A 62,920-nucleotide genomic window follows, 5' to 3' on the forward strand; every position below is an offset into this window, starting at 1 on the left:
GGCCGCATGAAATCGACTGGGGGCCGCATGTGACAGACAGGTTGCGAGTTTGAGACCTCTGTTTGACAGTCTCACTGATAGATGTAACTCATTCTTACACATTGGACCTTAAATATGTTGTTTGTTTATGTTTAATATCAATTGATGAAGCAGGTCCACTTATTAGCCAAACATTTTTAAGGTCATGAACAAGTTTTCACATCAAATGTGTTTTTTGTGCAGCGTCATACATGAGCAAGTACAGAGACGGCGACACTGCCAGCATCCCTCTCTCCTCTCCAGCAGGGAGCAGCAGCGTGCAGGTCTACCATGGCTTCCAGAAAGTGGCTTTCACAGTGTATCCTGATAAAGACATTCCCACAGAGATTGGTTCCCACAGCAGGAGAGAGCAGGTCACCGACATCCTCTCTACATGCCAAGAGCAAAAGTACAGCATGAAAGACGAGAGCGTGTCCACCTGGATGATGGACACCAACAGCCAGGTCTACTCAGGGCCAGAAGACATCTCAACGGACCCTCATGAGACACTGACAGAGACTTCAACTCTGACCTTTGTGGATGCCCACACCGTGGATGAATCCACAGAGAACCACAGTCTCCACGGGGTGACGACGGTTTACCTGAAGGAGTTTGTGCTTATAGACGATGATGACGATGGGGACATGTCCCTAAGAGAGAAGACAGTCACAGACTTGTCCATCATGGATGGAAAAGCTGCTGACCTGGTTCGTGGGAGGTTGTTGTCCACGTCTAGCAGCTCAGTGTCAGACTGTAAAGACGAATCTGTGGCTCCTGAAGCAAACTCTACTGCAGGCGCTAAGACTGCACAAGACAGAAGGCGCTGCTGTTACTGCACGCTTTTATGACCCAGCACGAGGTTGTCTCCATGTCCATAGACTGGTTATGAAAATGGATGGAATCTTGAAAGAAGACATATTATGCTAAATCAAATTTTTAATCAATTTAATCCTTATATGTGGGACTCTGAAAGCCCTATCAGTTAGCAAAGTGGGAAAAAAGATGACGCGCTCATGTTTTTGTGGTCCGCCTCTGTCTAAGTACAGGAGATAAAACATGCGATGTTGACTTCCTCACTCATTGTTACGTCACAATGAGACATTCCTGGAGAGTGGAAGTCTGCGACAGTGCAGCACAGAGTTCTACACAAACTTCCCACCAGAAAGGATTTACATTTTATATATGACGGCAATGTGCCGGCAAGAGTTGGCAAATGATGGCTTTTCCGAATGCTTACTGTTGTTAGCTGCTGGAGCCTCAGTGACGTAGTTTCCTGTGTCTCATTTGCATTTAAAGAGACAGGCTCTCAAAACAGAGTGTTGTGAACAGGGCTGAACTGCTGTGGTGCTTCATCCTTTAGGTATTTTGACCAAAGCAGTCATTCATTAGGACACCAGGGAACTTAGAGAAATAGGCTATAATATGTCTACTTTAAGCACAGGAAGAGACATGACAAGTCTATCTTGTAACATATTCTGGAGCTGCTGAACTGTGAATTTCTCTGTGAGATCTATCTATCTATCTATCTATCTATCTATCTATCTATCTATCTATCTATCTATCTATCTATCTATCTATCTATCTATCTATCTATCTATCTATCTATCTATCTATCTATCTATCTATCTATCTATCTATCTATCTATCATGAACTTCAGCAAAAGGTCTTCAACGCCTCTTTGTTGAGGATGTTGAACTCAGCAGAGCTCCTTGAAGAAACAATTGTGAGCCTATTGCTCCAGTTGAGGAGAGGATGAGATGGTCATGATTTCACACAACCCACATTCCAAAAAAAAGTTGCGACTTTGTGTAAAACATAAACGACTGCAGAATGCAATTACTTACTTTTTTGCCCATAAAAAAGTTCAGTACAATGACAACTCAAATGGAGTTGTCTTTGCAAGTGCAGTACAGTTTCCCACTGGAGGCTAACTGCTGCTAATTCCTAGGTTTCACTACTCAAACCAGATGGCAATATTTATCTCCGAAACTTTCAAAAGTATGAATCATGCTATAAATAAAGAGCTTATATACCCCTATAGCCATCCCTAACTCCCCCAGGAAAATGTTTACTAACGGTAATCAATAAGTTGGCAGTTGGGTCATTTTTCCAAGGACTTCTATTCAAATTGACTTCTTTTTGCTCAATGTGGAGTCGCCCCCTGCTGGTGAAACAGACATGTCACATTCGGACGGGACTAAAATGAAAACTTTATCAATCAGGAAGATATATATTTTTTAAAATAACTAGGATTCTGAGTATGAAGTGTGTTGACTACTGCTAACGGATGTTTCCAGTTTCTCGTGTGAGAACAATTTTCCCTTTAAAGGGCCCATATTGTGCAAAATCAACTTTTTAATCATTTTAGTACTGATATTTGGGACTCAGTGGGCTATACCAGTCCCCAAAATGTGAAAAAACACGACTCAGTCATGTTTTAGTGGTTCCACTTAGTGTAAGTATAGGCGATAAAACACGCAATGTTTAAACCTATCGCGGAATTACGACATAGCGAGCATTTCACCGTGAAGGCAGAGTACTTCACAGCTCCACCGTAGCTCCTCCTTGTCCCTGTGAATTACGAGAGTGCAGGCGAGGGAGGAAGAGTGGCTGCACAGCGGAGCACAGTGTTTTACACAAACTTCCAGCCTCAGAGGACTTGTCTGTCCAGTGGATATATTTTATTTATGAAAAAAATGTTCACAAGCTTCACAAGCCCTTTGTTGTTCGTGTATGTAAATTCCTATGCTAGAAAACACCTTGAACGCACTAGTTACGTGCCTGCAGTTAGCGAGTGACATGTGTGGATCAATAATATGAAGAGCACTTGAAAGCACTGCAGAAAGATATAGATTTTGTCCTACATTTCTTCTCAACCAAAGGCTGCCTTTCTGTCGTGTTTCCACGTTCTCTCCTCACTATTGATCCACACGTCACTTGCAGCTGCAGTAACACTGGTGCATTCAAGGTGTTTTTCTAGCATAGGAATTTACATACACGCCGCGCGCCGCATTAATCATTTTTCTTCAATTCTAATGTTTTTATGAGCGCGAGAAGCCAAAATTGTGGTCACTCTATGCATTACAGTGAAATGCAGTAACAACGGGTAAACGGACATTACTATGGGGTATATGGAGTGGGGGTTGTGACGACAGTGCATGACAATAGGTGATAAGTGGCGACAGTATGGCTGTGGATAGTAAGTTAGATCGACACTCCCCTGGAAGCAGTGGGTGTGTGTTTACCTGGGTCTCATTCACATGTAAATGACCAGGCACAAAACCGAGCATTCTTAAAAGGGCTGTTTTGGCAGTGTTATTGAACTGCTATTGTGCTTCATCCTTATGATATTTTGACACACATGACATGTTCATTAGGGCACCAGGAACTAGTTTAACTTGGGGTAATAGGGTATAATATGGGCTCTTTAAGTTAAGCAAACATATTTCTTACATCTGTGGTCATTTTTTGATACTGAATAAAAAGCATGTTCCCATGAACGTTCAATCTCAATGACAGACTGAGACGATTTAGTTGGGTGCTAACATCAAATAAAGGAAGATTCCAAAAAGGTAAAAATGTGTACTTTGATCATTTATGCAGCAACTTTAACTTAGCCTAAGTGAGTTAAAGTGACAAATGATTTGTTTGTCACTTTAACTTTGTTTGTCTACCCTTGTTGATTATTGTCTTTATTGTTTTATCCATGTTGTGTATTGCCCATAATATTGTCCACAGCCACGCTTATTCAGATAAGCGGTATGTGGTTGAGGAGCCTTATGCTCTATGGATAAAAGCTCCTGCTGAGTCTTTGGGTCCAAGCTGTCAGACTGCCTAACCAAACAGGCAGTTACTGGGGTGGGAAGTGTCCTTAATGATTTTAATGGCAAGAAAAGGAGGTGGGAAATAGGCTCTATCCCTTCTTTACATTCATACATACATCTAAAACTACTATTATTATTATCATTATTATTATTATTATTATTATTATAATGGAACAGACACTGACATGTGAGGCTTTAGCTTCAGTGGTTTGAGTGACAGTGCGACTCTAGTTAAGACCCTGCTGCACAGAGAGATAACAGCTCATCACACTTATCTACTCCTCCCATGACAAACCAACTGACTTCCCTCCCCCCCAAAACACCCACTCCACATTGTGGTGTAATGTCGTAGGTCTGAAGTAGCACCAGTTAAGGTCACATTAAGCCCAATTTATACTCCTGCGTAAAGTTCTCTACGTTGGTTACAGAAACCTTTGGGAGAGCCTCGGCTGGGATTGGTCCTCTGGACAGGCTGAGACAACACTCTGTGCGCACAGAGCAGGAGCTGATCACCGCTGACAACGTCGCTGCCACACTATAAATACGTCATATCTTTAATACACGAAACAAAAAAAAACAAAAAAGGTTGAAACTAAATAAAAAGTAAAACTCATGAAATATTCAAAACTATTATAACCTTGGGACGCAACTGCAAAATAGATGTTTAAGGCAGAGCATCACCAGGGATGAAACCCAGCGTCTGGTGATGTCTATGCCTTCCAGACTTCAGGCTGTAATTGACTGCAAAGGATTTGCAACCAAGTATTAAACAATGACAGTTTGATTTATGATTGTTTAGTTTGTCCCATTACTTTTGGTCCCCTTAAAAGTGGGAGGCACATATAGAAAGTGTTGTAATTCCTACAACGTTCACTTGATTTGGATGTAAATACCCTCAAGTTAAAGGTGAAAGTGTGCAGTGTTCATTTCCCATCCATTGTAGTGGTGTATAGAGCCAAAATAAAGAGAATTGTGTCGATGTCCCAATATTTATGGACCTGACTGTAGTTCTTGAGTCACAAAGTGACACTGACAGTGTTTCTAAATGGGTGTTCCTTTCTTTCATCAGGCCAAATATAGCTGTTATCAGGCCAGCAGCATGAGTGTGCAGTTCACCAGTGAGTGTGTGTGTATAACTCAAAAGTGTCCGTCAGAGTCAGACATCCAAGCTGTTACAGGAAGACCATTGAGAAAAGAAGCGACCTCGGCTCACCCTCACACTCAGCGTCATCGTGGCCCACAAGACGGATGTGATGAAGTGAAGATGGGATGGAGAGGTTGATTGTTCCATGAAGTAAAGAGAACACTATAGGACAACTGTGAGAGGACTCACACATGGAGCAGAGCAGAGGGATGACTGTGTGCTTTTTACTCAGTGTTGTTGTTGTTGCAGGTGAGATTTTCCTTCACTGTTTCTCATTAACTGGCGTTTTGGACAGATCTTTCGATGAAGTACGATCGCTCTGTCTTTCTCAGGTACGCAAGCAGCAGGCCAGGTATTTGATGTGTGTAGCACCTGCCATGTCAGCGCCACATGTGACGACAAGCTCGACAACTCTGGCAAAGTTTGTAACTGCAAGTACGGGTTTGTTGGAAATGGAAGAACTCACTGTCAAGGTAGGAAGAAACCTGACATTATCTTATATATATATTGCTTAAGTATGATAAACTGGTTTAACAATAAGTAGTACAAACAAGAGATTGATGATTTTCATTAAAGTGTAAGACAATCATAATAAATGTATATTATAATATAATAACATTGCTGCTTGTAGTATGTTTATCATAGACGTTTAATACTGTAATATCCAGATTTACACTGACAAATAACCAAGGTCATAATAGCTCTGGAAAATTCATAAATTTTAGTTTTTATTTAGATTTGACTTTTTGTTTTTAAAATAAGTTAGTTTGAATTAGTTTGAATTGTGTGTGTTAGTAAATGCTTTTAGTGTTAGTTTTTATTAGTTTTAGTGTTAGTTAGTTTGTGATAAACTTGAAAAAAAGTTTTTTGTATCATGGAGTATGCAAGATGCAAAAAGGTCATGTAGGTCAAGGATTGTGTGTCATTATAAACCCAACAAAAGATGCCATTTTAATGTATGTCAAATAGAGCTGCAACTAACGGTTATTTTTGTAATCGATTAATCTGTCGATTATTTTCTCGAGGAATCGTTTGGTCCATAAAATGTCGGAAAATGTTAAAAAACTTCGATCAGTGTTTGTCAAACCTGGAAATTATGATGTTCTAGAATGTTTTTGTTTTTGTCCACAAACCAAATGATTCAGTTTGAATGATTTTTCTTTGTTATGTGGAGCAAAGAAACCAAGAAAATATTTACATTTAAGAAGCTAAAACAGTCAAAAATCTGGTTTTAATCATGAAAAAAGCTTCAAACCGATTATCGATTATCAACATAGTTGGCGATTAATTTAGTGATCGATTAATCGTTGCAACTCTAATGTCAAATGTATTAGGACAGATGACCATCCAGCCTTGAATCAAATATAACAGAAAATAACCTTGTGAGGACACTCGATCTTCAGGCTCTGTGAGAATGGTGAGAGAATCAGCTCACTGCAGTCAGGTGTGTGTGGCACTGATTGGTGTTGATTAGGTCCAGGTGTGAGGAGGGTTCATATAGCCTGAGTGTGCAGTGCTCTGTGCTGACTCTGTCTCACCTTCTCCCTGTGGCTTCTTAAAGGTGAACTAAGTAGTTTATAGTGTCATCTAGAGAAGAGGCTGAAATTTACAGCAAAGAACTGCTCCTCTGCTCACCCCCTCCCTTCCCTGAGCGATGCAAGTTGTCGGTGTATCTATAAACACCAACTCCAAACTTTGTGTGTGTGTTTGATGTCAGTTGCCTGTTTCGCAGTGTATAACTTGTGGTGCTGGAGAGTTTGGTGTAACTTCAGCCTTTTGTACGGTGGCCCTGAGGTGCAAAACACAAACGCAAATCACAAAACACAAATGCAAATCACAAAACACAAAACACAAGCACAAACATAAAATACAAATGCAAAACAAAACACACAAACAACAACACACAAATGCAAAGGCTGGCGTAGCTCGCTTTGTAGAGCTGTCGTCCCATGTTGAGGATACAGATCTCACCGAGTTAATGTTTTTGTGTTTGAACCATGGATGTATAATATGAACTGGATAGAGCACCGCCCCCTCTGCCTTGAAGACAATTTTTACATGGTGGCCACTGTGGGTACTGCAACAGAAAACCCCATAAAAGCCCAAAAGCCCAAAAAGCAACTTTACCATTGACCGCAATAGTAAAAGAGACGCCTGTAAAAGTGTCCACAGGACACCTCGAGACATGGACATGGGCTTTTATAGATCTTTATATGGTAGAGACACTACTGCGCATGCTCTATAGGCCCCATAACCCGGAAATAAACGCGGAAGTCAAAAAACTTTTTTGGCATATGTGCTGGGCAGCTCACTTTGTAGAGCTGCCGTTTGCATTTTGTGATTTGTGATTTTGTGTTTTGCATCTCAGGGCCACCGTACTTTTGGGTTATCAAAGGTTTCCCGGGCAGCCTTTGCCTTTCGTTTCGTATTGTCTGGGTCTCCTGGACATTTCTGGTTTTGAGTCAGCTGCTTGGCAGTGGTTGTTTAGTTAATCATTTTAGTGCTTTATATCATTAAGGAAGACTAATAGTGGCTCTGTACATTTTCATTGTTTTATTCCGTCCTTTCCAATCTATCGCTATTGCGATTTTGTGGTTATCCCTCTGGGATAACTTTGAGACACAAGCAGCTATGACAACCTATATACCAGGGGTAGGCAAAGTAATGGAGAGGGTCAGCCTGAATGAAAGGTTTGTGCTTTGATGGGCCAACTCTTATGGTTCTGTTTTCTGAATTTCTGATTCACGCAGCATGGGCAAAGTGTCTTGACCAAACTGGAGGTTCATCTAATTGAGAAGGAAACTGACACTGATGAATACAGCTTGCATACAAACAGCTAAATATATTATAATTGACATATTTTTCTCCGTCTTGTATAATATTTTTTTTCCTTCCAGATAAAGACGAGTGTCAGATAGGAACCCTTAAGATCTGTGGACAGCACACCCAGTGTCATAACACATATGGCAGTTACTACTGCATCTGTGTGTCTGGCTACAGTCCGTCGAACAACATGGGCATCTTCATCCCAAATGATGGAACCCACTGCCAGGGTGAGTGAAGGATCAAACGTAATGTTTCTTTAAAGCTCAAAACTGTGAGCCAGGTAGGGGAAAAGTGGCATTATACACACATACAGGCTTATGCGCTTTTGTGGGGACCAAAGTCCACCAACATTGCTGTTTGTCAGTGTTTCTACAGAATATAAATGTAAACGCAGCACGTGTTAAACAGCAAACATGTAGAGAAGCTTTTGGTCGCACCGAAAGTGTGCGTGTGTGTCTGTGTTCTGCATACATACATGCTTTTCTAGTGACCAGAGACCCTGATTGTCAGTGTTTATAAGGAATACACTCTTAGAAATAAGGGTTCCAAAAGTGTCCTTCTACAAGGGCTGAGGATCTACCTGGAACCATTTGCTTCTGAAAACCCTTTCTTCGGGAAAAGGGTTTTTCAAGTGTTCTTGGTAACACTAATGATTCCAGTAAGAACCATTTTGATCCAGAGAACCCTTTAAAATCCCTTTCCTGAATAAAAAGGGTTCTCCTATGAGGACAAGCCGAAGAACCTTATATGGTTCTACTTAGCACTTTTATTTCTAAGAGTGTATTAACATACATTTCCATCATTTTGGTCACAGTTTAAAACATACTATACACAAACACAGATCTGGTTTCAGTCTTTTCTGCGCCCTACACTGAACTTATTGCAGGCTGATTGTATCACTTGAATTGTGTGTGAATATTGTTGTAATAAAAAACTGTCTTTAATAACCTTTCCATAATTCTGCAGACATTGATGAGTGCAGCATCACAGGGCTCTGTGGAGAGGGAGGTTGGTGCAAGAACCTGGATGGCAGTTTTGAATGCCGCTGTCAGCTGGGATACAAAGTCCACAATGGGCTCGAGCCTTTTAATCCTCACCAAGACGAGGCTTCCTGCAGAGGTAACACTACCACTGTGCCAATTTTGAGTCTATTTAGCCAAAAAAAAAGAGTTTACTTAATGAAGAGCCTTTCGTTAGCTCATACAGGATACAATAGTAAAAGGCCTCAGCTGTAATCAGCTGACAGCCAGTTTACATCTAATCATGTTCTTTTTGCCTAAACTCGACCAAAGTTTGAAAGCAGGTGTTAAAAGGGGATTTCTGGCAGTTCTTCAATATTACCATGTGTTTTGACTGTGCAATAACAGTTTAAAGGAATTTCACTGCTCTGTATGTTTCCAACACACCTGATTCTAATAAATGGGTAGTTACCAGGCTTATTGAATGAATGAATGAATGAATGAATGAATCGTTTATTTCGGGCATGACAAGTAATCAACATCTGCACACATCAGCATTTAAATTCATACACATGACCGAAAGGGACAGCGGGAGAAGCAAAGCTTATCTAGTCCCGCCCCCATTACACAGAAAATTGTATTTCTTGTTTTTTTTCTCTTTTTTTTTTTCTTATTATCTTAACTTTCGACAATATTGACGTCGCAGCAACAATGGCATAAGGCTGCAGTTCATCTCAAGGCAGTCAACAGACTACATGCACCTCTGTACATGTGTCCTTATCGAACCGTCACGAGCGATCACAGTCTTGTGTTGTTGCCCCGGGTGTAACAACGTCACAAGCGGCCCAATCAAAAGAGTCTCTTTCAGTAGTGTCATTTTTTTAACTTCGATGGTGCGAGATTATTGCACAGCTTGTTAACAAAACAGTGCTGTCATTTTGTTGTTTCTTCTCTGGGTTCTCTATGTTATTTAATCAATGATGAAGACACTGAACAGAGTCTATGTATGACAAATAACAAGTTATATTTCATTTTTAAAGTAACCTCCTGACCGTAGTAGAACTATTACCTACAGTAAATGAAGACTATTACAATAGTAGAGGGAGAAGAGCTAAATGTAAAATGTAATTTCATGTTCCTGTCTCACTCAGTGGTTGACTGTGGTCCGCCTGTCTCAGTGGAGGACACTGTGCTGCTGTCAGTCACAGGGACGACGTATGGTAGTGAAGCTGAATTCGCCTGTGAAAAAGGCTTCATTTGGGCAGTTGGAGACAAAATATCTCTTTGTGAAGCAGATGAACAGTGGAGAAGACCAACTATGGTCTGTGAAGGTAACAATATAATAATAACTAAACTATAGTTTCCTCTGCTACCCACCCATTCATGATTATTGATCAGGATACTAACCATTGCTTGCCTAACCCATGTATTTGTTTGGTTTTTCTGTGTTTCCTAACAAGGTTAGTTCAATGCCTATCCAGTAAAATACACAATTGGGTTAATTAGATAGATTATTTCAGACCTTTATTTTACCGTGATGCAATCATGAATATTGATAAGATCTCTTAAAGGGACAATGTGTAGTATTTATGGGTTTATATAACCCAAAATCCACTTTTGTATACATATTATGTGCTCCTGCATTGTCTAGTCGCTGTATAATAGTTTTTGTTTCATTTTCGTAGTGTTTCAAAAAGTCATGTAAAATAACATGGTCGCGGGCCGCGGTTGCATAGCCACTGTGCATGTGACATGCTTTGGTCAAAATACCATAAGGATGAAGCACCACAGCAGTTCAATCACCCTGCCAAAACAGCCCTGTTAAGAACGCTCTGTTTAGTAGTATCTCTTTAGGTCCACCTTAAAAAAAGTAAAACGAAACTTAAGGGACAGGAAATGACATCAGCCACAGAGGCTACTGGGAGCTAACAGCAGTTAGCTTTTGGAAAAGTGATCATTTGCAGGCTCTAGCAGGCACGTATAATATGTATCCACTGGACAGATAAATCCTCTGAGGCTGGAAGTTTGTGTAGGACTCTGTGCTGCACTGTGGAGCCAACAATAGAACTCTTTGTGGACTTCGCGGACTTCCGGTTTTCAGATACCGTTGCCCTCGCCAGCACTCTCACATGTTTTACGGACAAAGCAGCGCTCTGCAAGACAACAATTCCAGGAATTTAGCACATTGTGACATCCCAATGAGCACGGAAGTCAACATTGCGTGTTTTATCTCCTGTACTTAGACTGAGGAGGACCACAAAAACATGAGTGAGTCATCTTTTTTCACACTTTGCTGACTGATAGGGCCTCCAGAGTCCCAAATATAAGGATTAAAATTATTAAAAAGTTGATTTTGTCCCCTTTAAGATTGAATCTAACATCATTAGCAGGTCACACATTTAAAAGAATAGTTCAGGGTTGTTTTTAGTGTGTGTATATAACGTATATGACACATTACTGTTTCCACTCAGAGGAACAGTTCGGTTTGGTACAGCACGGTACTTATTTTTGGCGTTTCTATTAGGAATAGTACCAAAATAACCAGCCTCAACTGTTCCATTCTTTGGCACCCTTCCCTTGGAGTACCAGTATAAAAGGGTACGGTAGCGTCAGGGTGGAGCTAGACCAGCTCCACAGTCAACTGATTGGGCGGCTGAAAAATGCAATTTTCTTGCAATTGTGTAAATAACCCATGGAAGTCGAGGCTAATGCCCACAGTCTATTCTCTTACAAAGCTTTAAAGGGACACTGTGTAGTATTTATGGGTTTATATAACCCAAAATCCACTTTTTTATACAGATTATGTGCTCCTGCATTGTCTAGTCGCTGTATAATATTTTTTGTTTCATTTTCGTAGTGTTTCAAAAAGTCATGTAAAATAATATGGTCGCGGGCCGCGGTTGCATAGCCACTGTTAGCAGCGAGACGCCATGTTTCTATTGGAGCCTTTAAGGACAAACGCGAGAGAACAATGAAGGCACACTATGTGGCCATCGGGCACAGCCCACACTCTGCCTACTAAGTAAAAGTACTGTTCAAATCGTAAGACTAACCAAGGGCTTTTCCGCTCAAAAACTGCACCGTACTGTACCAAACTGAAACATACCATGATGGGTTCAGTGATGAGAATTATCGTAAAATCGTGGAAATAGGATTGTTAACACACGGAGTAGATATGACACACTGGCAACCAGAAACCAGAGTCTAGATCGGGTAGATGTGTTGCAGGTGAGTGGCTCAGAAGCTCCGCCCCTCTAACCACCTAGCCTCCTGAAACATAAAGCAGAACACAATACACAGGAACACAGGAAACCAACAACTAACAAAATAAAAGACAGGAACTGACCCATGACTGTTTCTAAACACTGTTTTCAAAACTCATATTCCACTTTGATGTCTCCCACAAACTGCACTATTTTTCTCTACTGTTGTTTATGGGTAAATAATGTGGGTGCTAACATTAGCATTGAGTTCAGCCTCACAGAGTTGAGCTGCCATCATGGCTGCAAACTCTTGCACTTGTGATTTCTCTTGTACAAGATTCATGCAGCGTGTCACTACTTTGGTTCTTAGAGGTTGACTGTGGCTCCCCCCCTGTCTGCCCTCATGCTCGTATGCTGTGGAATAAGAGCTCAAAGATGGGCGCTGGTGTGGTTTATCAGTGTGACACTGGATATCATAATGGTGGAAAGGGAAATGTCTCCATTTGTGGAGCTACTGGACAGTGGGAAGAGCCGCTTGTGCTCTGCCAAGGTAGAGTATCTGCTTTATCTGGTCAATGTTTTTTGTTTTTTTTGATTTTTGGGATACATATTGTCCATATAAGCAGGTTGGTGGTACTGAACAAATTATACAAATACATACATGAGACCACAATATGAGGGGGAATAACCATAAGGAATAGAAGCATGCATACGCTGTTATTCCACCTGACTACGTCTGAAACAGGGACCATTTGCTTCAAAGTGCTTCATGCCAAGAGATTAAGATATACTGGTGCTTTTACTAAAGTTCTGGTTTTAAGGCACAAGAATTTGTAGAGATTTGGAATAAAGTAGAAATTGCCCTTCACACAACCATGTCCTCTGGAACATTTGAACTGAACAGAGCTTTGGTGACACCTGTGCCTCTGCTGTGATGAACATAAACTGTAAATTATGATACCCATATTAAGTCATTTAACCCTTACAACACAGGGCATTTAGGCTGCTTTTACCCACTATTTTAACGATTGAAAACATATTTGCTGAGGCTATAAAGATGTGCAATATATAAAATTTCACCAACACACAATTCTATGAAATTGGATTGCATTTTTGAAATTTGGAAATACGTCATATTTACAGTTCAAAGTTCACTTTACTCGTTTTTATTTTGTGACTTCTGCACAATTATCCCTAGTCCCATTTTTTTATGCGAAATAAAATCATAACTTACTGACTCAACAATACATAAGAAGATAGAAAAAAAACATTTTGTGAAGCCTAAAGATATGTCCCCATAATGTCCATATATGTGTATGAGTTGTGTATTATTCCCACAGCAATTAACCAAGGGTGCACCTGCGGCACAGATATATCACCAACACCACTTATCATGACATTTGGCCATTAAACATAAATGATCACGTTTCAAAAGTTAAACCCATCCAAATGAGTTTTTTTTATTTAGTGTGATTTCAGGAAACTGGCAAACTGGCAATTCATTATACAGATCTGGTAGATTCTAAATAATTACTGTTAAAATAGCTCTAACTTGACCTAAAAATGCAGTAAAAAGTGAAGAAGTAGAAGTATGTGCTTGCTTGACAAGTAAAAGGAGTTTAAAAAGCTAATTATCAGAAGTTTAACAACTTAACCTTAGAATTTGCTACTGTGTATGTCCATGATGATGTTATTTTATAACATATTAATAGCTATTTTTATCATATAAAATGTATAAAGAGTTTTTGTTTGTTTTTCTCTTTTAAATTCTGTCCAAAGATTTGTATGTTTGTGTACTTCCTGTCACAGCAATATTATGTGGGCGTCCTCCTATGCTGCCCAACACTGGGAAAGTGTGGAATGGCAGCTCTACCCCTGGAAGCACAGTGACTTACTACTGTAACATAGGATATAATCAGAGTGAAGGAATTAACGTGTCACTGTGCACAGTCAATGGTTCCTGGACAGAACCAAGCATCTCATGCAAAGGTAACAACCGGCTGTGTCAGTGTTTTCAAAATCAAACAATTACCACGATCTTTGTTTAAATGGGTATAATTTTCGTCCCTATAGAAATACAGTGTGGTGCGCCCCCATCTGTCCCTCATTCAGTCATGCTGTGGGGTGGAATCCCCACTGTGGGCTCTCAAGTGTTCTATCAGTGTAAATCTGGATATCACAGTGTTGGAGGGAAAAATATATCAGTGTGCACTACCAGTGGAGATTGGGATGAGGCAACTCTGCTCTGCCAAGGTGATGTTGACATTAGTGGCGTCACCTACTGAAAACCTTCTTTTAAATTGTACTTTTCAAGATGTGTGGCTCTCACACTATCAAACCCTCAGTGACCTATAATGACCTGCTGTGTTTTATTTCTCATTGTAGAAGTGGATTGTGGAGAGCCTGTTATTAAACCTCACTCTAAAATACTGTGGGACGGCATGTCTCACATTGGCAGTGTGGCGTCATACCAGTGTGATGAAGGATTTCACACCAGGGGCTGGAAAAACTACTCAGTATGTGGAGAGAATGGACTGTGGGAGGATATTGATCTGTGGTGTGAAGGTGCAATGTTTGTTGATGGATACTTTGGAAAATAAATATCATAATATTTGGTGCAGTATTAACACATACACATTTAAAGGTCCAGTGTGCGACAATAAGTGACATCTAACATTCCCTTTCCCAAGCATGTCCGGGAACTATGGTGGCCTTCACAGATCAGACAACTCTCCCCCACTCTATTGTGCTATTTCCTGTTTCTTATTCTTTAGTTTATGTATCATGTTTATGAATGTAAACCTATTCTTTTTCTGCTAACACACATCCATTCTGTTGTAGAGACATGGCAGTGCAAGATGACAGCCTCTGTAAAGCAATAATCGACATATAAAAGGCTATGAAAATGAATGATATGCTCATTCAAACATACCTATAAGGTAGTTAATTCCATTTTTGGTTTTGCTCTCTTTGCCCCCTTGTGGTTAACTGCTACTTCCATGCTTCATACTGGGCTTTACTACATGTATTATACACTTTGTGGTAACACACTGGACCTTTAAACTGTCTGAATCTGTATGATGCTTATAATAAAGTTTTTATATCCCTATAGCCACCATAGTACTCTAATTCTAATACAGAATGAATTTGTACTGTATATTTCCTTCTCTGTGTGTCACAGCTGTCAGAAGTTGAATACATGTATCCTGTATATGTATATGTTAATGGCCCACAGTCTGTGCTAATTCATGTCTGTGTGCAGAAATAAGCTGTGGCCCTCCACTAATCCTTCCCCGTACTAACCTCCTGTGGGACCGCACCAGCAGACCAGGCAGCGTGGTTTTGTATGAGTGTATGGAAGGATTTTACCAGGAGAGTGGACATAATAGTTCAGTATGTTCTTTGTCAGGAGAGTGGGGGGAAATATCTGTAAGGTGTCAAGGTACAGTGATCAAATGATACACATCAATCTGTTCAAATCTGAGGATTGCGTGTTTTGTGTATAATATACACAAAACACTCAATCCTCAGATTTTATTATAATCTATAGGATTTCACTTGTTTTTTGCAAGGAAGACAACATCATTTATCAATAACATTTTAATTGACAAAGGACAACAAATATAGTCATGATACTTATGCAGCCAAAATTAACTGCAGTATTTCAGTTTTGTGTGAGTAAATGATGTGACTCAAATACATAAATAAAAAGAAATCAAACAATACTAATCACTAATAAACTAACAACTAAATACCATACACCATTGGAATACACAGTTATAAACAGCTATTGTTACATAGATATAAGGGGATTGCACCCAGTATATGTCTGTGTTGCTGAAAATGTTCCAATGCTGCTATCTAGCCAGATTGTAAACTACACAATGATGTGTTTGGCTCAGTGATATTGTGTACCTTATTAATAAATAATAGATTACTATTATTTTTGTAGTCATTTAGGGGCACTGTTTTCTTTTTCAGCTGAATGTGGCCCAGTTCCCTTCCTCGCTAATTCAGAGGTGGTGTCGCATAAAAGGAGTGTAGTAATCCACCGCTGTGTGGATGGATATCACAGCTGGAGGGGCAGTGATGTGTCTGTGTGTGGCACCTCTGGGCTCTGGCACAAAGCTACTCTGAACTGCATCGGTGAGTAAAAGAACATGTCCACTATAATAATAATTACTGTTATAGCAGGTTCATACCCGTAAATACAGTTTCATATAAAATAACATTAAATCACTGTCTTTTGACTGCTATTTCTGCTGTAGAAATGAAGCCACCCATCAACCACTTACATATTCTCAATGAGAAATGTTTGCACTGGAGAGCAGAGAAGTATGAAGAGGATACAGAGACTTACAAGGTAACACTACACCTCATCGATCAATCAGGCTGTGATACAAAGTAATAAAGTAACCCAGAGTGCTTCACAGAATAAAAACAACCCACTCATCACAAACCTCTACCAACACATAATGCAGATAGAACTGTGGACATGCTATTATCAGTCTCAACAGTCAGTGATGAGGAAACGCTGGAGACTAAAAATGCAAATGACTGACGGACTAAAAGAAAGCACAAGAATTGTGTTAATTCAATAAATAAATGAGGCTAATAAGAGTGGAGTGATGTCATATTAAGCTAAAATAATAATAAAATAATAAAATCAATGTATCAGCAAATTGAAGGTGGTAGAAAATAAAGTAAAAGGTTCAAATAAATGTTAAACAAAGAAATAATAATCAGTTAAAAGCCAGGTTTTCAAGCTGCAGTGTGTAACTTGTTATTATTTTGCTCTGGAACATAAACAATGTAACATCATTTGTATGCTGCATCCTTAATGACCTCGCCTTTCACCATATGTCAGCAGGGATTGGCACCAGCAGCCCTGCAACCCTAATGTGGAAGATAAAGTGGTAGATGATGAATGAATGAATGAATGATTTTGTATCTTTGTGATCCTGACTGGTAATTATTCTAGGTTATATACGTGGGCACCAGAGACTACCACAGGTCATTTCACGATAGAAGGCAACAGTTTCTGAGATCCAAGACCGAGCAGCTGACAGTTTGTCTCAACCTGCTACCTGTCACAAACTACACCATCTACATCACGGCACTGTCAGCCAGATTCACAGCCACCATCACCACCAACACCAGTTTACCAGGTATCACTCTGCCTCCAACGACTCTCTCAATGTACAATCTTCAGTTTTTGACTTTGCTCTGCAGTATTAACACACAACAATTGATGCATTTCTTTTTTCATGCTAACCAATGCACAATACATGTTATACTATTTGACAGTGCCCCCTGTGCCAGTTGTTTACTACAGAGAGTTTGAGACTCCTGAACCAACTTTGAGTCTACACAGATCAGCCAACACACTGGACCTCATCAGGTAACAACAACAATGATGTGTGTAGGTTGCAAATGGCCAAAATGGATGCAAACATTCAAAAAGGCTGACTTCCTGTTGAGTTGAGGCCATGGTTACAGTCGACTTTTTTATTAGTCTTGGTCTAAAACATCTTCCCACTAAGTTTTGGGAAATTCGAAATTCACCAACGCGGCGACAGTTGTCGTGGCCACACCACTTTGTATCTGCCAAACCCTTCAACAACATTTCATCTTTGATGGGTCTAGTACAAATTGACACATTTTATATGTCAGTTCAACAAACATGCTCAGACGTGTTCGCTCATTTATTTAGGGTGCCAATCGCCAAAATGGACACCAACATTAAAAATGGCCGACTTCCTGTTGAGTTGAGGCCATGGTTACTGTCAACGTTTTTATTCGTATTGGTCTATAACATCTTCCCACCAAGTTCCTGGAAATTTGGTGAAATCAATGTTGCGCATATTTTTCCCATTAGGGGCGCTATAGAGCCCTTGAGCAACACACAGGTTCGGGACCTATGCCAATATCGCATTTTCGCCAGACCTGACCTCCATGGCAAGTTTCAGGAGTCTTTATGCATGTTAAACCCCTCAAAAATGACTGGAAAGCCACGGATATAATAATAATCTGAAGGAATAACAATTGGTTCCTCCCTACCATTCGTAGCTCAGGCATCCTTGATTTTCACGTTTTTTGGAGTAATTAAAATTTTCTAGCCCGACAGTTTTCATTAGCCCAAATAGCTCGACAGTTGAAGATTTTTAAATTCATTTACGTAGGATGTGTCTCGCAGCACTTCACTGTTTGCAAGTTTCAGGGGAGCTTGGGAGAGACATGGGGTGGCCATGTCTAATTGTGTGGGTAGGTGCATAGGACTCACTTTGGTGATACTCACGTCAGGAATACACTATCAGTAACTCAATTCGCTCTGGATTTCTACGGGCACTGCACTATGTAAGAAAAAGCACAGGAAGGTTTTCTTCGTCTCTAGGATTGATACATGACTTAGGTTTATTATATTAAAGTTAGTTAAATGAAAGCGTGGTTTACCCGGCCTACGCCTTGCTTAGGCATGCTCTATCTGGTGTTGGCTCCTCGCTCCTGTCTGAGTGCACTACTCCCTCCCCATGAATTTTCTTAACTCAACATCAACATACATATTTGTATACAAACAGTTAATGAGTATGCACACCCACGTGTGCAGACTGGTTGATTCTATCAGTCTCATTATCTCTAGGTCTGGGACTGAAGTCTCTTCTAACAATGACAGTGTGAGCACCTTTGTCTCTAACAGGATTCCGATGATTTAATTAAATTGGTCTCTCCGTCATCATTCTTTTACAATTGATAGTAGTCGTTGACTCCCTTTGTATTCTGGGGACCAACTTTTACAGCAGAAGGCAAAGGGAAAAAGCGCAACCCTGTTGGACAATATTGGTACGACCTCTAATGTTCAGCGAGATATGATTTCTTACAACTAGTTGCTTTAAATTGAAATTGGTTGGGTTTCATAGCCCTTGAATAAGTCTTTTATATGTGCTTTATTTACACAAGGTCATCATCTTGCTCTGTCATATTTCAACAGAAGCATTTTGTATTTTGAAGTGCAAGCTTATTAAATGGTTTGTATTTATATAGCGTCACTCACACATCATACATTTTTCTATCACTCATCTTTCATATCCACTCCACGCAGCTGTCCGGAGCAACGTGGGGTTAAGTGTTTAAGTGACACAGCGGCTTGTAGACTAGCGGAGCCGGGAATCGTACCCACAACCTTCGAGTTGAAAGACGTCTCGCTCTCCCACTGAGCAGATGACATGTTTGCACAAGCACACACAGATAATGAGTAGTTGCGCACTCGCAATGTCCAAAAAACAGGACAAGGTCTCAACCATAATGTTATTTTAAATATGTTTTATACTATACATTTCTAATTTTACATGGAAAATCTGTTTTTTATGTACAACTAAAGAGCTTTTTGTTTTCCTTTATTTTAAATTGTTAATACACTATTTTAACATGCAGTAAATTGTAAATAACTGTCAGATATTGAAAGTTATTCTGGAAATATGGGAAAAGCACTTACTCACAGGATAAGTCTAAAAGTCCAGGCGGAGTGAAGGAGTCATTAATTCTTACATAGTGGACCTTTACTGTTTTGGTCACATTTATTTAAAACCAAAAAACAGGGATCCAAGTTTTTGCATTTGCATTTTATGCAAGTACTGTTGACCCATCTATTTTTTCTATTTACACTAATTTCCATTCATCATGAAAGTGATGTGGATTAATATGACTAACAGAGGAACGCCCCTGTAATATTTTCTTAACAAAAACTGCTCTGTGCTGTATGTTACATTTTATTGCTCTGATTTGTTGTACGTCTGTTTTGCAACTGTTGTGTGTGAATCACTTTTACATCATGTTTAGATGTTAACATGTCTCGATCTTAGGGAGCAGTCTGTTCATTTTTTGTTCTTGCTCTTTGTCTGACAGTGTGTACCAAGTGTTTGTGCTGCCTGTAGAGGAGATTATGGTGTTCGATTGTTCCTCTCATGGAAGCCTTCAAGAATCCTCACTGTCATCCAAATACATAACTGCCCAGATCCTGGTCAAACATGTCGGGACAGAGATGAACTTTACCATTGGAGATGGACTCCACTATGAAGGCTTTTATAACGCACCTCTGGAAAATGGCAAGAATTATTATATCGTCTTACGAGCTGTCAGTCAATGGAAAACAGTAGGTGAAACTAATTGTTGTAGATACAAATGTAGTGGCTGACAAATTGATGTGAAAAATGACCTGAATGGTTTCTCTCCTGCAGGCTTTAAAAAGCTCCTGTGTCCTGTGGGCTAAAATAAGAGGTATTTCACACAACACTTTATTTAAATACAGCAGTATGATCTTTAAAATGAGAACTTCTTGAATGAGATTTACTATGTGATGACATTTAAGCAGATGAATACAGGGGCTTGATCAACAGCTAATCACATGAAGCATGTCCTTGTCCCAGGTACGTCCTATGTCCTGAAGGTTTCATCACTGTGTGCTGCAGCCTCTGTAGGACTGGCTGCCTTGGCCATTATGGGTGGATACAATTGTGTATGGTATGGACAACACACAGAAGAACCTCTGACAGATTACAGTCATACAAAGTTAATCAGTGGTCTTAAGCACTATAAGTGCTAAATATGATTTGTGTGGATTCTTAGAGTTGTGGATATTAAAGGCGCTATCTGTAACAATGTGGCCAAAAACGCTTACTACACTCAAAATCAAAACACTGCGGGCGAGTCGTGTCCGCCTCCCACTCCACCCCTCCCTTCCAGAGTCAAGGTTGCCAGAGCGGTTGACATGTAACTCCGTCAGCAACGAGCGAGGAACGAGCGTTTTATCATAAATGAGTGGTGTATGGCAGCCGCCCGCCGGGAGCAGCTACCATACCCTTCGGTGCGTCAGTACGGAAGCCCCAAATCCGAGGGAACAGTTCAAAACACAGAACTCGACAGTCGAGCTATGATGCTAACTTAGTTAGCCGAGCTGAACTTACCTGTCTAGGAGAAGAGCCCATTCTGCATCCGTTTTAAAATTCCTCTCAGCTTTAAACTCTCTCCACTATTCAAAAGCATGTCCTATATAGACCTTCGCTTTGCCGCAAACTTTATCTTGGCTTTTTGACATTCATACCGAGGTATTTTAGGTTTCCTTTCGTTTCATTTCAATTGTAGCTACGTAACTGGCAACCCATGGCTGCTCAACCGCTGAGACTCTACTGACTGCTATGATTGGTAGACGGCGGTAGGAGGCGCCTCATACCAAAACATAATTTCAAAACATAAACAAACTTTACAGTGCGGAAAATATTTTTTTTTATAATGCAAATATATATTTTTTTACTAGTTTGGTAGTATGTTATATGAACATTATTACTGGTCCTCTGTGACATATTAGGAGGATTTTATGGCCAGTTGCTTTAAATGTATTACATAATGCACCTTTAAAGGTCCGTTGTGGCTCAGTGGTTGGTCCACTCAGGCTGCCATAGAAACATAGCAACACAATGTAGTGGCCCTTGCCTACATATAAAAGCGTTATGATATAAATATTATATTATATATATATGTTCCTCACAGGTGTTAATATGTAGTGTTGTCATGTCACAGAGCCAAGCACTAAAAGAAAGTATGAAAGGAAGATAAAAGAAGAAAAAAGACATTGTACCTTTACAGCAGTGACAGCTGTAAATGTCCATCTATCTGGCTCATTCTGATACATGTGACATGATATAATGTATGTAAACATGATACTATAGTATTATGGTAGTGTAGTAATCAGAACATCTTGTACAATCAACAAATTAATTTCATTTTATTAATTCTGATATACTCCTGTTTGTTTCTATCCTTTTAGGTTCTTCAAGAAGACATGATTCCTTCTGTGCTGACATTCTGTAAAATGTGTTTTTTTGTACACGTCACTGTTTGTTCAATTTTGTAAATTATTATATTAAATATTGTCTCTGCTTTTTATTAAACTGTACAGTGTTATGTGCTTTTCCTGTGTCATAGTCATTATCATAACAAACAATAAACTACCAACAGACAATATGGGAAACAAAACTCCAAACACGTTTAGACGGATTAATTAATTAGAATTTGATGATATAATGTGTTATTCATATGAGGCATTTGAAATTAGTAGTAACTTCAGCAGGACAATGCTGAAACAATGAGTAACACAGAAGGCCTATGATTAATAATCTCACATAAAGATAAAGTATAGTTTTTACAGATTGTTTCTACACACACAAATGTAAACATATTTCATCTAATTGAGTGAACACGAGAGAGCTTTAGAAAATGTTTAAGACTTCTTTTTAAATATAGATATATTTATTGTTTTGCCATTATTATTAGTAGTAGTAGGAGTAGAAGTGGTGAATAGTAGACATTCACACTCCATACCAATAGGTGGCAATAATGAGACATTATGTAGTGTGCATACCACCAGTAAACACCAACGTGTAAGTAGAATCAACTCTTCATCAACAGGAACACACACACAGGTCAGTTGTAGTGTTGTCTTTATACTCGCTGTAAACCGTTTACACTGGTCAGTTAACAGGTCAATAACAACTTGTACTTATTGTGTCGACAAGAGTGAAGACGTACAGGAGCCTGTGAGTTATTTAGCTCCAGTGTTGTTGTGATTGCCAGTGCTGTACACTGTGGATCACTAGGCCAAACTCAGGAGACGATACTGTGAACACACAGACACAGCTCAAGTTAAGGACGGATATCTGCACTTTTCGTATTGCTGTAGTGTAACCCTGAGCAAAAAGACGCAATTCACACATTTTCCTCAATAGAGAGACTGTCACTTATTAGCGTTTGCGGAGCTAAGCTGTTACTGACAATATTTAGCTCGGGCTGCTAAAAGTACTCAACTCCGACCAGAATCTGAATATTTTCTATTAAGGTCTTGTTAAATTTAAAACTCTAAGGGACACTATAGCTAGAATAAATGATGATACTATTGACTGTAATTTGGCGTTCACACAGTTTAGCCTTTTTTTTCCTCATTTGTAGCTCGATGATGTGACCTTAGGACAGGTAGATAAGCTGTAGCTAACGCTCCGGAGATTACGCTTTGTTAATGTCAGCAAAACATTTAGATTCTGATTAAATAATATTTGACAACATTTGTTGCAGTTGTTGAAAATTACATTTAAAATGGTTAACGTTAAACTGAAGAGTCAGTGCAAACTTGCTTGTTTCAAATGGACTGTCTTATATGTAAAACTTCTGCCTCTAGCGGTGATAACTGGTACTGTAATTTGAATTGTCAATACTGGAAACACACACAGACACCATCTCTTCCCCACACTCGATGCTGTCGAGGGTTGCCAGGTTGTTTGAGGGTCCTGCACGAACCATAAATCTACAGGAGTCAACAACATGTATACATTACTTTATGTGCTGACTGTGTGTGTGAGAGAGAAACAGCACTCAAAAACGTTGTGACAGTTTGCAAGACTGAAAAGATTACGTAACTCTTTAACAGGTGAGGGTATGACAATTTGGTATAAAATGTGTATCTACCAGAGGCTTATTGTGTGCGGGGTAAGTATGAGGGGTTACCACCAAATGTTAAGCAAGCCCACAGCTTCATGAGATAATCCACATTTAGTTCAATAACAATGTTTCTCAGGGAGAGATCGAAAACAATTGGGTCCTTCAATATCTACATTATGCAATATTGTGAAAGCATTTCGCAGAATAAGGGGGAAACACTGAGGGCGGAAAACTTCTGCTGAATATGTGTGAATATTAAACCATCAGGAGATGCTGTATCATGCTACAGTGAAAGATAATAAATTCAACCTGAAACTGTATTACGCAAAGTGGAAATATGTCATACATAGAAACGCTGCTGACTTCTCTGGGCCTGAACTAATTAGAGACGGATTGAAAAACAGTGGTCAGACAAGTCCAAGTCTCAGCTTGTTCAGTTTAGGAAAAGTGGACGCTAGACACTATGTGCCAAAGATGGTAAAAAAAACTGTCCAAACATCATTGAATGTGAGATGGTACGGTGGAGCATCAGTGCATATGTAATGCAGAGGTTTATATTTATGGAATTTTGGACTGACACAACCTGTCAACATGACATCTTTTAATCCTTGTTTATTTCAGCAGAACGATGCCAGCCCTCGCTCTGCACAGGTTATAACAGTGTTTTATAGACATAATAGCATATGTGTAGTTTTAATCGAATGGACATGTGTTGTGTTTATATTTAAAAGACGAGCATTACACTTTTAATACATTTCTTTCATACAGTTCCTTTAAGTGCTTTGTAACTTATGTTGAATTTAAATAAATGAAGGTGTATGCCGGTGTAGCTGCCTGTTAAATATCCGTAGCTAAAGAAACGAAGAAGAGTTCAGAGTCTCTGTGTTTGTCCTTTACAGGTGTGTCGCTGCTGCTGCTGCCGCCACTGCTGCAGGCCTTCACTATGGCTCAGAACCAAGTGATCCTGCAGTTCCGTTTCGCCACCTTTGGCGACTCCATGCTGCAGAAGATGAACCTCCTACGACACCAGAGACGCTTCTGTGATGTCACCGTGCGCATCAACCAGCTGGAGGTCCCTGGTCACAAAGTGGTGTTTGCCGCCGGCTCTTCTTTCTTAAGAGACCAGTTCATCTTGCAGCAGGACTCCAGGGAGGTCCAGATCTCCATGATGCAGGAGGCAGAGGTGGGACAGCAGCTGCTTCTGTCCTGCTACACAGGCCAGCTGGAGTTCCCAGAGCTGGAGCTGGTGCATTATTTGACAGTGGCCAGCTTCCTTCAAATGGGTCACATTGTGGAGCAGTGCACCCAAGCCCTCAGTAAGTTCATCAAGCCTCAGGCTCCTCCACACCACCTGGAGGCCGATGCGAATAAGAGGAGGGAGAAGAATGTCGAGGGTTCTTCATCCCAGGTCCAGATGGAGCAGGAGCAGTTGCAGTCTGTTCATCATGAGAAGGAGCAGGTAGAGCAGGTTGCGGATGACAACACTGGTGACAATGACCATGATGGAGATGACTGTGATGACGACGATGACAACAACGATGATGATGATGACGACGATGATGATGTGATAATGCAGCCCACGTCTCCTCTGCAGATTTTAGGCAGACACCAAAGGCAGGGTATGATGGACAATGACATCACTATAGTAAAGGTAGAGTCCATGTCTGACGTAGCAGAAAACTCCATCACGGGTCACTTCCCTACCAGTCCGCCCGCTGCCCTCAGCTCTCCTGAACCCCAGCATTCCCTCATCAACTCTACGGTGGACAGTCGCAGCAGCGAGATGCCAGTTCCACCTGGCGTTGCCGGATACCCGCTCACTCCTCCTCCTCCATCACCTCCTGCAGAGAAACACAGTGGGCACCAGAGGAACTACGACAAGCCTCTGCAGTGGTACCACCAGTGCCCAAAGTGTGCGCGGGTCTTTCGTCAGCTGGAGAACTATGCTAACCACCTTAAGATGCACAAGCTCTTCATGTGCCTCCTGTGTGGAAAGACTTTCACACAAAAAGGCAATCTGCACCGACATATGCGCGTCCACGCCGGCATCAAGCCCTTCCAGTGTAAAATCTGTGGGAAAACCTTCACCCAGAAGTGTTCTTTACAGGATCATCTTAACCTGCACAGTGGGGACAAACCTCACCGCTGCAATTACTGTGACATGGTGTTTGCTCATAAGCCAGTTCTTCGTAAGCACCTCAAACAAATCCACGGGAAGAACAGCTTTGACAACGCAAACGAAGGCAGCCTGCACGACGGAGGGCTTGACTTTGATTTCAGCAGAATTTGAAATCTGTGGATGTTTTTATTTTAGGTCTGTTGGATAGAATCTTTTAAATGGGCATGGTTCAGATTTTCCTTCAAGTGGGACATTACTTCAATGACACTTTGATAACGTTCGGGCCTCATGTACAAATGATTGTGTCGCTTTTATACTGAAAGATGGCATACGTAGAAAAGAAAATGGAAAGATCCAGACGTATGAAATCTGAGTGAAATGAAACTGAGAGCCTGTGCACAAGCAGCACAGTCTGCCCCAGTTTGTCCCAAAAATGTAAATGACTATCAATCACCCTCTACCTTTTTCTTAAAAGACAATGGCAAATGTGGCAGCAAAGAGGGAAAAAAGTGAAAGAAAAGGAGTTCACTAAGCGTCAGACAAGAAAAGTCCTAAAAATATTTTATTTTGGAGGTATGTTCCCAAGGAAATATCAATGTCAGAGTCGTAGTGGCTGCTGTTTTTGTGACATCACCATGTCACATCAACAGAAACAAAATGTCCAGAGTAAAGATTCATCATTGGGAATGTGATTTCAGAGGTCTCTTCCCTCCTTTGTGTCATTTCTGTTATTGTCCACATACATGATCCAGCCTTTGTAATCTATCAGTGACATAGATTTTGTGTAACAACTTCTAGCGGTGACTTTGAGAGTTTGCCAAGTTTCACTCCATTTTGTGTGTGTTGAAACCAGTGTAAGTAATCTTTTAGTGGGTGTGCACTGTTTATACACGAGGCCCCTGCAGGTTAAGTTAAAGAAGGCCTGATGAGAGTAAACTTTATGGCAACTGGACAATATGAACATGTTTCCTGTTTTTGTAATCCACTGTAGTTGATGTAGTTCATGACCTTGGACTGTTTAACTTAGCCAAGGAGGTTATGTTTGTCAGTTTGTTTGCATGGGTGGGGTCAAACTTTCCATAAGCCGTGTATGAGCAGAGGTCCACTAGGGTCCACGTGACATAAATTTTGTCATCAGGCCACAGACGACTGCAACTGTAAATGCAATTGGACTGTACGCACTGACCACACATGCTTTCACAACACTTTCCAGTCTAGTTGAAGGTGCTGTGTGGTTTTGTTTCGGTCAAATGCAAAAACATAGACTTCGGCAATCGTGGAAAACTGCTTAAGGTGATGTGAGTAGAATCTGTTGGTACCCACACATGTATAACACCGCGTTCAAAGAATACCAGGACATACAAAAAAAGGTTGACCACATGGTTAGAAATCCACATGTTATGGAAGAAATACTGATTTATTTATTTTTTTTACAAAACGTGGAGGCCTGGTGTTTGGGCCCAGGAACAATCCATTCGAATTTGGTGTGAATTCAAATATTGGGACAGAACAAAGGGTTAACTTTAATTAAATTCAATGAGAGTGTTGGGCTTTGACAGAGGAAGGTGCTCTACTGATTGCCATTCTAGTTTTTTATGGACTATAATAGTAGATGCCTTTATATCATACTTGAAAAATCAGCACTGAAACACAACATGACTGTATCACAACATAATGATGTATAATTAGCAGTTATTGATGAACTGGGATGTCTTTGTGTCCAATGAGATGAAAGAAAAACAAATATCCGTTTGTGTGTACTGTGGACTTTCTGTCTTCATGAGTAGAATAAACTTGAAAGAGGGTGGTTATGAAAATATTAAAGTCGATCTGTGCCAGTGACCAATGAGATGCCAAAGTGTCTGTGTTCTTTTATACTAACTCTGTATCTGAGGTACTGTTGGACCAAAGTGACATTGTATCTGTCCTGTGTTCATGAAAGTCATCATGTCTTCTAAAATAAACTGACTGTTAACCAGTCTTGCTTTCATGCTCTTCATATTCCTCCGACATGACATCAAATCAATTCTTTGGCAACAAAGTGGACAATATTAAATGCATTAATGCATTAGAAGAAATGCACAAACATTTGACCTTATCATTTTTCCTGTGAGGACAGGCTCAGTCATATTCAGTAGGCAGTGTATCTGAAAGTGGCATGTAAATGTGTGCAGTTTTATCAAAGTTTTATCAAAGGTTCCATTGTTTTCACAGCTCTACCTTCAATGGATATATTCAGACCAGACAGAAGAAAGTACAGTTATGTTGGTGCTCTATGTATTTGCTATAGAATGCTAATGGATTCAAGAGCGTCTTCCTTTGTTGCCTATTACCAGATTACAGAAGATAACACAGATAACAACACACAATAATTGCAGACAAACCTTTGAAGACATACAATATAATGAAATGTCCTTTCACAGGAGGCACAAAACCTCCATGAAGGGATGCCAGGTCATCAATGACTTTATGATTGAACCTGAACTGGTTCTACTTACAATTGCAGTGTACAAAGCAGATGTAACCACTGAAATAACAGATCCAGCATTGACTGTGAAACAAATATCTGTTCATGCATTTGTCTAATATGGTGAGTCAGTGCTGCAAATATAATTATGGCTATATAATCCACCATCTTTTCTTTCTATACAGTATAGTGTGGTCTGTGGAGCGGTATGCAAAGTGTGCAGTACAATTTGACTCATCCTTCTTTTACTATTTATCTCTGCTCTGCTCTGCTATTTGTCCCTGTTTCCCTGTTCGAGTGTGGATGTGAGCACTTAAGTCAATTACTGTTTTATTCACTGTTGTTTTACTGACCCACAAACTTTCATATGGCTCGCCACTTAATATCATGTTATGATGAAAACATGGCCAGTAACATGCTCCTCCTTCACAAACATCAAATTAGGGTTAGGCTTCTTTTGTGTTAAAATTACAGTTGACCACATTATTATTTACTTAATTACTAGATGTATTTTACATCATTGTATTGGGAAGTACACATCATCCCATATCAAACAAACACTTTTACTTTGAATTTCTACAAATGTCCTCATGAATATCTTTTTTTCCAATATCATGATGTTATCGTTTGGGTTTTTTTCTACTTTTTTTTCCTCTAGGCCGGCTCCCTCTTACGGAGCCCCCGAAGTGACATGAGAAAAAAACAAAACATTAAAAACTCGAGTTTCAAAGTCGAGATCTCGAGTTTCCAAAATATTGTGAAAAAAATAAAATTCGACTTTGAAACTCGAGATTTCAATTTTTTTTTTTTTTTCATGTCACTTCGGGGGCTCCGTACCCTCTCGCCCAGACTAGACTCTCATCAGCCCCAGGTGGTTTGAGTTTGACACCCCTGCATTACACTGCACACAGTCCAGCACTTTTATGACTTATTCTCGCAATTTGGATGATTTGAATACAATCATTTGAATATGGGCACCTACTGTATGTGCATTTCTCAGAGGAGGACAGTGCAGCAATGGGTGCAGACTGCTGTCAGGAATGTCTGCACTATGTGTTTGACTATGAAACACCAAGAACACTGCTTATCCCCAACATCAAGGTGGGATGTGTGTTCAGGTTCACACAGCTGCTGGTCGTGCTGTACGTTGTGGGGTAAGTCATGAGTAATGGGTCGTTGATGAGTGTGTGGATTGAGCGTGTTATAGACAAATACTGCTGTACACCTGCAGGTATGTGTGTGTGGTGCAGAAAGCCTATCAGGAGACAGACTCTGTCATCAGCAGTGTCACCAGCAAAGTCAAAGGTTTTGCCCTCACCAACGTATCCGACATGGAGCCTCAACTTTGGGACGTGGCTGACTATGTCATCCCTCCTCAGGTATTTGAAATCAACATGTGTATGTGGCATAATTATGACATTAAAATCTACCTTGGCGTGAAATTCCTATGTTTGTCCGCGTCAGGCCCCTGTAGAAAAATGGCGTGTTGTGATTGTGGAGGACTTTGCAGTAGTGGACCGTGACTTTATTATTATAAATGGCTTATTCTAAGACTATCTAAACTTGAAATGTTAATATTAAGTGTAATTGTTGTATTTAAATCAAAATATTACATTCAAATTGAAATGTGCAATCAGTTTATCAAAAGTTTTAAAACTCTGAAAACTATACTTGTTCTGATTCTTGTGTCTTTTAGGGTGAACGTTCCTTCTTTGTGTTGACAAATATGGTCGTTACCCCAAAGCAAAGTCAGTCGCGTTGTCCTGAGGTGAGTTAGCTGATATTGTAAAGTATGTTTATTTATTTATCTATGCTGCAGTATAATGTAGCCTTTACAAGTACAGATACAGTAAGTATTATTTTACATTAATACTTGAATTATTAGACAAGTCCTCGGGTCAATAGGATGTCATCAGTAATTGGATGGATTCCCAACGGCACAAATCCCCATGACTTTTATGAGCCCATAACTGTCCTTTTAGCACAATCATGAGGTTAACCTTTGTGGGGAATGTACTGACAATTGTAAAATTTGGCAGATAACGTGTGTTTGTGCTGCCCTCAGGAGTAATATCAAAAATAGTGGTACTTTTATGTGAGTAGAATATTTCAGTACTATTTCCACCTCTGGGGTTAGGTTTTTTTAAGTCTGTAATTCCGATTTGTTTTCTTCAGTTATGAAGACCAACTGCAGATCAGATCAGTAACGTTGCTGCCTCTGTCGTGCAGCATTGTGTTGCTAATTATTACCCTGAAGTTTTTATCTCTTCTTATCTATATGTATAGCTTCCAAGTCCGTCAACGACATGTGTGGATGATTGTGACTGCATCGTGGGACGTAGTGATCCTCGAGGCAGTGGTATACTCATGATACTTTGCGGGGTCATACCTATATTCCCCGGGTCCTATGTTCCCCGGGTCCTATGTTCCCCGGGTCCTATGTTCCCCGATCGGGGAGCATCGGACCTTTTTTTTTTTTTAAAAAGGGTCCTATGTTCCCCACTTTGTGAAAGCCTGGGTGTGGAGCTCCAGGGTAAAGGGTTAGGGTTAGGGTTAGGGTAGGGTAGGGTAGGGTAGGGTAGGGTAGGGTAGGGTTAGGGCTAGGGCTAGAGTTAGGGTTAGGGTTAGGGGTTAGGGTAAGGGGTAGGGTCCTATGTTCCCCGGGTTCTTTTGGGTGAACAGCGGTTAACATAGAACCCTTTTTTAGAGAAAGGGTCCTATGTTCCCCGGTCACATACAAATCGGGGAACATAGGACCCGGGGAACAAAGGACCCGGGGAACATAGATACGGTCCCTACTTTGCAATGCTAAAATGAGTCGAGTCAGTTTAAGTGACAACACATTTGTTTTCTATCCAGGTATACAAACAGGACTCTGTGTCAACTATTCTTCAACTCTCCAGACCTGTGAGGTGTTCTCATGGTGCCCACTCGAGTTAGACACTACGCTGCCCGAGTGAGAGTTGATGCACATGTCTATTATGCTATTATTAAGTTAATGCAGAATCAGGTACACTGTGCTGATTATTTCCCCGTCTCTTACAGGCATCCATTACTGGCTGCAGCAGAAAACTTCACTGTGTTGATCAAAAACAGCATAAGATACCCAAAGTTCAAAGTTCACAGGTGGGGAGAGGAGAACACACTTGTAGGGTTTATTTTTACGTGTGGTTGTACAAGGTATTGAGACAGTGTGCACTCAAAACAGATGTTAGCTACTTTAGCTACTCGTAGCTTTCGGATGCACTTTGGAAAGAAAGGAACGAGCAGCGGAATTCTCAGTCCGTTTCAGTCAGCATACACAACTTTCATTGCACAGATGTGTAAATGACGATAAAGGCGTTCTGATTCTGACCTTCCTCCACCAGAAGAAACATAATGCCACAAATCAACTCCTCGTACCTGAAGAGGTGTGAGTTCGATCACGTCACAGATCCTTACTGTCCCATATTCCGCCTCAAACACATCGTCTCAGAGGCTGGAGAGGAGTTTCAGGACCTGGCTGTGATGGTAGACACATACTTTCATATCACAACCAACCATTTTCACACTACACCACAACACAGACTCATCTCCTATTTCTCTTTATTTGCAGGGTGGAGTCATTGGTATTATTATAGACTGGAGTTGTGACCTGGATTGGGGGGCGGGGGAGTGTAACCCCAAGTATAGCTTCCGTCGACTGGACAACAAACACTCCGACAGAAACGTGGCCCCTGGATACAACTTCAGGTGATAATATATATATATATATATTTTTTTAAACAGTTTAATAATAAATGGATGAAGCTGACAAAACTGAAAAAATTAACATTAATTTCAGGTTTGCCAAGTATTACAAAACCCCAGCGGGAGAAGAAACCAGGACCTTAATCAAAGCATATGGGATCCGCTTTGACATCATTGTATTTGGAACGGTGAGGATTAAATCAGTGTTGTATAATGCAATGTCCTGATCAAAGTGTCTGTGTTGACAACACCTCATGGTGACACTTCTATCACACAGGCTGGGAAGTTTGGAATTGTACCTACTGTAGTCAACGTGGGCGCAGCATTGACGTTCCTCAGTTTGGTGAGTGGATCAGTGTTCAGTCCTGCAGCATGGACACACATCGTCAAGCTTTTCTATTAAAAAAAAGAAGTGATAATGCACCGAGTGTTTAATAATGTCACCTCAGGTTCCCATGGTTTGTGACTGGTTCCTGTTGACATGCACGAGGAGAAGAGAACTTTACAGCAGACACAAAATCAAATACTTAAGTGATGATGTCGATGACACAGAATCAGTGAGTCACTTTCTCATGAATACACACATGCTATATACTGTATATATATATGTCACCACTGGTTACAGTTAACATGGACTAAAGCAACTTTCTTAATATCCATTATAACGTCTCTTTGTCTGTTACATAGGTGTCGATGGAGACCACATATGGAACTCAGTGACAAGGACAAATGTCAACATGGTGAAATGTTTCAGCAGTGATTGGGGAAAAAAGAAAATTATATTAAATGTTATTCAAAAACCGGAATAAACCCAGTTTAAAGTGTAATTGTAAGTGTACATGTACAGTTACACAATGTTATACATTTACCTGAGGAAAAAGTGGAGTCAGTAAACACACTGAAGGGAAGTGTGTGAGCGTGCTGTGTGTGTGTGTGTGTGTGTGTGTGTGTGTGTGTGTGTGTGTGTGTGTGTGTGTGTGTGTGTGTGTGTGTGTGTGTGTCATAGGTGTTAGGGTTGCTGTTTGTCTCTATGTGGCCCTGTGATGGATTGGCGTCCTCTCCAGGGTGTACCCTGTCTTTCGCCCTATGTCAGCTGGGATTGGCACAGCACCTCCCGTGACCCTCATATAAAACCTTTCAAAATTGCCACCAGAGAAAAAATACACTTCATATGAACCCAAAAGCATTATCTATGAAATTAATTTACAAACTGACTAAACTAAGCACATTTTCACTTTCACTACAATTTTAGTTAGTTTTATTAACACACAATTTAGTTTTTGTTAGTTATCGTTGTTTTGTATTTTTAAACTCTATTTTTTTAAATTGTTATTTCAGTTATTTAGTTAGTTTTCGTTAACTACAATAACCTTGGTCTTGAGGACATTTCATTCAGGAGCTCAGGGCAAAGTGGGGATGAGATGGAATAAAGGGAAAGCTGACAGCCTCCCGCACTCCAGTCCATGAGATGGCGGTAATACAACGATAAGCTGTTTACCAACCGTAATAAGAAGAAGGTTCTGTTGGGTCAATGTGTTAGCAACAACCACAGTTAGCAGGTACCGTGGGAGCGGCAGCTTTGAAACCAAATAAAATAGCTTTTATATTGTCCTGCTTTTTATCCCACAAGTGTCACGTTAACTTCGCCGTGTTCCTGTCGGGGGGCCAGCCTCGCTGTGTGAGCGGGGACACAGAAAACACTAGTTGTTTCTGTTAGCCTGGCGGCTAAAGTTTCAGTAGCGCAGCTGTTTCTATAGTTAGCATCGATGAGGAAACTCAACTCTGTTCTATTCTGTAAACAAGACTGAGCAGCCCGTCTGGGCTTAGCTAGTTGGCTGCTTGTCTAAGGAAGTATACAACAGAATGTCAGGTAAGTGTCACGAACTGATGAAGTTAAACAGTTTTGTTTTTTGTTTTTATTAACAACAGTGTCATTATCATACATTAACAATTGTTATGGCCTAATAATAAAAGACCACGGCTTTTCTCAGATGATGCTGTCCTGCTGAATGTACCGGTCATCCGGCAGCTGTACCATTGGGACTGTGGGTTAGCCTGCTCCAAGATGGTTCTGAAGTAAGTGCACAGTACACACATGTCACTGTATTAGGTACACCCTAAGCTCCATTAAAATGAAGTCAGTGCTGCTCAAACGTAATTAACATTTATATGAATAAATTAAAACTATACACACTTGCAAACTCCAAATAATGAAATATTCTATATACCACACACACACACACACTAAACAGTTGTTGGTTGGTCTTAACACTGTCACTGACCAGAAACAGTTTGATGCAAATGTGCTGCTTTCGCTCCTTCTTTGCAGTAAAATGTGGCGTCAAATCTTCTAGGTCAGTGGTTCTCAAACTTGCCAAGAACCACCTGAGAAAATATTGAGCTCTCCAAGTAACACCATTATCATTACAGTGCAGTACAGACTTTTCACAGGAGGCAAATTTGTTCTCAATAAGATAACTTGCTCTCTCATCCTCCTCCTCTGGAGCGAGAGATAATGTGACTTAAAGTTATTTTTTCAAATTTTCTCCACATCAAATTCCTCAGCTCCGCTCCAGTCACAAACCATATGCAGTAGAACAGTATTTCTGATTTTACATCAGAGGAAGCTCACATACCACTGATGGTACACATTACCATAGTTTGAGAACCGTGGTTCTAAGTAATTGAAAATGAATACCCTGGGGCCCCCACCCAAACATTTTCCTGCTATGCCTGTCCTCTCGGTTACACAAATTTTGCCTTCAGAACTACCTTAATTCTTAGTGGCATACATCAACATTGTGCTGGAAACAGAAATAGCACATTTGTGCAATCTTTCTCCTGGCTCTTCTCTAACACCTATTGCAAAACAGCTTTTAAGTATGATAAAATAATACAGTAACTCACTCCTCCTGTTGCACACAGTACAATGGAATTCTCTAATATATTTTTCTGTTTCAAATGTGTATTTCTTTAGTTTTTATTATTATACATGATTTAATGTTTTACTTTATATCCTTTTTAAGTTTGCCAAATAATTTAATTCATTCAACTGTGAAATGACAGTGTGTTGAATACAGATTTGTGATTTGCTGCAAAAGTAATACAACTACTTTAGAGTAATTACTACTATTTAGAATAAATACTATTGAAGACATATAAATAGATTTTAAAGGTACTGTATTGGTGAGGTTTCATGTTGCAGCTGGGTATCTCTTACATTGCAGCCTCCACTTAACATCAAAACTCAAAAGATGTTTAGTTTATCTATTATGAGCTATTGTAAAAACATGGTGGTCCAAAAATGGCAGCCTCTGTAGAGCTTTACCCTAACACTTGAAAGTAAAGCTCTACAATAAGCCCGAATAAAAGGCTCATTCGGGCTTATTGAAAATCACCTATTCATACAGTCTCATACACTTGGAAATCAGTTTGAGATGATTGTCTGATATGTAATCCTGCAGATACCTGCACCCAGTCCATGATGAGGAGTTTCAGAGAGCATGCTGGGAGCTGAAGCTGACAGAGAGTGTGTGGACGATTGACCTGGCGTACCTCATGTGCCATTTAGGAATCAAACACTGCTTTTGCACGCAGACTCTGGGTGTTGATAAGGGTTTTAGGAATCAGGTACATTGCCGAGTCTCAGCTTTTAGTCCCGCCTCAACTATCTTTGAATTTGTTTGTGATGTTGTCTCTCTTGTGTCTTGGTTTGGTTTGTAGACCTTCTATAAGAAGCATTTTGACACAGAAGAGGACAGAGTGAATGAGCTCTTCTCAAAAGCTGACAGCAAAGGTGTTGTGGTGAGGAAATGGTGAGTTTTCTGTTAAATGTCATTCACTGAGACAAGCCATCTGCTTTTATTTTACCCAAAGTAAAGGGAAATGTGTCTGTCCACAGTTCAGTGACGGTTCAGGAAATCCAGTCCCACCTGGAGCAGGGCCACGTTGCCATAGTATTGGTCAATGCTGTCATCTTGACATGCGAGTTGTGCGCCTCGCCTGTCAAATACTGTTGCTTCCTGCCCGTGGGTCAGAAGTGTTTCTGCAGGAAGCCAGAGTACCAGGGTCACTTTGTGGTTGTGTGTGGCTTCAACAGGACCACAGGCTGTATTTTCTACAACAACCCTGCCTATTCTGACAGTAAGTTATCTTATATCTTATTATAAGCTGAAAGAGAGGATTACAAAATAAAACCTAGCACTACAGGTTATTGACATTTTCTCTCAAGCACCAAAGAATCAATGGATAAATGGAAACGACCGCTATTGTTTTTCAAAGTATAATCAAATGAGTTTGTCTGTGTTTGCTTTACCATGTAAACATGGTATATAATACATGTGGTATGTAATGCATGGAGATGGTGTCAGCAGTTAAATCAGCCCTGATATTAACTTGCTGATGAGTGAATAACATGTAATAACAAGTAATTTATTAATACATTTAATGATTGTATTATTAAACAATCATTGTATTATAGGCTTTTTTGTCTTTTTTTATACATTAATTGTCGACTTACTTTAATTGGAGGTGGATTAAAGACCACCTCCTCATCTGACCTGAGCCTGGTAAATAGAACATTTTAAAAGTGTTTTCTAGTCTTGACGACCACCCAAAGCTGCTTTGCACTACAGTTTTGCCACTCACTCACTCATAGTCTCATACAGTGCAGCGGATCCTTGCCCGAGGACGCATGTCGATTAGCCGAGCTGGGAACCAAACCCACAGCCTTCCAGTTAAAAGACAATTCACTTTACCACTGCCTTCCATTCTACATTTACAAGCTCTGGGAACCACAAGCAGGCCTGTAATTTGAGAGTGAAGTGATCTAATAACAGGAGATGGTGTTAAGTTGTCCATTAGTTAAGTCATATTTCAATTCAATTTGATTTTACAAAGGACTGTTAGTATGTTTGTTGTTTGTGTGTTTTAGGGGTATGCTGCACCAGTGTTACTAACTTTGAGGAGGCTCGGCAGAGCTATGGGACAGATGAGGACATTCTGTTTGTCTTTAAGGAGAGTTGATGGACTACAATGATGGATTTGGATTTTGACTCTTTTTCCTGGGCTCATTATAAGACTGACATGCTGCCCCAGGTCTCCAGGTCTGGACTCTAGTGTGCTGCCCTCCTCTGGTGCTCTCAAGAACAACAACTGTACAGCCAACCCTACTTGACCTGTGTCATAAATGAACAGCTGGGACCTTCAGAATCAACAGTGGATTGTTTGTTTTTTTACTTTTGTTTTTAACATGAGCAGATAGCTAAATGATTTTTATCATGCATGTTGAAGTTGCTAACAAATAGAATCTAATTACTGTAAGCAGAGGATTTATACACTTGTGAAACTACAGTGGATCATAATACGTGGAAATCAATACCTACAATAGGAAAAAGCAGGAAGTTGTGTTCATATAATTCCAGGCTGATGATAAAAACACTTTCTGTTTGTTTTTGTTGGGTCGTAGTTGAAGCTTTGAGAATCCTCTTCTGTCATGATTTATTGAAATGATTTTACCCACAGGGAAAACATGTTGAGAGTCTCAGGTAATCTTTTTTCTGAAGTGTGACATCAAGTGCATCAAATGACAGTCCAATACTCCTTAATCTGCCTGCAGAGGAGCACAGACAGTGGATGGACCACCAGTTTCAAACCCAAGCTGAACATTGCGTGTCCATGGCAACACGGCAGTCAGAAGGCTTGGCATGGATGAACAGGAGTCGTTTGACTCGTTCATGTTCTAAGTTGAAAACAGGGAATACTGTATTGTTTCTAATTCGTCACCTGTTGTATTTTAATTTGTTTTAATATAATTTTGGTAATATGTAAACATTATTGCACTACACTTTCATACCACACATAATTGTGTTATTTAAAGATTTTACCATGGAAGTGAACCTGATAAAATGTGGTTTCTTCTTGTGCTTTTGGGAAAAACAAAATATAAGTGGCACGGTTTGGACTTTATTTTTTATTAAACATAGAGTTGTATTTATGAAATGTAATGAATAAAGGATTTGAATTAGTGTCATTCTTGTCCCCTTTCCTGCTGCATGAATATTCAATGAGGGTCTCAGGAAGCAGCAAGGATACTAAAGTAACTAGATGACACATTTTCAGTCATGGTAATTATGTTTATTTATGCAAAAGAAGCCTTTACTTTTTGCTCATAGGACCATGTAGGGTCAAATGTAACACATTAATGACCAGGAGCTCAGAGTGTAACATCTGGTAAGTCAAGTTGTCAATGATTGTGAACTACATTTACCCACGTTGTTCTCATTTTAATGAGAATCTAAATCTTTACACAAAACATCTTCAAGGTCTGCTTTGACAGTGGGATTCATCAATCAGCCATAACATTAATAAAAACCAGTCCATCTGTTTAATGTTGTTGCTCATGGTTGAACCTCATTTATGATCTGCCCTTAACAGTTTTAGGAAAAAGAGATTGTTCTGATGTAAACCTGTAAAGAGATTATTACAGTCCTCAGAGACTGTTGTAGGAACACCATGTTTCCTATTATTCACTGTACGTTAATATAATCCAACAATGAAATCAAGATAAAGACACAAAGGCTCAATCTGAAACATTGGTGTAAATCAAGTGATGAACACAAAAATGTCACCGTTTCATTGTGAAGTGGACGACAGTAAATGTACAGTACACTTCTACTCCTTCACTATGTTGGGTTTAAAATCGGGTCGGACAGCTCGAGTCAGTTCCTCTGCATATTCAGCGAACCTGCCCGTCATCTGCAGACAGAAGTACAAGACACGTCAGCACAGAAGAGTTGATGTGAGCAAGCCAACATTTATGTGATATGTGATAACAAACACAGACACACTTATAGATAGATCATATAATATTATTAAGACATAACATCCTGTAGACTCAACTTCAAATATATTATCACATGCTACTGTCCTATTTAACCTGTTGAGTAAATGAACAAATATTCTAATTAATTCATATACACTTCATGCATTTCTTTGTAAGCAAGAAGGTTAATAAGGCCATGTACATCAGTTATCAGGAGAGAAACACTACATTTTGACGTCAGCACAGTTTTTCACAGCTGTAGCCACATTTACCACACTACCTTAAAACTCCATTTATCGCTGATTTGGCGGTTAAGGTTGAGATCCAGCTCCACCACCAGCAGCCCGTCACGGGTTCTGGAGAGACCCGGACTGCGGCTGCCGTCAGGAGCAGCCACATAACTGGATCCATAGAAGTGTCCAAAGTCATGATGAGCTGGAAAAAAAATCAGTGCTGCTTTTGTTACCTTCTGTACCAATCTATTTGCACATTTCTTTTCCAATACTGTTTTTATACTGTATATTGGTACTTATTTATTAAGTTGTTGTATATTTGACACAGAGGTAAATCATTTATTGTATATTATATTTATTCCTTTTTCTTTTGTTTATTTGTTTTTCTTAGAACATAAATCTCTCACCTTTCTTTCCGTCACCTGACGTGAATTCATTTTTGAAATTCTCCTGCATGAAACACAAGAATGTCAAGATTATTAACGTCATTTCATGTGGTGTGAATCATTTATTTAGAATATGACGAGAGTGGACTCACCGTCCCAACACGGTTGATGGCACATGTAAAACAGTGGTTAGCGATGGCTGCGTTCCTGGCCTCTATGGGCCACATGGGCTCACTGCATAAGATAAAGGAGTTGTTCCTAATGTTAGGTACATGTGTTCAACATCTACTCAGTTAATCACATGGCAGAAGCTCAGTGCATTTAGTCATGTAGACATCATCAAGACAACCTGCTAATGTCCAAAACCAAAGGGCACTGGGATTTAAGTAACTTTTTAAAGTACTTGCTGGTATTAGTCGGGCTAATCTGAGTATTTTCAAACACAACCATTTCTAGCGTTTACAAAGAATGAAACCCCCCCACACACACAGGGAGAACATGCAAACCCCACACAGAAAGGCCCATGGTCAGAAGCGGGATCCAAACTGGCGACCTTCTTGCCGATGGCCTATCTATTCAGTTAGTACAACCAGAAATAGAACTTAGATCTACAGCAGTCAGCTTTGCTCTTGTTATGATTTATATTGTGAATTTGTGTTTGTTATCTTAAAGCTCACATAGAGTGGTCCTGTTGCACATATATGTTAGTTATGGAGGTCTACTTACATATATTAATTTTTTTTTATGGTCAAAACCTCCTAGTTGCTGTAAACGAGCCGATTGAAATACTCTTTTCTGAGGCTGTTCGTCAGCCTCGATGTTTCAGAGTGAACTTTCACCCCCAGAAGACAGAGTCTTGTGATTGGCCAGTACTATTCAGCACACCAGCTGTTAGAAGCGCAGCTCCCCCCTCTGGAACAGTGGGTGTACTGCTACTCATTATCAAAACATTGTTTAAACAGTGTTTAAAAATAGCTTCTTCACGACTCCCCGCCACAGTCCCTTTTATGACTTTGACCCGGAGTCAGACCCAGAGTCAGAAGACACCGTCGCTCATGAAACACCTCCACAACGGACGTTATTCTTCTTCTGCGGTTCAATGTACGCAACCGGATGTGCCCGGTCTAGTGCCCGGACTAGTGCCCGGAGCAGGACGATCTGCTGTTCAGGAGTACCGCTGTTTACGTAACTATTACGGGATTTTCAGAGATCTCGCTGAGCCCGAGATTACAATAAACACAGTGTTTTCAGCAGTGGCTGAACTGTTTGTTTTGAAACTTCAGGGCTTCATAAACAAGGTAATGACGCAGATACACACCAAAAAAACAGCGGTAATTGGAACTTCCGGTCTAGGTCCGCTTTAAAAAAGTGGGTGTCCATATAAAAGGTTTGGACCCTGGTCTGCAGTGTTTATTACCTGAGTGCTCCAACAGTAGCTGAGGGGTTAAAGATGATCTCAGCTCCGTTCATGCTGTACATGAACCAGTTGAGAGGGTGATGACGCCCATAACAGATATTCACAGCTATTTTCCCAAACGCTGTCTGGAACACGGTGTGGCCGGTGTCGCCCTCCATGTAATATGTTGACTGTAATGACAGGAATGTGAAGTGAACACACCAGTTTGCAGCCTGAGTCTATGCAAAGACTGAGGATTGTATTGTTTGGTGGAGAAAAACCCACTGACTTCATTAAAGTCTCCAATCCTGGGAATATGGTTCTTCCTGCTCTTTCCCAGCACATTTCCAGAGTTGGAGATGACCACTGCTGTGTTCCACAGAGTGTTGTGCCGCTCTTCTCGCTCCAGAATTGGTGAAACCACTACCATGTTGTATTTTTTGGCCAGCTAATAACAGAAGTACAGTGATTTTAGATGTGAATCATACCTGTATCAGTACAGCAGACCTGTTCGGTCTGTTCAGGTCTCACCTCCTGGCAGAAGCGTGTGGTGTTTCCTTCTTCAGCAGACTCAGCAAACTCTGTCCATGGTTCTTTTTCACGTGTGCAGAAAGCAAAAGGCATGGCTGTGAAGGGAAGAACAGAGGAGGGTTTTTTTTACCAGGAACATCTGAGCATCTCGCGAGTTCACATCTGTATTTATGACACATGAGAAAACTCACTCCAGGTCTCCTGGAAGCAGACGATGTTCACGCCACACATGGCTGCGACCTCCACTATTTCACCAACCCGGCTGTGCATGGCATTAATCTGTGGAGGAGACAATTTACACAGTGTGAAGCAGAAACATGTCTCCGTGATGCTGAGCACATGTTTTGGTGCTGACCTGGTCCAGGATGGGCGCGTCAGTCGGCAGAACGACGTGGTGCTGTACGAGTCCCACCCTGATCCTTCGGGGTGGCCTCAACTGCTCCAGCGCAGCGTCAAACTTGTAACCCTTCAGCTCAAAGTCACGTTGAGAGGCAGCTTCGACAGCACATGCTGGGAGGTCCAGGGCCCTGTAACAGACACGGTTAGGGGGAAATATCAAACTACAGTGTTTCTGATAAATAACAATTGCAATTCGCACTGCAGTGCAAGTTTTGTTTTTCGAGTTAAACTTCAGTTCAACATTACGGTTTTAGATTTAAAATGTATTGGATCATACCCATATTCAATACACCATGAAAATATTAACTTCTCTGTATTCTCTTGAAAAAATTTGAACTTAAAGAAATCAGATTGAGGTTAACAACACTGGCACGACAATGGCTTATTCAGTTGCCAGATATATATATACATATATATATAAATATATATGTATATATATACATATATATATATATATATACACATATATATACATATACATACATATATATATATATATAAATATACATATATATATATATACACACATATATATATACACATATCAAAAATGATCTTTAAATGGGATTGACTTTTTTCAAGAAAAGTTTTCTGATTGTGATTTAAATACTATTTTCAGTGGAAAAACTTCAGTGCAAAGTAAATCCAGTCAAAGAGAAACTGGTGGACGTAATGTACATACAGTGAAGAGATGTTATGTTCAAATTAAAGAAGATAACTTTACTGAACCTTGTAAACATTGCACTTAAATAGAGGACAGAGGTGGACATGTACCCTTCCACAGGCAGGTATAAAGGTGTCCCTGAAGAACAGTGTTAATGTGATCTAAAGGTTATGGAAAAGGGTCAAAGTGTCAAATGCCATAGAGGAGGACATGACTGACTGACTTATTTTTGTTTTCTTGGTAGTATATTGGTCTTATTGCACGACATTGATGATCTGCAAACCAATTTTTGTTTCCTACACCTTCAAATCATAAACCTACATTTGAACATAAAGTTAGCATTAACTTGCCTCCTTTCTGGACTGAACATGTGAGTGACCGATGTGAGACCAAAGTCCACTTAACTCAGTAATAATTGACTCAGAACAAACTATTCAAACAGTGCAGTTAAAGTAACTTGAGATGAAAGCTCTGCTCTTTTGCAGTCAAATTAAACAACAAAAAAACTGCACTCACTTTATTTCCTTCCCGAACAGAATACGCTTCACCTCAGCGAGTTCAGCTGAAGGAAGGTGACGCTCCAGACTTTCCTCCAAAGACTCAAAGTCACCACATGCGGACATGACTGCAGCCTCTGTGGACTCAGAGAGTTCACTCCTGCTCCGTCACTGTCTCTCTTTCTTCTGTCTCGGTTTTAGATTATCCGTACCTGTCAGCGCCACTAGGGGGCTCCCGCGCCCCGGTTCAGCCAAGATTCAGAACATTCCAAGATAAAGTGACTAGGGGAGCTTTTTAGAATTGTGAATGGAGAATTTTCATAAAGTAAAATAAATTAATTTCACTATATAACAAATGGAAGAAACAAACTGCTGTATAGATGTTCATTTTGTAAGATGGTGTCCACCATATTGAAAGTATGGTGTTACGGTCAGAGGCTGGATATGACCAACAGTACCCAGCTGCAGCTCCGGAGACCAACCAACACCCTGGCGTGACAGATTTTTGTTTTTATTTTTATTTTTTTATTAAAAAAATCACTTCCGTCAAACCACTTCCGTCGTTTTGATGTGTAAATAAAGTTTTTAGAAAAAAATCCCGTCCGTTAAACCACTGTTGTCATGCCATTCGATATGACTGTTGCTGCAGAGTTCACCAGGATTCCGGTTCCGTGAACTTCCCCATGGACTGAGGATCTCAGTAACGAGTTGGTGCTGGTTGACCCGTCTACTTATACGACTATGATTTGGAGAACGTACTGCCGTAGAGGCCTGTCATTGTATGGTCGATGTTCAATATTGTGGATTAAATCTGCTGTGTAGAAACCCCCCACTCCTCTGTCGGTCGACTCTCTGAGCTGCATGCTATCCGGAGCCTCTGCTAATCCCGTTAGCCTCTTCACCTACCTCAAACTCACGTTGCAATGGGCAGCATCATGCCACATAACCCTGTGACCTAAAGTCTCCAAATCAGTACAGGAACATAGCACTAGACTGCCTAGTCAGGACACACCTCTTTATAATAAATTGTAATACTTCCCATATTTTTTTAAATGTCAATATTAGCATAATTCGCTCAATAGCTTCCAGGTCATGTGACCTAAGGCAGTGTTTTTCAACCAGTGTGCCGTGGGAAATTATCCAATTTCACCTAATTGGTCTAAACAATTTTTTGACAACAAATAATTAATTATCTGCAAATAACATGGATATAAATATTCAAGACACTTTGATAAGAATGACTAAATTGTTAATAAGATAAGATAAGATAAGATAGCTTTATTTATCCCACAGTGGGGAGAGAACAGGGTTTCAGCAGCTCCGTATACAGATTAACAATTACACAATGTTATAAAAACTGTACATAGAAAGAAATAAGATAAGAGTGAATGTAAATAAGGTGCGTATTTGGTTCAGGTAAAAATAAGACAAATCTAGGCAAACAAGACAAACAGGACAACAACTGTAAACAATAACTAAACAGACCAGCTAAAGACAAGGAACAAAAACTGTAAACAATAACTTAACAGACCAGTAAAAAAACAAAAAACTGTAAACAATAACTTAACAGACCAGTTAAAAACAAGAAACTGAACTGTAAACAATAAACATAACAGACCAGTTAAAAAACAAAAAAACAAAAACTGTAACAATAACTTAACAGACCAGTTCAAAACAAAACAACAAAACTGTAAACAATAGCTTAACAGACCAGTTAAAAAATGAAAAACAAAAAACTGTAAACAATAACTTAACAGACCAGCTAAAAACGAGGAACAAAAACTGTAAACAATAACAGACTAATACAGCAGTGACACAAACTATATAGTTATTTGGTTTGCACACTGTTGTACAGACGGACAGCAGTAGGAATGAACGACCTGCGGAGCCGCTCTGTCCTGCACTTAGGGTGCATCAGTCTCTGACTGAAGGAGCTTCTTAAGGCCCCAACAGTCTTGTGCAGTGGGTGAGAGGTGTTGTCCATGATGGCCGATAGTTTGGCCAGTACCCTCCTCTCTTGGATGACCTCGATGGAGTCCAGGGGACAGCCACAGACCGAGCCGGCTTTTTTAATTATCCGATCTAGTCTGTTTTTTGTCCCGCACAGAACAGCCCCCTCCCCAGCACACCACAGCAAACAGGACCACTGACGCAACCACAGTGTCGTAGAAAGTCCTCAGCAGTGTCCTGCTCACCCCAAAAGAGTGCAGTCTCCGCAAAAGATAAAGGCGACTCTGACCCTTCTTGTAGAGCGAGTCAGTGTTGTCAGTCCAGTCCAGTTTATTATTTAGGTGAACACCCAGGTACTTGTATGTTGTCACCCTCTCGATGTCCAGTCCCTGGATGTTCACCGGTGCAGTGATTTAGGCTACAGAGTATCATTTTTTAAACATTTGTGTTTGGTGATGTGCCTCGTGATTTTTTCAATGAAAAAAATGTACCATGGCTCAAAAAAGGTTGAAAAACACTGACCTAAGGACTCCAAATTAGTACAGGAACCTAGTACGATACTGCCTGATATACAAACATTGATTACAATTACAGGTAAATAAGAGAATAAGAGCTGTTTATTTACTTATATGGTGAATATTATTGAGTTATCATCATTACCACCTTAACTATTAATTGCCTTTATTTTACATTGTTGGAGTACTTGTTCGTTACATGTACACGTTAAGGTTTGTTTTGCACTTAAGTTGATTTAAAACAGCATGGACATGTATTATATTGTATATTATAAAATCCCCCAACCAGGAAAAGCACCTACAAGAACTCATTCATTCACGTAGCTATAAACCTTTGAATCAACACTGAACAATAATCATGAACTTTGATGTACAGTATCACATTGCGCATAATCATGCTTTTTATTTCTTAAAAGTCTCTCACAGAGTCTGTGCTGCGTGATTTTTGTTATTCATATGTTTTCTGTAACAGTTTTTCTGATATTTATAATTCATAGACTTTGTTCTGCTATTTTACAAATAATTGACTTAAAGGTGCCATATGTAAGAATGTGGCCAAAAACGGTTACTACACTCAAATTCAAAATACCGAGGTCTTTTAAGTTTCGTTTTTTGAGATGTAAGTGGCAACCCGTGGTTGCTCGGCAGCTGAGACTCTACTGACTGCAATGATTGGTAGATGGCAGTAGGTGGCGCCACATGCCAAAACATGATTTCAAAACATAAACATGATTTGCAGTCTGCAAAAGCTGTAGTGTTGTTGTTGGTGAGTTCAGTTTGTTATATGAACATTATTCCTGAGTCTCTGTGACATATTAGGAGGATTTTATGGCCAGTTGCTTTAGATTTATTACATAATGCACCTTTAATCGTTCAACAATTACAACATGTTTTTCTTTGTCTTTTTCTAATGTCTTTGTCTTTCATATTTTCCTAACTCTATCTTACACCCACAACTGCTCCAGTGTAATGGCTAAAGGGGATTCGAAAACAACTAAAAAACTAGCCTAAACTAACTGAATTTTATTTTGGAAAAGCATGTGCAATCTTCCTGACATTTTTATAATGCATAATTTTATAACTGTATTATTGTATGGTATTGTGGAATTGTGTTTGTGTTTCTTAGTTAATGTGAATCCCAGGAACAGTAGCTGCTGTTAAGTCAAAAGCTCCGCCCTCTGAGTCAGGTGGTCAATTAGGTTAAGTTGGTCTCACCTGGTCTTAATATAAAAGCTGCAGTCACACCTGGCAACATTTTCCCTGTTTTCTTTTATCGGTGGCTATGGGGAGATGTTTGTGTCTTTGTGCAGTATTTTTGCTGTTGACAGGGTCCTTGCAAGGTGAGCCAAGTGAACACAAATGATATGTTTTATACCTACAATAACAGCCCGATTAGAGTTTTCAAATAACTTGCTGCAAGTGAATGTTTTTATTTTTTTATTTTTAAATCTACTGTGATGATTACATTGAGTTTGTTTTGTGTTTACCTGATCTCAGCAGTTGTTTCAGCTGGAAGCAGCAGTGCTTTAAGGTGCAGCTTTGGCTCTAAACTGTGCAAGGACGCCTCTGAGTGTGTCCGCTACAGCAGTGTGTGTGACGGAGAGCCCGACTGCAGGGATGGGTCAGATGAAGAGGACTGTGTGTCTGAATGCGGCAAAGGTGTGACAATTGATCTAAATTAACAAAAACTTGCCATTAAATTCAAATGTTATTTTTGACAGCGTTTTCACCGTTTATGAATCAATGTCATGACCATTAATGGAAAGTGTATGAGCAAGTTGAGATGAAACTAATAACTTTTTTTTTAACTGTCAGAGTGGTATAGTTTTGCATCAGTGATAATAGTATTTTAAATTCAAATGCTTCTTCCATGCGTTTGCCTAAACAGATCAATTCCAGTGTGCCCATGGGAAGAAGTGTATAGCAAAGGAGCAGGTTTGCGATGGTGTACCTCAGTGTCAGGACCGCTCTGATGAGCTGCAGTGTATGACACAAACGGAAGGCTGTGTTCACAACTGTGACAACCACAGTCGCTGCTTACCAGCGAGCTTCCTCTGCGATGGAGAGAAGGACTGTTTGGATGGCACAGATGAGGCCAGCTGTGGTAGGCTCAAAGGATTTGAGAATGTAGAGAGGAACACATTTGTAATATATGCACCACTTGTACAGAATTCTGTTTTGTCAATTTCTACATCAGGGGATGCTGAGGAAGATGGGAAGGAAAAAGAAGAAAGGGCCAGTACAACTCCTTCTATATCTGTTGGTCCTTCACCTATCAAATGTCCGTTGGGTGCCAAAATCTGCAAGGACAAGTCGGACTGTGTCAATTACAACCACATCTGTGACGGCGAAGCAGACTGCAGAGATGGCTCGGACGAGGAAGATTGTGAAACAGCATGTGGAACAGGTTGTATGGTGTTTGGTCTGTGAGGCTCTGATCCTCTGTTAAGAATGACTTTACTGTCCTCTAGTGGGGGACATTAATTGTTGTGTTTCAACAGTGAGATCAAGGGCCAATTCCAATTCCTATCTTAACCCTCAATCTTAACCCTCAAGCTCAACCCTTATCTTAACTGGCCCTCAAAACCAAGTGTTGACGGGTAATTTTGTCACTTAGAAATGGGACACCCCTTAAATGCAGATACGTCTTCAGACTGTGGGGGGCAGAATAATGCGAAAGCTGCGTCCAGTCTGTCAACTCCAAAAAAAGAACACATTTACGTCACGATTATTTATTATGATCCATTTGTCAGTCAAATTATTAGGTTGTCAGTTAGTTATAAGATGATACTCATACAAATACAACAACATATTCAGCTGACAGTTACCACACACCACGGCTATTGACAAAAGATTGTAAAATAAAAATAAATGTTACGCAACAATGACGTCGGTAATCCATAATATGGGCCTAAACTAAGATAATACAATGGTTTTCATCATTTTTATATCTCTATTAACAAAGAAAATACTTAATTTGTATCGCACTTGCTTCGCTGTTTTCGACGCCATCTTTCTTATGTGAAAACGTGCAATGCATTCTGGGTAGCCCTTGCTCACAAGGGTTGTCGTGGAAAATCTCAATATTGAGGGCGATACAGCCCTTAAACTTGACCCTCAACTTAATTTTCCTGAGAATTGGGACAGCACTTGCACTAGAGGGAGCGCACATTTTTGAGATTGAGGATTAAGATTGAGGCAAGGAATTGGAATTCACCAATGTACATTGCTTTGCTGATAAAGGCACAGAATTTGCATTAAATTAAGAACTGCAACTGAATTCACCTGAATGTTTTTTCTTTTTTCTTGGGCAGTCTCATTGCAATTGATCTTTTCCAAGAAAAAAGTCACAGTAATGAAATAAAACTGGAATAGAAAAAAAATCTTGTGTAAAAATAAAAAAAAAACACTTCAAATTGTAAAACTTCATGAGTCTGCTTTTGAAAAAAAACTGATTTCTGCTATCTTGTGTCCTCTGCAGACCAGTTCCAGTGTGCCCATGGGAGGAAGTGCATTGAGAGGAGCCAGTTGTGTGATGGTGTACCTCAGTGCCAAGACCGCTCAGATGAAATGGATTGTTCAAAGCACATGGAAGGCTGCACTCACCACTGTGACAACAAGAGCCGCTGCGTTCCCAACAGCTTCCTCTGCGACGGAGAGAGGGACTGTTTGGATGGAAGTGATGAGGCAAACTGTGGTAGGTCCTAACTCAAGAGGAAATATTTATTGATGGGTCGTGGGATATGTGAGTGATTTTTCTTTTTTCCCTGTAGCCAAGGAGGCCTGCAGTGCCACTGAATTTAAGTGCATCAGTGGCCAGTGTGTGTCGGCCACCATGCACTGTGACGGTCATCCAGACTGCTGGGACCGCTCGGACGAGGACAGCTGCACCAAAGCTCTGGCCTGCGCCACCAAACACCGCTGCCCCCACAGCAAGGAGTGCTTGGTGCAGGAGTGGATCTGTGATGGAGATCAAGACTGTAAAGATGGCACAGATGAGAAGGTGCATGTTATATGCAATTCCTAAACAAAAAATGCGTTTGAACCAGAGTGACCTTTCAAGTGTTGGTGAAATGGAGTTGTCTGGAATGGGCCTAGATACTGGATACTAGATCTTACAAGCATTTGATCTAAATGGGGGAAAATTAAGTCAATTGACAGCAATTAAGATGAAGCAGGAGATACAAATTAAAAATGGTTTTGAGAAAACACGACTGTACCAGACTTGACACATGCATATATAGCACTTGAAACATTTTCAGTTTATAATCAACAGTACACCAAAAAATATGGCATTTACAGAAGATGAAGCCAAAGATTGACACAAGGATTCAAACCCAGGGTTTTCCAAACATTTGCCAGGGAAGCCTGTTGCCGGTTTACAACTCAAACTGTATATGAAAGTAAATGCATTAATCCACTGGTTCCCCTGCAGGATTGCCCCATGGCTCCTCTAACGTGTGGTGAGTTCCAGTTGTCCTGTAAATCCAAGACAAAGTGTATCCCTACAGCCTGGAGGTGTGATGGTGTGAAGGACTGTGACGATGGCAGTGACGAGATCGAATGTGAGTATTTCAATTGTCATACAAATGAGTAAATGAAATGCAATAATACAGACTCTGCAGGTATTCATGGACATGTGACCTTAGTTTTGGCTGTACTTTCTTCCTTAATGGCTGATAATGGGCTACAATGATAACTTCAGAATAAAGCACACAAAGCTCATCTTTGTTCAATAATGTTCAAGCTTTCAGCTCCATTCATATTTATGAAGCACTTTTCAAATAAATTCACAATAAAATGAACACAATATAATGATAATCATGGATACATGAAGTTACACTTTAACTGGCCAAAGACAGTTGGATATAATGGGGTTGTGTGCACCAGGTGGCACTGTGACTTGCCTTCCTCACCAGTTCCAGTGTAGAAGTCAGGAATGCCTGGATCCGTCCCTGGTGTGTAGTGGAATTACCAACTGTGCAGATGGCTCCGATGAGGGAGGAAGCTGCCAAACGCGGTGTACGGAGGCCGATCGGCAGCGCTGCTCCCAGAACTGCTACAGCACACCACAGGGAACGGTGAGGGCCTTGTATCTTAGCTCATTAGATACATGTGCCTTTTAACATCGACTTAAAATAAGGGGGGCAGTTAAGTGCAATAGTAACACTTTACATTGTATGATCATTTTTGTAATGAGGCAGAAAGACAACATTGCAGTAAAATCGGTGTAATGACTTAAAATAAAAATGTTTGAAATGAAACCAATTTCAATGTCTTGTGCACATGTTGGTACCAATCTTTTATGTGATTACTATAGAAATAAAATGGTATAACAATATTACTTGTTAAAACTTGGAAAGTTGTCAGTAATTGTAATCCTTGTCCTTTGTGTGTAGCGCTGTCACTGTAAAGCAGGATTCAGGCTCATGGAGGATGGAGTGACCTGTGCTGATATTGATGAGTGTGACGGTCAGAGCCCAGGTGTGTGCAGTCAGCTCTGTGTCAACTCACCTGGCTCCTACAGATGTGACTGTCACCCAGGCTACATCATGGAGGCCAATGGACACCACTGTAAAATCACAGGTAAAGGCCTTACAGAAGCAAAGCAGAAATGCTGCAGCTTCAAGCAATAGTTTGTTCAGTACAACAGGATTTCTTGTAGAGTATTAGATTGGTGGATGAATATCTCATTAATGTATCAACTGTGGGGAGAAAAAATAGCTTGGGATAAAGACTGGCAACAGGTCACCTGCTTAAGACAAATTCTCATAACGACACTTGTTAAAATGTTATCTATTTGGTTTTCATGAGCAGAAACAAGTTTTCAGTCAGAATCGAACTTGTTTGCATCTCGCTTTGCTTGAGCAATGTTCCTCTTGCTGCTGTCTGACTTCTTTTGTGCAGTGTTGTGTGGCCATGTGACATTCAAACACTGCTTTTCTGAGAAACAGTCTTCATGCGCATTATATGAAGTAATTTGACAAATGGTTTGAATCTAATGCACATCGTTCATTTTACTCTACAGCTTAGAAACCTAACCAATCCCAATATTTAGGTTAAGCTAACGGGGTTCTGCATATTTATCTTGGATATTAGTGGCTCTTTCAATAATGCATTTCTAAAATATGAACAGTTTTAATGGTTTTGAGTATTGCATGTCCAGTATCTTCATGAACAGTCACTAAAGTCAAGTATTAAGTTGTCTTTTTTTCAACTCTCAGGGGAACCTTACCTGTTGTCGTCAATCCAGACAGACCTGTTTGTGTTTGGACTGCGCAGTGGCAGCCTGGATGTGTTGCCGTCCTCTGCCAAGAAGGCCATCCTGTCTCTGGATTATGACTGGAAGGAACAGAGGGTCTTCTGGGTCAGTCTGGACTCTGAGAGCATCAGGTGGTCCTCGCTCTCCCTTAAGACCACAGGGACACTGATTACAGGTCAGGGCAACGCTAAATATGCTAAACGCTAATATGAATCGTGCATAGGGATGCATTGAAAGACATGCAAAACTGTTTCCACAGGAGTGAGGGCTGACTGTATAGCTGTAGACTGGCTCGGCAGGAACCTGTACTGGATCGACGGGGTGAACAGTCAGGTTGTTGCCATCAGACTGGCCACAGGCCCTGTGAAATCACTGGACCGCACTGTCATCCTGGACGAAGACCTGGATCAACCCCGCTCTCTGGCCCTGCTGCCGCAGAAAGGGTCTGTACAAATTTATTTTGCATTCAACCTATTCTTCACATTTTATTATTCGTGGTGTTAAATTCTTGTATCAGTCTGATGTTCTGGACAGACATTGGTAATGTAGTGAAGATTGAGCGGGCAGGGATGGACGGGTCAGAGAGGAAGACAGTGGTGAACTCTAGTCTGGGCTGGCCCGGTGGCATAGCTGTGGACATTATCTCTGACAGAGTCTACTGGACAGATGAAAGACTTGGGACAATTGGCTCTGTGACACTGGATGGAGATGATATCCGGGTAAATTAATTTCAAAAGGTTTTGTTGTGATGCAGTCTTTTTTTTTTTTTTTTTTTTTTTTTTACTTTTGTATATGCATCCACCAAATCTGCTGCAGAACTTTCAAAACGTGAACATCCAGATATAAAATCAGATGTCTGAATGATGTACGAATGTCATTTTCAGATTCTACAAATGAAAGAAACCACCAACCCGTTCTCGCTGGCAGTGTTCAATGACATGCTCTACTGGTCTGATGCCAAGAGGCGAGTGGTGCAGGCTGCTCATAAGATCTCTGGCAAGAACCGCCAAGTTCTCCTGAAAAGACCTAAACAGCCTTTTGGTGTGAAGGTAAACGTATTCGTTTAGGATTTTACAAAGATGGAAATGGGACTTATGTTGTATAATGGACTGGAATTAAATTATACCAGCTACATGTGTGTACTCGGTGACTTACCAAATTGCTGACACAAAGCCTTACAAATTTGAAACATCAAGCGTGAAAGAATTCAGTGTTTCCAAACAACAAAGGGCCAAAAAACATAATGAATATACCACATTTATGGTTTGCAGATTATCCACCCATGGCTCCAGATGGGCACTTGGAGCCCCTGTGAGAAAATGTACTGTTCCCACATGTGTGTGTTGGCCCCAGGACCTAAAGCCGTCTGCAAGTGTCCCTCTGGACTTTTGCTGGCTGATGATGGACTGACCTGTTCCAGCGTGGTCAATTCAGCGTTACTGCTCATGCTGTCTCCTTCTACTGTCACCCAGGTGTTGCTCTCGATTTATTTACAAGATATAGCTGCGTTGTTGTTTTTGAGTTGGGAAGAAATGACACCAGTCTCATATCTGCAGTGATATTGGCTCGGTAGAGAACAAATCCCTGTCATAAATATCCAAAGTTTAACAAGATTCTGTCCTTTTTATTTAAATGACTGTTGTGTAAGCGCTGGGGCATCCACCAGGTTTTTTGTTAGCGTGAAAATGTTTATCTTAGACAGAGTGGGTCCCAGTTTCCAGTCATTATGCTAAAGAAACAAAAAAAAGCATATGTACATTTATTGTGTTTTTGTCCAAGTAAGTGCTCTGCTTCATTTACCATAGTCCATATCGGCAGTATGAGTCCGTTTCTCCCAAAAGAAAATGCTGCTTCTTAAGAGCATGAAACGCCTTGTTAGCATTTCTTGTAACATCTTAATTTGGTTCAACATGGTGCAACTGATTGACTGGCTGCAGTTATTGCAACTGACCATAGCTGTATTTACAGCTGATCAGAAAGCTTCCAGTGACATTTTCCATGGACTCTAAACATTCGATCATGACCAATTGGAGTAGACTGGGTTTTTTTGGGGAGGAAAACATTTAGACAACCTTCATGAAAATCACCATCCACCCCTCATTATACATGTCTGTTTGACTTGTATTATGTAATTTTTTTGTAGATTTACCTGCAGTCCCTTCACACGGCAGAGCTGAAGGGCTGGCCCGAACACCTGGCCCTACAGTTGCCCACTGTCAATGAAGCGGTCATCATGGACTACAACCTACGTGACAACACTTTATTCTTGACAGATGATGGCACAAATTCACTTAGCGCCTTCAAACTGAAGGACTCGGACTTGGTGTCCCAGGGCCAGCTTCTCAAACTCCTGGGTGACACCATCACTGCCATGGCCCTGGACTGGGTAACGCTTAACATCTACTGGAGCAGCAGTAAACAGCCCCGCCTGCATGCCACATCCATCATGGGTGCCTTCACCACAGTTCTCATAAAGGAGGGAATTGGTAGAGTGGGATCCATTGCTCTCCATCCTCCCAGTGGCCGAGTTTGTTTCACCAACCTCGGCCTGCAGGGCACAGGTACTGTGGCGACTGTAGAGTGTGCCAACATGGATGGTGCTGAGCAGAGAGTGGTGTGGAAGGATGCTGTCCAGCCCTCATCTCTGGTCTTCTCTGCTAATGGTGATGGAATTTACTGGGCTGACACTGGTAAGAATTATTTATTTTTAACAGATTTAGGGGAAATTGAAACTGCATGGCCAGTGATGTCACAATGTTGTGTTGGATTTTGTGTACTGGTCTACTAAAATGTCCTTTATGGTCTTCTGCTGCTGTGGTCCATCTGCTTCAACTTGGATGTGTTGTATGTTCAAAGGTGGTGGTTATATAAAATTAATGTTTCCATCTGTCTCCTCTGGCATCACAAGGCCTCTCTCCCAGAAAACTGCTGCTCACTGGTTATTTCTCCTTTTTTGGACCTTTTTTTTGTAAAGAGATCAGCTGTCTGGCACAAACGATTGCGCTTAAAAAAAAAAAAAATCAGTTAAATCACCTTTATTCTTCAGTCTAATGCTCAGCTGGTCATCTTGAACAGGTCTACATGAATACATGCACTGAGTTACTGCCTTGTTATTGGATAATTGTGCTAATGAGCAGTTGAACAGGTGTGTCGTAGTTCATAGATGAGTGTAGACCAGACAGTCCATGATGGATGTTTTAAATGATTTTGTATTAAAACTGGCATTAAGCAGTAGCATCATGGATTTTGTCCCAGCTTTAGGAAGCATCGGCTGTGTCCTGTTTGATGGGTCTGCGTACAGAGAGTTGAAGATTGGTGATGGCCTGGTTGCTGTGGCTCTGAGTGATGACGCACTGCTCTGGATGACTGTCACTGGTAATGTATACTTGTTAGGGTTGGGAAGATTCACCGCTTTGCATCGGGAAATCGATATGAACATATACAATGTGGTTGCATCGATGGCAAATGTCTGCATCGGTTAAAAATTCGAATGAACTCGAGATGTATTTTAAATATCTGCATTGACATAAACCGAATAATATCTATTTCTGGTTTGAGTTGTTATAAAAGTCTTGCGCGAAGAGGCGGGACCAAGCAAACGGCAGGCTTTCTTTGAATCAGGCAGAGGCGGCGAGTCCGAGATGGTAGAGGCATGGAGGAAGAACCTGAAGTGATAAACTCGCTGGTTGGCTAGAAGTCCAGTGTGTGGGGAAAGTTTCGGCTTTTACAAGCATGGTGGAGAGCTGGATAAATCAAATGCGATATGTAAATTGTGCCGTGTCGCTGTTAAATACACCGGTAGCACAACAAACTTAACTGTTCACCTGAAGCGGCGACATGACTTGAATGTTTCCCAATCCACGTCGAGGCCTACAACACATTTCGGCTCATACACAAGTTATCTTTTCAGATTTTTGTTAAAGGTTATACTTGTATCAGTTCCAGAGATACCTGTGAACAATCTATTGTCTCTGCTTCAAAGCAGTGTCTCGGCACAATCAAGCTCTCTCTGTATTTCCCATGTTTCAATATAAGTCACGGCCAGCTTTAAGTGGCATAACTTGAACTACTATATATTCCATAGTATAATTTTCTTCTGCACCGCATCGTATCACACTGCATCGCATTGTTAAAATTAAATCGTACTGTGTCGCAATAGGTGGGAGAATCGTATCTCATCGCTGGTAATTTCATGAGTCATTGGCAGTGTATCGAGATGCGTATCACATGTCTTCGATGATGAAGATTCCCGTCCCTAATACTTGTGTATAAATAATGCCAAAATGGGAGGGACAAACTAAGATTTGACTTTTCAGCACAATTGTTACTGTTAACTTGAAGATGATGAAGTATGAAACAATGTAGCCTTAGTGATGCGTTTCATTTCAGATTCGTGTCTGTTTGTTCCTACTAAGGATAAACCTATGAGTGTCCCTTTTAATCTGTAAATCTTTCATAATGTTTTGGTTGATTCCCACAGACAAGACCAGACTCTGGTACAGAGATGAACAGCAGCAGAGCAAAATGTGGTTTGAAGTTGGTACACAAGTGGTCAGCCTGAAGGCTTTCAGCAAGTCGAGTCAATCTGGTATGTATTGAGATTGATTAAATGGTCACTGACAAAAATTAAACTTCCCAAACTCCTTGACTTGATGTTTGACTGATGAACCACTCGTTTTAACAGGTTCCAACAAATGCACACACAACAACGGCAACTGCCAGCATTTATGCCTCGCCACCCCGGGAGGTCGGACATGCAAGTGTGGCCATGATCACATGCTTGTGAATGCTACTCACTGTAAACTGGACCAAGGCTGCCCTGTGGGCAGAAGACCCTGTCTGGATCAGCTCTCATGCCAACCTATTGAGAAGTTCTGTGATGGTCGTGTAGACTGCTCTGACCACTCGGATGAGAACTGTGAGTCAAGCAGACGTCTAAACTTCTTTCAAAAAGGCAGATTTTTGTTTTGCTGGAAGTCTGTTTCTTTTTGTAGGTGTCGATCAGAAACAATGGTTGGAAGTCTTTGCTCCCATCCAGCTTCACAGCTCATCTCCACCCTTGCCTTTCTCTCCACCAAAATCCACTGATGTGAAGATCACCGTGAATGTCAGCAACCATCTCTTGAACCTGGGTGCCCAGCAGTGCAGCCAAAAACACTGCGGTGGCAATGGAGAGTGCGTCAAAGTTGATGGAGACACTAAATGTGAATGTTCACTGGGTTACACCGGTGATTCCTGTCAGGACCACTTCCTGAAGACCATGCAAGGACCCATTGTGTACGGTGCTGCAGGGCTCTGTGTGGGAGTGGTGGTCATTGCTGTGATGGCAGTTGTCTTCAAGAGGAAGAAGAATGCCAACATGAGGTTTTTATCTAATCCTCCTGACACAAAATGCTTCTCAACATGTTCCCTTCATACTATGTATGCCATACCCTCAGCCATGCTTTGAGCTAAATGCCAACCCTGCTACATGGGATTAATGGGAATTATTGTCACCAAAATGATTAACATTGGTATATAATGTACACGTCAAATGTTATTACATTAAAGCATGTCTTTTTAGGTACTTTACTTTAACGTGCACCAAATTAACTTTATGCTATTGCTATTAATTACCACAGGTTGGGGGTGGAGAAGGAAGCATGTCTTTGACTATTTTGAAACACTTTTTTTTTTTTCTCCACAGATTTGCAATATTTTGACTAGATTGTTGAGCGGAGATGGATAGAAGTGGCATTTGACGATTTACATCAAAAGTGCTGAATGTTCCGTTTAATCTGGGTTTTAAAAATGCTCGCTTTGAAGGCACATTTGTTCAGAGGCTCTATTTTGGCCCAGCATTTTATTTTCTTCCAGCATGAGCTCAGTGAATACTGAGAAAGCAAACTTTTTTAACTTGACCTGATTGTATTTATTGTGTTGCTAACACAATAAATACAATCAGGTCAAGTTAAAAAAGTTTGCTTTTTTAGCTAAGCTAATTGTAGCTGTTAATCTAAAAAATATAACCATTCTATATGTTTACCTCTGCCCCATTCAATTAAGATGAATGTGGGTCTGACTGATGTGCATTGTTTTTGGGTATATGACCTGGTTTGTTTTAATTTGGTTTCAGGATTATTAATTACTTGCAATACTATCAAATACAAACTGTATAGTCCAAGCCCTAGGTGACACCACTGAGTTAACTGCCATGGCAGAAATGCTACTTTTGTATTGGTCGGATTTTAAAATGTTGACCTGATGATGGTAGTTTAAAAAAGTTGGATCACCAAAGTTGTGAAGATTTGGTGTCATGAAAATCAAAATGGACAGTTAGACTTGATGGCTATAATGATTAAAGCATTATTTCTACCTTCCATATAGCTATATACTCTATAACTTAGAAACATCGGATGGCATTAGACATGAATATTAACTACGTGGATTGAACAATTGGTATTTCTGCATTTGATGTCTAGGGAAATATTTTTGCATGTGTGGTACATGTATGCAACAGTTTCCTCTACAAACCTGACACAGAACTACACAAACTATATTTTTCCCTACAGGAGAGCTAGCTCGGCATCTATGAAGGAAACCAGTATGACGGACCTGAAGTGCAAAGAGAACACCCAGGCTACAGAAAGTAGTGCCTCGGTAGACGCAGAGAAGCCAGAGGTGGGACCTCCCACAAGCTCCATAAATCAGCAGGGTCCTAATTTGTCTTTCTATGCCTGTGGGATGAGTCTGACTTTTCTTTCTCTTTTCTGCAGGAAGTGGTATCGTCTGTGGACTGAGGCGGGTGATATGGACAAGGAGGTTTTTTTTTAAAATAAACGGTTTGCATTTTCTATGGTTTCCTGTGCGGTTCCTTGAGCATTGCTCACTGTTTGGCAGAACATGACTTGGTCATAACTGACATACTGTAACAGAGGTGGTAGGAATGGATAAAGATGTGGAAGCAGTGTGACCTAAAACATACTGTATACATACAGCGTCAGAAAGAGGCTTTTGGTCCAGGCACAGCTTTGCAAAAGAGTTTTAAAAATCCTTTTCCTTTATATGCTTGGATTCATCCTGAACACTCAGGCCTGTTGAACAGCTATGGTAACTTCTGCTGTTAAACCAGAAAACGTTCACTTATGTTCTTTTGCTCTTCTGACCGTAAACTGGGTATCGGTGGTTTGTGGACAGTTGAGAATGTTGTTTCTTAGGGATTAGGAAAGCACAAATCTTCATTTGCAATGGTTTTCTTCGACTACTCAATTAGTCAAGATGATAGGCAGATTTGCAGCCCCAAAGTATCGGCTGTACTTAAAGTACCAATGGGTACACGTCTTTTGAATATATACAAATTAAATCTGTACTTCAGGCGAGGTTTAAAACTAGTAAATTAGACCTAGAATTACCTCCAATGATCAAACAATTCTTAAAACATATATCCCAAAACGATGTCTAAAATATATACACTAATAGAAAAGGATGGCACAATTTCTCTACCAACCACTAAATGGGAGGCAGACCTATCTATCAGCCCAGATGAAATTTCTGGCTACAAATAACCTTTAATGCATTCAAAATGATAACAAAAAATCCAGGCCTACAACTAATACAATACAAAATACTACACAGAATACACTACACAGGACAAAGGATGTTCAGAATGGGGTTCTCACAATCAAATACCTGCTCAAACTGTAACGAGAACACAGATAGCTACATGCATGCTGTATGGTTATGCACACCTGTGTATAACCTCTGGTGTCGGGTATGTGAGGACCTCTCAGCATGTTTTGGTTGCACCATACCACCTTCTCCAGCACTATACATATTGGGGGATTTAAATCAAATACATAGACACGAATAAATCACACATACTAATCACTAGCCAAAGTATCGGCAAGAAAACTATCCTCCTGAATTGGATAAATAAGAAACATTTAAGTTTAGGCCAATTCAGTAATCTAACATCAGACCACATCTTCATGGAGAGAATGTCTGCCTCTATAAAAAACCAAACGGCTGACTTTGACTTAACCTGGGCCCCACTAATTGACTATATCTCTTAGAGCAGGTGGGTGACGGTGCCTTGGTTGGTCAGTCTGCTATGCTGTGAGTCGGTGGGTCATCTGGTGGTCTGTGGGGTTTGGTGGCCCTGTATCTGCTGTCCCTTGTTGGCTGTGGCTCTGTCCTGTGGGGATCGGGGGGGGCTCTGCGCTTGGGCCGGGCTATCTTCCCGCTGCGGGTGGGGGGACCGGGTCACCTATACGCTTGGCTGGGGGGGGCCTATGCTTGGGAACTCTGCCCGGGACTGGCTTGGGGGCCTTCCCGTCCTTCCCGTCCTCCATCTTCGGGGACCCCTTGGTTCGGGGTACTGTGTGGGCCTCTACCTGCCCCTCCTGGGGATGGGGGACGTGCGGTCGGTCTCTGGTGGGTGGCGGGGGTGGTTGTGGCGGGCTCTGCCCCACTTTCCCGGTGGGCGGTCTGGGGGGGCTCTGCCCCCCCGGTGGTGGGCCAGCCCCGCCCCGGGGCGCTAGTGGGCTCTGGGTGTGGGAGGCCTGGGCCTCTTCGATCTACCTGGGTGTGGGGTGGCTGGGCCTCTGTCCGTAGCTTTGCCGATGTCTGCCCCCGTGGGCTGACCCTGCGTGGGGGGGGCTTCTGCCCCGCATCGCTCCGGCTGGTCTTCGGCAGGGTGGATACATGGCTATCCTGGGGGGCGGTGGCCGCGGGCTCCTCCTGCCCTGCGCGACTGCTAGCTGTCCCGGGCATCGGGGTCCCGGGCATTACTGGCTCGCTGCTGGGGGTTGGTCGGTCAATGACTCGGTCCCCCACTCAGATTCCAACCACATCTAATGACAACACCTGCACATTTACACACGTGCGCGCTCATGCTTTCTGTCTCACACACACACACACGCACCCCACTACACTATAAGATGAAAGTGAACTGATATTGCTGTTGTAAACCTGGATACCCTCTCTTGATATGGTCGTTAACGATTACTAGAAACCATACCTGTTATACAAATGAATGTCAATCAAATGTTCTGTCAGCATTAATTTAATTGTTATGTTCGGTTTTGTGTAGCATGTTCTGTCTATTTTGTAGTACCACTGTTAATGTTGTCTGCACATCTCTCTCTCTATTCCTCCTCTATTCCTTGGATTACAGAAGTTTGTTGCTGCCAGGCCAGAAATAATAAAAAGTGAATCTGTATCGCATCAAAGTTTTCATGTTGAAAAAAACATCATTGTTAAATATTTCATGTTATGAGAAAAGTTGGTTTTATGGAGATGAAATTCCTGACCCGGGTTGTGAACTGGCATCACCATGACCCAAAACATGGACATCTCAGCACCAAGTAGTAATCGAAGAGAGAACTGTAAAAACAGCCAATGTGTTTCAGCCATCAAGGCCTCCATCATGACCAGTTTGCCATCACTCTCTAGGATCCCCAAAACTGAAGAGCACCAGAGGTTCATTATTTACCACAAACCCAGTGTGTTCTTACTTCTTACAACTTTGGAAAGATAAAACCGTTTCTTAAATACTTTATCCACTCTTTTCCTCATTGAAACATAGGTTTCACGAAGCCCAACAAATTACATACTAATTTCACCTTTAAACAACACCTTTGACTTATTAATGTATACATTTTATTAACTAGTTAGTGATGCTGCTTGAGTTCTATTTTTCTGATGTGGCAACAATAACTTTCCATATTAAATGATGTTTTAGATTTATTTTATTGACTGGTATTGTCATGGTATTATGACTTCCTCAACCACTGACTGATTTGGTACTTCCCGCCTTTATGAAGGGATATCTGTACAATTGACTGTTGAAAATGTAAATATAGAATGTTGTTTAGTGAAAACCAACAATTAAAATATTTATATATAAAAAAAACTAGGGGGAAAAGTAGGGCATTTGTCTGTGTGATGAGACATAACCGAGACACTTATGACATGGACATCTAACCAAGAATCTTCCCATTGTTTACTCCGAAACCACAAAACACATGTTTGCTTATGAATAGACACTTCTGGTGTCCTTATTCTCTTATTACAATCAAAGCGTTTTGTTTCCTCCACTGTTGACTTTGACTGCATCTGGGGGTGTTCAGTGATTTAGCTTTGTTTTTGAATAATGTTTAATGATCTGAGCCAGACGATGAGTTACTGTCTCAGTGTACCCACACATAAACCGTCATATAAATACAAGGCAGAGCAGAAATTGGCACTTACTGGATTGATTTTGGGACAGTTGGTACGGGTCTGCTGTCGACTGCACAAATAAGAGGACACCAAGCATATTGGGGTGAGTATTTTTATCAAGTATTTAGAATATTTGATCCTACATAAAAGTACAATGTAATAAAATGTGTAGTATGAAATAAATAAATAGTTGTACCTTTTTGTACAGGAAACAGCAATGGCAATTCTATGGACTACACTGTGTGCTGTCCTCATGATGACTGCAGCCACGTCTAAACCGGTGAGTACGGCTCTTACGTTTACACTGCTGTAAAACAAATGCACAACGACTTGTTGTCATGTGCCTTCTTATTAAAACAGGTCTACCTAAACCAAGGTGAGAGTTCATCATCAGAGTCCGTTGAATCAAATTCATCAGAAGAGACGGCCGCTCATGTTGAGCCTTCCCAGGATCCCCTGCACACGGCGAATATAGAGACAGAGGTTCCTACTACTGTAGGGGAGACGGGTGCCTTACAGACTGAAAGCCCCTCACAAACTGCAGACCCTCTTCCCACAGCAGACTCTGGACCTTCTGTAGCCATGCTCAACACAACAGCACTGCCCGGCCCAGAGGAAGCACAAACATCCACTGATGCTTCACAACCCCTGCCAGTTGATCCTTCACAAACTGTTCCCGGCGCTGACATTTTTCAGGATATGCCACAGGGCTCGATCCACACCGACACTGTGCACATTCTACCAGACACAGAGGGCTCACTGCAACCTGGGATCATGGAAAATGATACAAACATAGGTACAACTCAACCACAAGTCATCACCACCACCACCACGACATACCAAGGATTCCCCCAGGGCGCAACTCCACCCTTTCCTTCACACATCAAACCAACACTTCCACCGATCTCCTCAACCCCATTCCTGCCAATCCACATTGGTGCTGCCCTGACTGGGGTTCCTGTTTGCTTCACCTTCCAATTCAGCCCTTTGCCAGGTCCACCCAGAGGAGACATTTAAACCTAAAAATGGGGATCCATTTCAGTTTTAGTTCAGCTTACTGCCTCATCCCCATGTTTGTTGCCAACAACATATGTAGTGTTATCTTGATACTTTATCAGTGTTAAATCAAGCCTCATATGCAGACTACTTGGCTTTTACTCCTTTAGATTTTCATTTCCATCTTCTACCATTTTATATGGGGGTCGTGGAGGAGCTGGAGCCAATCTCAGCTGACATACTGTAGGGCGAAAAGCAGGGTCACAGCCTGGACAGAGCACCATTCCATCACAG

General features: G+C 40.8%; 5 protein-coding genes across 5 annotated transcripts; 4 read left to right on the forward strand and 1 right to left on the reverse strand.

Moving 5' to 3' along the window:
* Nucleotides 1–230: 230 nt before the first annotated feature.
* susd1 (sushi domain containing 1) lies at nt 231–21,814 on the forward strand (the record flags this gene model as incomplete). Its single annotated transcript, XM_083886816.1, has 19 exons — nt 231–725; nt 4,913–4,961; nt 5,320–5,460; nt 7,885–8,040; nt 8,780–8,932; nt 9,924–10,103; nt 12,346–12,525; nt 13,785–13,964; nt 14,049–14,228; nt 14,361–14,540; nt 15,238–15,417; nt 15,957–16,121; nt 16,244–16,338; nt 16,957–17,143; nt 17,283–17,376; nt 19,878–20,124; nt 20,210–20,249; nt 20,399–20,492; nt 21,796–21,814. 19 exons carry the CDS (start codon nt 231–233, stop codon nt 21,812–21,814), a joined length of 3,015 nt encoding a protein of 1,004 aa, XP_083742942.1.
* A 2,588-nt stretch (nt 21,815–24,402) lies between these two features.
* On the forward strand, nt 24,403–25,749 carry zbtb26 (zinc finger and BTB domain containing 26; the record flags this gene model as incomplete). Its single annotated transcript, XM_083887091.1, has 1 exon — nt 24,403–25,749. One exon carries the CDS (start codon nt 24,403–24,405, stop codon nt 25,747–25,749), a length of 1,347 nt encoding a protein of 448 aa, XP_083743217.1.
* Nucleotides 25,750–29,062: 3,313 nt separating this feature from the next.
* p2rx4b (purinergic receptor P2X, ligand-gated ion channel, 4b) lies at nt 29,063–32,494 on the forward strand (the record flags this gene model as incomplete). Its single annotated transcript, XM_083886817.1, has 12 exons — nt 29,063–29,199; nt 29,277–29,424; nt 29,742–29,813; nt 30,332–30,404; nt 30,905–31,001; nt 31,091–31,171; nt 31,414–31,555; nt 31,641–31,777; nt 31,869–31,962; nt 32,052–32,117; nt 32,224–32,331; nt 32,462–32,494. The coding sequence occupies 12 exons, from the start codon at nt 29,063–29,065 to the stop codon at nt 32,492–32,494; spliced, it is 1,188 nt and encodes a 395-aa protein (XP_083742943.1).
* An 849-nt stretch (nt 32,495–33,343) lies between these two features.
* gucd1 (guanylyl cyclase domain containing 1) lies at nt 33,344–37,722 on the forward strand. Its single transcript, XM_083887357.1, has 6 exons — nt 33,344–33,644; nt 33,766–33,850; nt 35,239–35,404; nt 35,498–35,589; nt 35,676–35,917; nt 36,708–37,722. The coding sequence occupies exons 1-6, from the start codon at nt 33,638–33,640 to the stop codon at nt 36,797–36,799; spliced, it is 684 nt and encodes a 227-aa protein (XP_083743483.1). The 5' UTR covers nt 33,344–33,637; the 3' UTR covers nt 36,800–37,722.
* A 396-nt stretch (nt 37,723–38,118) lies between these two features.
* On the reverse strand, nt 38,119–42,850 carry upb1 (ureidopropionase, beta). Its single transcript, XM_083886216.1, has 10 exons — nt 42,723–42,850; nt 41,499–41,670; nt 41,335–41,422; nt 41,144–41,238; nt 40,902–41,060; nt 40,634–40,803; nt 39,369–39,450; nt 39,238–39,280; nt 38,878–39,032; nt 38,119–38,530 (listed from the first exon to the last, which is right to left on the reverse strand). The coding sequence occupies exons 1-10, from the start codon at nt 42,827–42,829 to the stop codon at nt 38,447–38,449; spliced, it is 1,155 nt and encodes a 384-aa protein (XP_083742342.1). The 5' UTR covers nt 42,830–42,850; the 3' UTR covers nt 38,119–38,446.
* Between the last annotated feature and the right edge of the window lie 20,070 nt (nt 42,851–62,920).

Source organism: Microchirus variegatus, assembly GCF_963457635.1.
Source record: "Microchirus variegatus genome assembly, chromosome: 3".
Lineage (NCBI taxonomy): Eukaryota > Metazoa > Chordata > Actinopteri > Pleuronectiformes > Soleidae > Microchirus > Microchirus variegatus.

What these genes read in the sequence shown, in the direction of transcription:
- gucd1 (XM_083887357.1), top strand. An exon ending in TGCTCCAAGATGGTTCTGAA is followed by an intron (nt 33,851 to 35,238) that starts GTAAGTGCACAG and finishes GTAATCCTGCAG; the next exon opens with ATACCTGCACCCAGTCCATG. An exon ending in ATAAGGGTTTTAGGAATCAG is followed by an intron (nt 35,405 to 35,497) that starts GTACATTGCCGA and finishes TTTGGTTTGTAG; the next exon opens with ACCTTCTATAAGAAGCATTT.
- upb1 (XM_083886216.1), bottom strand. Translation starts at nt 42,829, where the DNA reads ATGTCCGCATGTGGTGACTTTGAGTCTTTGGAGGAAAGTCTGGAGCGT. An exon ending in CTGCTTCCAGGAGACCTGGA is followed by an intron (nt 41,239 to 41,334) that starts GTGAGTTTTCTC and finishes TTCCCTTCACAG; the next exon opens with CCATGCCTTTTGCTTTCTGC. An exon ending in CCATCAACCGTGTTGGGACG is followed by an intron (nt 39,281 to 39,368) that starts GTGAGTCCACTC and finishes TGTTTCATGCAG; the next exon opens with GAGAATTTCAAAAATGAATT.